The sequence below is a fragment of the Maniola hyperantus genome, chromosome 5, assembly GCF_902806685.2.
Source record: "Maniola hyperantus chromosome 5, iAphHyp1.2, whole genome shotgun sequence".
Taxonomy (NCBI): Eukaryota; Metazoa; Arthropoda; class Insecta; order Lepidoptera; family Nymphalidae; genus Maniola; species Maniola hyperantus.
Genome location: NC_048540.1, coordinates 1720433 through 1792521, shown reverse-complemented (window position 1 = coordinate 1792521; position 72089 = coordinate 1720433). Strand labels below are relative to the sequence as shown.

The 72089-nt window shown below is 38.5% G+C and overlaps 3 protein-coding genes across 3 annotated transcripts; 1 reads left to right on the top strand and 2 right to left on the bottom strand.

The window, feature by feature from the left end:
* The first annotated feature begins 10188 nt into the window (after positions 1–10188).
* On the top strand, positions 10189–11634 carry LOC138402382 (uncharacterized). The gene is made up of 2 exons (XM_069498668.1): positions 10189–10227; positions 11263–11634. The coding sequence occupies exons 1-2, from the start codon at positions 10189–10191 to the stop codon at positions 11632–11634; spliced, it is 411 nt and encodes a 136-aa protein (XP_069354769.1).
* A 25602-nt stretch (positions 11635–37236) lies between these two features.
* Amnionless (amnion associated transmembrane protein) lies at positions 37237–38987 on the bottom strand. Its single transcript, XM_034968536.2, has one exon. The coding sequence runs from the start codon at positions 38964–38966 to the stop codon at positions 37683–37685; it is 1284 nt and encodes a 427-aa protein (XP_034824427.1). The 5' UTR covers positions 38967–38987; the 3' UTR covers positions 37237–37682.
* A 12235-nt stretch (positions 38988–51222) lies between these two features.
* On the bottom strand, positions 51223–52370 carry LOC117982472 (uncharacterized). The gene is made up of 2 exons (XM_034968827.2): positions 52061–52370; positions 51223–51487 (listed from the first exon to the last, which is right to left on the bottom strand). Exons 1-2 carry the CDS (start codon positions 52288–52290, stop codon positions 51223–51225), a joined length of 495 nt encoding a protein of 164 aa, XP_034824718.1. The 5' UTR covers positions 52291–52370.
* Between the last annotated feature and the right edge of the window lie 19719 nt (positions 52371–72089).

The following is a 72089-nucleotide window of genomic DNA, read 5'->3' as shown; positions in this document are numbered from 1 at the left end:
TCGCTTCTCGCTACTCGCTACTCGCTACTCGCTACTCGCTTCTCGCTACTCGCTTCTCGCTTCTCGCTCCTCTCTCGCTACTCGCTTCTCGCTACTCGCTTCTCGCTACTCGCTTCTCGCTACTCGCTACTCGCTTGAAATGAGATATCTCGACAAAAGAGGATTAGAAATAACCGGCCAAGTGCGAGTCAGGCTCGCGCATGGAGGGTTCCGTACTACAGTCGTATTTTTTCGACATTTTGCACGATAATTCAAAAACGATGATGCATAAAAATAAATAAAAATCTGTTTTAGAATGCACAAGTGAAGACCTTTCATATGATACCCCAATTGATATAGTTACTTACTTCGAAAATTGATAAATTACTTGATAAAGTTTTGAAAGAGTTTGAGTGTGGAGAATGCCAATAACTTTGGGACAAACTCTTGTTTACAGAAAAAGTCGTGGTTAAAAACAAAAATTCCGTGAAATAAGAGAAATTTTATTTTGAAGAGTACCCAAATCCCTCTCGGTTAGAGAGGCAAGTAGCGTGAACAAATTGATTGATAGATAGTCCCAACCCTCTCCAAAGCTTCGCTTCCAAGTGCTCCCTGAAGACGAAGAATTTAACTCGTTGATGGATTACACAAAATTTTGTACAGCAATAATCCATACTTCCATACTTTAGTATTATAAATGCGAAAGTGTGTCTGTCTGTCTATCTGTCCGTCTGTCTATCTGTCTGTATGTCTGTCTGTCTGTCTGCTAGCTTTTCACTGCCCATTCGTTTAACCGATTTTGATTAAATTTGGTATAGAGATAGCTTGCATCCCGGAAAAGGACATAGTCTACTTTTGATCTCGGAAAATTAAAGAGTGCCCACGGGATTTTTAAAAACCTAAATCCACGCGGACGAAGTCGCGGGCATCATCTAGTTTTATTATTTTATCTACGGCTTCGCGGTAGGGTGGTCACTAGCCACGGCCGTAGCCTCCCACCAGAGATACCTACATAACAATTATTATGCACTTATGCAGGACGCATGTCCTTAATATATGCAACTTGGCTAAATGTAATTGGTCGGATAGTGCTAGACACAGCGTCGTAGGTAACAGCTAATAATTACAGTAAATCTAACGGACGCGAGTTACTGTAATCTGGAGGTTATGCAAATCGTGGGCACTGCGCCAATTATCATAAATTGCGTGTATCTAATGCAGCTGAATTAACGGGAACTCTGTCCTGTCTAGCGATACCTATAAAAATACAATCGATAGACGTCCACTGCTGAACATAGGTCTCTTGTCGGGTCTTCCACACGTCACGGTCTTGCGTCGCCTGAATCCAGCGGCTCCCTGCGACTCGTCTGATGTCGTCCGTCTATCTAGTGGGGGCTCTTCCAATACTACGTCTTCCGGTGCGAAGTCGCCATTCCAGCACCTTGGGACCCCAACGTCGATCGGCTTTACGAACTATGTGCCCGCCCATTGCCACTTTAGCTTCGCAACCCGTTGAGCTATGTCAGTCACCGCTTATATCAGCCTCTTTTTCGAGGGGTCCAGAGTTCGATTCTTGGTACGCACCCCTAACTTTTTATACTTATTTATTTTGTACGAAAAACCTAAAACAAAAACATACTTAGACATTGAAAGGACATGCATAAGGACAAACTTATCTTTTTAAGAGATTGCTACCAGAAACCCTAGGATGTGAGAACAAAAATCTGAGAAACTGTAAATGTTATTGTGTGTTTTAAGCAATTTAAATATACCCTATCGCTTACTTTCACGGTAAAGGAAAACATTGTTGGAAACCTGTGTGCCTGAGAGTTCTACATAGGTAATGTTTTCAAAAGTTGTGTGAAGTCTCCCAATCCGCTCTGGGCCAGCGTGGTGGATTATATCCTATAAGCCCTTCTTATTCTAAGAGGAGACCCATGCTCGGTAGTTGGCTGGCGGTGAGTTGAGATAAATCACGATGATGATGGTAGAAACGAAAGCAAACATCTAAACTCAGAAGTTATGACATCATACTCTAACTTCCTATCAATGTAATTCCATAAAACAATAATAAACTGCCCCACTCACCAAAACAATCCATACAAAAACGCGTAGCAATGGGTAACATAAGAATAAAGTAGCAATAAAACATTCATAGCATTCAATACTCGCGTTTACGTAGTTCGGTATTAAATATGATGCTATAGAATCAATTCATGCATTATTGGTTAGGGTGACCATGAGACGTGTATTTTTTTTTTTTTTTTTTTTTTTTTAATTTATTTATCACCGACAACTTCCATACATAAAAGACCGCACATTTAAATACATACAATAAACAGTATGGTCGTCAATTACAGGTGAAACTTTGCTTATAAACTAACATGCACTAACTTACAGACTAACAGATTAAAGTATAGATTAACTTAATAACAGACAGACTTAATAACGTACAGAGTAACTTGACAGATTAACAGTAGGTAAAAATAAAATAGTTAAATATGTAAAGGAATTTAAATTTAAAGAAAAATATAGATATACCTACTTAACAAAATATAACTAACAAAATATCCACGATTAATGGTCTCCAATTTGATCACAAATAATTTTTTTTTTAAATTTGGTTAGTTTGTCATGGAAAATATCTACATCACTAGCGCCTGACACACAAATGTCATTATAGCATTTAAGCATGCGAGGAACGGGTGAATAGCTACATGATAAGGTACGCGTATACGGAACGTGAAAGAGACGTTTTTCACGTAATCTTGCAGCAAGGCGAGGGATCCTGATTTTTATTTGTTCCAAAATGTCCGAGCACCAAAGCTGTCCATTTAGGATTTTGTGCAGCACACATAAGTCAAGTTTGTACCTACGATCAGCCAAACTGTCCATTCTAAAAAATTTTAACCTCTCGCCATATGAGCTGCGTTTAGGAACACGGACGTTTTTGTATGACAAATAACGGGTAAATGAGCGCTGTATACGTTCTATTCTAGATTTGTGACACGCATGGAATGGATTCCATATAACACTAGCATATTCCAAAGTGCTCCTTACATACGCATTAAAAAGTATAATCTTAGTATGTGGTAAACGAAATTCTTTGCATGTGCGCTTTAAGAAACCTACAGTTTTGGATGTCCTCAATACTATATGATCGTAATGTTGTGTAAAGCTTAATCTGTCGTCAATCATAACGCCCAGATCTCTTATAAGATTAGTTCGAATTACATCTTCACCATTGATAGTATACTTAGAAACAGTCTGATGCTTTTTCTTAGTAAATTTAATAAAGTGGCATTTAGAGGCATTTATTATCATGCTGTTGCGCTCACACCACACCTGTATTCTATTTAAATCCTCCTGAAGCAAAACCGTGTCATGAGAATTTTTAATGGTTCTGAATATTTTCATATCGTCAGCAAAAAGGAGGCATTCACTGTTAATCACACAATCAACAATGTCATTGATAAATAAAACAAAGAGTATTGGGCCAAGATGTGATCCCTGAGGTACCCCGGACCCCGCCTTGTAAGGCCTAGACTCATATCCCTTGACAGCTACAACCTGAACCCTATCTTTTAAGTATGAATCAAGCCAAGACAATAAATTTCCGCATACACCGTACATATGGGACAGTTTATATAACAAAATTCCATGATGAACCTTATCAAAAGCGCTTGTAAAATCAGTATATATAGAATCAATTTCAGTTCCATCATCCATGTGTTTTGCTATATAATTGACATAGGATAACAAATTACTGGTGCCAGATTTTTTGTTTTGGAACCCGTGCTGCTTGGGACTAATCCTAACTTTTGTATGAGCAGTTATTATTGGACAAACAAGTGATTCAAAAATTTTAGCAAAGGTCGATAGCAGAGAAATAGGTCTGTAATTACGAACATTACTATTATCATCTTTTTTATGAATCGGAACTACACGTACCTTCTTCCATTCAAAAGGAAAAATGCCCGTTTCAATAGATCGATTGAATATTATCTTTAGTGGCAAGCAAAGTTCACGAGCACATTTTTTAATAAATATACCCGGTATGCCATCAGGACCAGAAGCCTTGTTGCTGTTCAGTTGTTTCATTTTTTTAAATATCAAGTTTTCAGTAAAATTAATGTTTGTTAGGACATCACTGACGGTTAATTTCGGTATGCTATCAAAAAAAGTACTAGCAGAGCTTTTTAGAAACACTGATTCGAAGTGATCGGCAAATAAATTAGCGATTTGAGTCCCTTCAGTAGCGATCTGATCCCCGTAACACATTCGTCCCGGTATGGTAGCTCCTTTACGCTTGCTCTTAACGTATCCCCAAAACGCATTTGGATTAAGTTTAATGTTATCCTCTGTATTTTGATTATATTGGTTGTAGCAGGTTTTAAACAGTGAGTGACAGCGACTACGCAATATTTCAAATTCTAACTTATCGCGGGGATTTCCATAAACACGAAACTTGGAACGTAACTTATTCTTCTCAGCTAATAATTTCCTGAGCTTAGTGCTGAACCATAATGGCACTGAGGCAGGCCGCAGATGATGTTTGGGTACAAAAAGATCAAATAAGTTTGTCAATTTACTGTAAAAAATGGATACCATCTCATCAGCGGAAATTTTTGGAGCCAACAATTCTGACCAATTAATACCTTGCAGGGAAAGTTTTATTTTGGAGTAATCAGCTTTATAAAAATTATAATCCGAACGAGGTTTACTTTGGACTGTATTATTGCTAATAGATTCAGAGTTAATCGTTACCTCTAAGGGAGGATGTAGTTGATCAATTTTACTTAAAATTTCAGACGAGTTGCTTACGGATATATCTAGCAATGTGCTCAATATTAGATCTAACACTCTGCCCTGGGATCCCGCAATGGTATTAAATTGATAAAGATTGTTGAGAGGCAAGTAATCAACTAAAGCATACCCTAAGTTACAGTTATAGTTACTGGGTTCAGCAAATGAGAATGATTTATTTTTAATCCATGAAATGAAACCAAGATTAAAATCGCCAAGTATAATAACATCATCCACTTCACTCAAGACAGTACTGGTATTGTTTAAAAACTGTTGTAGATTGTAGGCGTTAACAGGAGGAGGCATATATACACAACAAATTCCAATATTTCTTTTCATCTTACCTATTTTTAGTTCAATTACCACCCATAAATCCTCGCCTTCACTCTCCCACTGTCGCATACGAAATGATTTTGATTTTGATGAATGATGTGTATTCTTATAGTGCCGTCTCCTATTGGCAACTATTGGGGCTATCTGCACCTTGCACGTAATAAAGAACGTCTTCCCGTCTTGATGATTGAAAGATGTCTTCTTATCCAAAATTCTTCAGTGCTTGATGACCAAAGTCTTTGAACACTGCGTGTTGCCAGTGATGACATATAAATCCGGGACATGGTCGCTGACTATGGGCCTCATAAGAAAGCTCAGGGTCACTCAGCGGGCGATGGAGAGAGCTACGCTCGGAGTTTCTCTACGTGATGAAATCGGAAATGAGGAGATCCGTATGAGAAATAGAGTAACCGACAAAGCTCAACGGGTTGCGAAGCTGAACTTCCACTAGGTGGACGGACGACATCAGACAAGTTCCAGGGAGCCATTGGATTCAGGCGGTGCAAGACTGTGGCGTGTGGAAGTCCCTACAAGAAACCTATGTCCAGCAGTGGACGTCTATCGGTTCATGATGATGATGATGATGAAGATGACTCTTCAACAAACAAACAAACCAACAAACAAACACACGTTCGCATTTATAATAAGGGTGCTGATGCGAAAGGGTGTTTGTTTGTTGGTTTGTCCTTCAATCACGTCGCTACGGTGCAACGGATTGACGTGATTTTTTGCATGGGCAATGGGTATAGATAAAAAGACCTGGAGAGTGACATAGGCTACTTTTTATCCCGGAAAATCAAAGAACTCCACGGGATTTTAAAAAAAAACCTGATTCCACGCGGACGAAGTCGTGGGCATCAGCTAGTTTATATATATAGCTAGGATGAAGAAATCTGTGAATTCCCTGATAGTCATGGTTAGTGGTCACCCTAACATTCAGTAACAATTGATGCTATAACCCAACTACTTTACTGTTTACGCGTAATAAAATATTCCTGTACGCGTCTTGCCGGCGGGCGTCAAGAAAGATATAAATCGATCAGATTCACTTCACATTCATAGCTTTATTATTGCTTATTTACTGCTGTAATAATACCTACTGATGCTTGATGGTGGTGGCCTAGATCATAGAAATGTCTCCGTATACATGTTTATCGGTAAATAAATATTTAAATATCCATAGTCCATAGATAATATTTTGATATTATCTATGGACTATGGATATTTAAATATTTATTGCCATTATTGTAATGGTTTGCCATTGATGTCGGAGGAATCTATAAACATTGAATACAATATACCTAGGTAGAATTTCACGGACGATTATAACAAACCTCTAGGTTTGTTATAACTAGCCCATAGATTAAATTATTGGTTTCGATGAACTAGCCAAATAGAGTCGACTTTGCATAAAATTTTTGGACCGAGTTACACAAAGATTCTTAAAAATCATATTATAACCATAGAGATAGTTTTCTCAACATTTTGCTTTTAATAATAATGTAACCAAAACATATTATAATAATATGACGTAATAACGAACGAGGGCAAGAGAGCTTTAAAGCTCAAAAGTTCTAGCTAGCCTGTAAAGTCCTAACATTGACTCCTTGATTACCTCCGTGAAAAGCAGCCAGACAGACAAACACACTTTCACATTTAAAATATTAGTATGGATGGATTAATACAAAATTATTTTTTGGTTTGTCCTTCAATCACGCCACTATCCCGGAAAATATCCCGGTTATTTTCTATCCCGGAAACTTGAACGCTTAGAAGAATTCTCGTTTTAAAGTTACTCAAATTATAAAACTTATATACTTTTATATAGGTATAGATAAGATAGTTCAATAATTCATGATGACGCGCTCCACTCATTGTCCCAATCGTTTACAGTGCAAGTGTGCTATGTTATATGTACCTACTGATAGAGCAAGTTCTATCATAATCGACAGCAACGTGGGCACACACACACACACACACACAGACGAAGATAAATTGGGTAAAAATTACTCCCCGCATCCCTTAATTTCCCGGCACGAAATAAAGTGGGCCGCGTCTTCGTGGATTGTTATCTGAAACTGAACTACTACTGAAGGTGAACTATACCTATTATCTATACCTATTTATTTATGGTTAATAGGTATAATTTAGGAGCTAGCACGGAAGCACAGTCGGAGTGACACGCGGCATACAATGCTTCAAATGACAGGCCATTTTGTGCCGCGACCTGTCCTAGACGTTTCCTTTACATGCTGGTACAAGCTACGATACTTTTTATTTAATTTTATTATAATTAATTGTAGGTGATTTCTGAAATTCCTGTACTAACTGAACTGTTCTTCTCTAACTAAATTCGTGAAAGAATTAATTGATGTCCGATGAAAGTTCTAGGTTTCTTTCAAGCTCCGGGCTTTTACTGATTTTTTAAACAGTAATAACCATATAACTTTTTGACCTGATCCTTTACCTGAGATCTGCTGAAACTGAAGAACATCATCATCAGTCGATAGACGTTCATTGCTGGACATAGGTCTCTTGTAGGGACTTTCACACGCCACGATCTTGCGCGCCTGAATCCAGCGGCTCCCTGTGACTCGTCTGATGTCGTCCGTCCACCTAGTGGGGGATCTTCCAACGCTGCGCCTTCCAGTGCGAGGTCGCCATTCCAGGACCTTGGGACTCCAACGTCTATCAGATTTCCGAACTATTTGTCCTGCCCATTGCCACTTCACCTTCGCGACCCATTGAGCTATGTCGGTAACTAGAGTTAGTTCTCGTACAGATCTCCTCATTTCTGATTTGATTACGTAGAGAAACTCAAAGCCTAGCTGTCTCCATCGCCCGTTGAGTGACTTAGAGCTTTCTTATGAGGCCCATAGTATGGATGGATATGGAAGAATAAGTAAATAGGCGAAGCAGTGATAGCCTAGTGGTTAGGACGTCCGCCTTCTAATCGGAGGTCGGGGGTTCGATCCCGGGCACGCACTTCTAACTTTTCGGAATTATGTGCGTTTTAATTAATTGAATATCACTTGCTTTAACGGTGAGGAAACCTGCATGCCTGAGAGTTCTCCATAATGTTCTCAAAGGTGTGTGAAGTCTACCAATCCGCACATGGCCAGCGTGGTAGACTATGGCCAAAACCCTTCTCACTCTGAGAGGAGACCCGCGCTCTGTAGTGAGCCGGTGATGGGTTGATCATGATGAAATAGGCTTTCTAACTCCAGTAGTATTAATATGAACGCGGTGTCCCTTCAAAGGCAAAAGCACTTGTCGCTCCACAATGTAGGGGGCTGCATACCACAAAAGAAATCCCTCGTTTCCGATACGGGCCCGCGTTGTGTACGGTGGGCAAATAGCCTTATGAGCCCTAAGGTGAAAGCCTGAAGGGCCAAATTGTCAAATACTTTTTTATAAAGCGTGTTGTTTACTGTATCTATGTATGTTAGAGAGCTTGATGATATAGTATTCTGCTACTTATGGTTTTCACGTTTTGGTTTTTTTAACATGCCTTTTAACTACTATAGGTAGCAACTAAATATATCTATATCTATACTATTATATAAAGAGGTAATGTCGTTAAGTTTGTTTGTAGGGGGTAATCTCTGGAACTACTGAACCGATTTTAAAAATTCTTTCACCAGTAGAAAGCTACATTATTCTCGAGTGACATAGGCTATACGGGATATTATATTGTATAAAAGGAAAAGGTGACTGACTGACTGACTGATCTATCAACGCACAGCTCAAACTACTGGACGGATCGGGCTGAAATTTGGCATGCAGATAGTTTTTATGACGTAGGCATCCGCTAAGAAGTAAGAAAGGATTTTTGAAAATTTATCCCCTAAGGGGGTGAAATAGGGGTTAGAAATTTGTGTAGTCCACGCGGACGTAATCGCGAGCATAAGCTAGTTCTCCATAAAGCTCAAAGATATTGTGTGAAGTCTGCCGATCTGCAGTTGGCAGCATGGTGGACTATGGCTTAAATCCTTCTCGTTCTGAGAGGAGACCCGTGCTTAAAATCGCTTTTTGACTCTGCTGAGAATCGAACCCCCGGAACTACCATTTATGAGTAGGTAGTTTTCTCAAAAACTACTTAGTTTTATTTTTTTATTAAAATAACTATAAACTCGAGTTTTAATATGAAACAAGTGCTTTGGGACCAGTATTTCGTATTCCATCCAGCTCATATTTAAGCAGGTGTTGCCGGCGTAAAAAACGTACGTGACGTCAATCGGACGTTTTTTCCAGAGCAGGTACGATTTACATAAGCTTTGGAAGGTAGAAAATGTGTCATATTTTATATACTAGCTATAATATCTGAGACTTCGTATAGGCGTGGATTAAGGAACTCTTTGACTTTCCGGGACAAAAGTAGCCTATGTCACTCTTCATATTTTCGATATCTATACTTAACCAACCCATGCAAAAAATTACGGTGATCCGTTGCTCCGTTGCAACGTGATTGAAGGACAAATCAACAGACGAATAAACAAACAAATACACTTTCGAATTTATAATATGGGTAGTGATTAAGTGTATTTTAATTTTTTAGGACTCCAAGAATCCCAATGCTGTTGGAAGGTGTGAGGGGAGTACTCTGAAAGAGAAGAGGTAATGTAAACGGGGACTTCTTGGCGGTAAACGCGCAAACTTGTGTTTTTATTTGGTTAAATTGCAGTAGGTCTTGGAACCCCATTCTGACACACCTAGGCGGGTTTCTATGTCAGACACAAATTTGGCTCTACACTCCTCCAGCACTGCGCAAGAAAGCTGTCTATGTCCTTTGTACAGGGCATCACCCGTACTGTCATACGCATAGCAATGGATGTTGTTGAGAAGCAACATGTCATTGATATGCAGGATGAACAATGTGGGTGACAGCACCGAGCCCTGTAGGACGCCAGCATTGATGGGTTTGACTTCCGAGCAAAAACCGTCGACAGCAACTTTGATGATACGACCATCAAGGAAGCTGGCGACCCAATTACACAGCTTCACTGGTAGTCCGTAAGATAGTAGTCTCGATAGAAGTGCCCCTTTTTCGATGCAAAATCCGCAAGGGAGATGTGTCGCATGAATTATGCTTGGACTGTTGATCTGAGAGTTAGTATAATTAATTGGTATTCCAGGTATTGTAGTTGCTAGCTTAAACACATAAAATTCCAAACCCCTGCCAGGAATCGAACCCGGGACTCCACGAATCCACGCATACTATTGAATTTGGTCGGACATCTTGGCTTTGCGGATGATATTATTAAGCTTCAATGGGCTAACTTAGGACAATATTGTAAGTCCAGGTTAGCCCGCTTCAATCTTAGACTGCATCGTTACTAAGCACCAGGTGAGATTGCACTTTGCAGTCAAGGATTAACTTGTATCCGAATTGAAAAAAAAAAACCAGCCAAGTGCGAGTTAGGCTCACGCAACGAGAGTTCCGTATGTTGCACGATAATTCAAAAACTATGATGCGTAAAAATAAATAAAAATATGAATTAGAATGCAAGTATGAATTAAATTGCAATGCAATTAAAGACTGTTGTCAGTAGTGAGCTGGCGATGGTTTTTTTTTTTGGGGGTTGATCATGATGATGCCATTCGCCTTGCATGATGATTGCGCCTTTGCATGCTACATCTATTAGATTAAGATCCTGTATTGTGTTTTTTCAATGTTTACTTTGTGTTGTGTGCAATAAAGTGTAAATAAATAAAATAAATAAAAAATGATGATGAACAAAACTATATCGGCCGATTTATTGACAATAAATCGACTGTGTTACGAAATTGGTAACAAAATAATTCCCAGCTTACATAGGATTCGGTAATAAATACAAAGTCGAGGTTTTGCGAAATTAATTCTATTAGAGCCGGTAATCCTCGGAGAACTGGCGTAATCCGGCTAAGACGCGACGCGTGTTGGCGAACTACGTACTACGTACTACGTACTACGTAAGTACCGTTTACATGTTGTTTGGACTAGCGGTAGTTGTTGCGTGTATTTAGCGGTAATCTAATATCTAAATCTAATCAATTCGATAAGATAACTAAATAAGATAAATAATAGTTTGGTTAAGGTTGGGTTAGGTTAGTAAGGTTTGGGTGGAGAGAGGGCACGGAGTACTCACCTTCCATCTTGTGCAGGTTCTTTCGGGGCATGGCTGCTTCGGAAGGTACCTGTGCAAGATCGCAGGTAGAGAGCCTACTGAGGAGTGCCATGAGTGTGGCAGTGCCGTGGATACGGCGCAACACACTCTGGCAGAGTGCCCAGCATGGGCTGAGTCGCGAGAGACGCTCGTGGCGGCAGTGGGGCAAGACCTCTCCCTGCCAGCCGTGGTCAAAGCCATGGCGGGCAGCGATGGGTCTTGGAAAGCAGTAGAGCTCTTCTGCGAGCAGGTAATGTCGCAGAAGGAGCTGGCGGAGCGCATGAGAGAAGATGATTTCAACTCTCATGCCATCCGTCGTAGGAGGGTCGGGCGTAGGCGAGTCGCCCACGACCGCCGCCTACCCCCTTGAGAAGGACTCTTGGGCAATAGACACGGGGAGTCTATCGTCCGTAAAGAAACCAGTCCTCGAGTCGGAAGGCGCACCTTTGTGTTCCTGGTGCGCCTCAGACGGTGTTTAGGGACTTCATTGGTCCCCTGAGGTGGGTCCTCAGCAGGCGCCGCTGGCTGGGTTGCGCGAACGTGTTTGGCCCCGTAGCCCAGCCACCAGGCGATGCGTGGAACATCGTGGGGTTTTAGTCGGTAAGAGTCCGACATAACCTCCGCACCTCCCCGGGTGCGGTGGCATCCATGAGGATTTCCCCACGGAAAAAAAAAAAAAAAAAAAAAAAAAAGGTTAGTAAGGTTAATTTTATTCTCATTTGAATATTAAGGTGACGCAGTACGTTCGACCGAAGTTGGCAGCGCACGTGGTTAACTGTTTGCTTTTCACTTGAAATTGTATGAAAAAGGTGAGAGGCACGATGATTTTCACCGAAATCAAGCACGCGAAAGGGTTTAGGAAAAGTATTTTTGAGAAAAAACTACTGACTTTATGTTTACAAAGTATAGTTATTTCAACTAATGAATAAATAAACTATGTCCAATGTTAAATTATTTTAGAACTTTTATACCCCTAATCTTATTTATTTACGCCCAAAGTTGGCATAAAATTAGTGTTAAAATAGGAATCTTTTGAGGCTCGTATCTTTAAAATCAATATTTTTTTCAATGTTTTATATATCAATAAACCTAAATAATGACAAGAGAAATCGATATAATACTTAGTTTTGAGCGTATCAAATAATGTAGTAATTACCCTCCTACGTTTGTATGAAGAAAGCACCGTCCAGAGCCCTCTTAATATTAAATATATAATACTTATATAATATATTAGCCATGCCACGTTCTAAAAACTAATATTTGTGTAGGTACCTACATGTGGTTTGTCAGATTTCCGTAAAACTGTCAGTCATAGATTAATTATTGGTCTCGCTCCGCTCTACTGTCAGTTTTAAAGTTACAAGCGTTTAAATATTTGTGCTTATGTAAATCCTTGAACCCTGCATCTTCAAAACAAAATGTTTAAACTGGAAAACCACAGACTCCAGTTATTACCTCCTAGAGCGTATCTACTTTCATTCAGTGTGTAAACACGTCATGAGAGTCGAACTATAATTTGCGACATGTCGAAATGGCAATTGGTGTGCGGGGCAATCCCCCGCCTCATACCTCGATTGCCATCTCGACCTGTCGCGAACCTGTGTGTGTTTGGAGCGCATTACGAATAAGCTTCTCTTAAAATAAAACGCGGCCAATAAAGTGTAACTTTCAAAACTGTCAATGTTAATTTCCTGTTACAGCATGGTAACACCTAATGGCAGTGATGCCGCACTAAAATGTGCCTACGTCAGCTTCGTGAGACCACGTTACCGCCACGTTACATGTTCTACAAAACATTTATCATCGTTACCAGTCAAAAATAAGCTGACTTTTTGTCTTCTACTTTTAGGCTACTTATAGGAATATATAAAAGGAAAAGGTGACTGACTAACTGACTGACTGAGTGATCTATCAACGCATAGTTCAAACTACTGGACGAATCGGGTGAAATTTGGCATTCAGATAGCAATTATCACGTAGGCATCCGCTAAGAAAGAATTTTTGAAAATTCAACCCCTAAGGCGGTAAAATAGGGGTTTGAAATTTTTGTAGTCCACATGGGCGAAGTCGCGAGCATAACCTAGTTTTAAATAAGACTCATGTGGCAGCATAGCCAGATTGAACTAGAGTGACAGAATTCTTGGTTGGATCCTGAATCGACGATATTATGTCAAAAATTGGGGCTATGGTGACGTAAAATAAAAAAAATAGGCCTACTTTAGGACTACCTGAGTCAAATGTACTTATATTTACCTACCTACCTGCCAAATTTCATGATTCTAGGTCAACGGGAAGCACTCTATAGGTTTCTTGAGAGACAGACAGACAACGAAGTGATCTTATAAGGCCCTTTTTTCCTTTGGAGGTATGGAACCCTGAAAAGAACGAAGTTGCGGACATCAGCTTGTATTGTATTGTATAAGACTTGGTACTCAGTTAATTTGACGAATAAGATATAAACATTAACACTCAAGATGCATTGAAGGATCAAAAGTTTCGTCGGAAAAGTTTCCACGCTGGAGTTCTCTTCACGGCGCAACAAACACACGCTCGAGTACAACGGATTCGCGCGTTAACCGGTAACTTTCATTAGCACTAAACTACTTATTTGTAATTAGTAGAAGCCTTTTACGCTCCTCTACTCCTCTGAGCTGCTAACTGCTTCAAACTACTCCCATACGGCGCGAAAACAACTATTACTGTTGAATTCGTTCAGTTCAACTAAGTTCATGTTTCTTCTGAAAACTAAAACAGAGACATAGCGCCTTTCTAACTCTCTCACGTATCGTCTTTTAAGGGTTCCGTACCTCAAAAGTAAAAAAAATAGAGGGATGATAGAAAGAAGAAGTCTCGTTTTGTACAAGGAACCAAAAGCTTCATCATGATCAACCCTTTTGCAGCTCACTACTGAGCACGAGTCTCCTCTCAGAATTAGAAGAGTTTTGACCTTCATCTACCACGCTGGCCAAGTGCAGATTAGCCGACTTCACACACCTTTGAGAATCATATGGAGAACTATCAGCATGCAGGTTACCTCACGATGTTTTCCTTCACCGATAAAGCAAGTGATATTTTAATTGCGTAAAATGTAATAACTTCGAAAGAAGTAAATATAAGTCGTTATTGCAAACCATACACAAACCCAGTTTAAAAGAACTCTCGGAAAAGAGATTTCGGAAGTAGAATTCCACTGCAAATATTATGGCCCGCTCCGATACAAACCACTACGCGAATGACTTTAAAAAGTCCGTCGTTTTCCGAACAAGGCCCGGCCGCAGGCATTGTGCGGACAACTTGGACGTCCACTTCGATTCCTACTTTTAAATTGTTCAAAACTTGACGTACAACGAGATTTAATATACATAGAGTGGCCTTCAATACATGGTCGGTAACTATGGGCCTCATAAAAAAGCTCAGAGTCACTCAGCGGGCGATGGAGAGAGAGCTTTGCTTGAAGTTTCTCTACGTGATCAAATCAGAAATAAGTAGATCCGTAGAATGAATGACATAGCTGATTGGGTTGCGAAGCTGAAGTGGCAATGGGCAGGGCGTATAGCTAGAAAAAACCGATAGACGTTGGTGTCCCAAGGTGCTAAAATGGCGACCTCGCACCGGAAATCGCAGCGTTGGAAAACCGCCCCACAAGATGGACAGACGATATCAAACGAATTGCTACTGGATTTAGGTAGCGCAAGATCGTGGCGTGCGGAAGTCCCTACAAGGAGAGTTAACGATGATGATGATGATGATGATGATGATGGAAATCATAAAACTAAGAATATCATAGAAGAATCAAATCGGTATAGCTATACAAAAAGCTGTAATCGAAAGCAGCTATTTTGGCAAATCAATAACATACAAAGTGATCCTATAAGGGTTCCGTTTTTCCTTTTGAGGTATGGAACCCTAAAAATAATTAAATGAACTCCTAGGGCGCTTTTGTGTGCGTTTTACGTCCAACCTTGAACTTCTCGTACTTGTGTCTGAATTAAAAAAAAAAAAAAACCGCCCTAAAGCTAAAAGTAGCCAATCATCACCTTTTCTTATCTTATGACTTGTGACTTTATCCTCTCTGTCAATAATACAAAGTTTAAATATCAGCACCCGACGCTCTTGAGAGGAACTCGCTCTGAATGCTCTAAATTTTCATTTTCCGTTATTAGCTTTTCTAAAGTTCGCGAACTAAGTTTAGAGCAAGATATTCAAGTAAACAAGCTCGCTGAGCTAGGATTGCTTGGAAATAGTGTTTAACGTTGTGCTACGACTATTATTTCTACTACCTATTTAAAAATGTTTGCTTCTTTCACTGTTTATTCTAAGTAGAATTCTTTTCTTTAATTTTTTTAATTCTAAATTTTTACGAAGGGTTTGTTTATGAATTATGCCACCCTCATGGGAGCAAACATCTTAATTATTTGGGTTTTCGATTACAAAAGAAAAAAATCAAAGAGTTCCCACGGGATTTTTAAAAACCCTAATCCACGCAATCAAAGTCTGAGGCTATATATTATAATACTTACGGCTTATCAGCTGATAGTACCTAAAAAATATTTCTTATTTACTTTCTGCACACACCTGTAGGAATTGTTTACAAAAAGCACAAAAGAAAAGCGTAGAAATAGGCGTATCCAAACAATAACTCATTTCATCTTTATTACTGTGCCCATTAAACTAACTTTTCCGCTAAGATTTTCACTATTAATTACTTCAAGAGATTTTCACCTTTATAGTGCTGGTATAAAGAGTTTAAATTCACTTGGCGTAATTATGCAAATGGTGTTATTTTCCGCCGTGAGTTGTTCCACAATAATAAACGCATAAATTTGAAACTTCGGCTTTCGCGCGGTTAATGAGTTTGTTAGCATTAATTAAGACGTCCCTTTGATGCTCATTACTCATATAAGGCTGTACTATAACCGGCTCAAATACTGCTACCTATTTTGACAGAGAGCCGCTGGATGCAGGCGGCACAAGACCGTGGCGTGTGGAAGTCCCTACAAGAGACCTAAGTCCAGCAGTGGACGTCTATCGGTTGATGATGATGATAATGATGATTTTGACATCACACAATATCTATTAAGTTACGAATTCGTTGACAGTAAGGATCAGACAAAATTATAAAAAAATCAATCTTAGTAAAATAATTATAAATGCGAATGTAAGTCGTTTTAAAAGTCTATCTGACTGTTACCTTTTCAGGTTGATCAGCTCTACTAATTTTGGACCGATTTGGTACAAAGATATCTTGAATCCCGGAGATCCCGAAGATCCCGAATTTTAAATATTTTTATTTTTTTATTTTTTAAATTTTTAAAGATTTTTAAAAATCTAATTCCACGCGGATGAAGTTGCGGGAATCTTATAGTACTAGCTTATGCTCGCGACTTCGTCCACGTGGACTCACACGTCATATTAGCTCTCTGCATACCAAATTTCAGCCCGATCCGTCCAGTAGTTTGAGTTGTGCGTTGATAGATCAGCCAGTCAGTCACCTTTTCCTTTTATATATTTAGATTATGGCTATGGTGACGTGAATCAAAGAAAAATAGAGCTACCTGCGTCAAATTTACCTACTAACATTTGACGCTTGCAAGTGACGTCGAAGTCTTGACGTTTTGTTAGATTACCTAACTGTCGTGAACAGTCAAATATTTAATAGGACTCGACCTGTCAAAAATAAATTCGTAAAATGAACGAGCTATAATATCGTTTATGGAGCAAGCAATTATCGCCTAAATGTATTTCGGGTTGTGACCCAATTTCCCGTAATCAGCTTTGAGGGTACCAGGAATATTCTGTACTTACTCGTAATATTGTGTAACTGTAAATTGCTCAGACCTCCCCTTAGGACTAGGTGGATAGAAGACATCAAACGACATCGCAAAGACCATCTGGATTCAGTACTAATTTTATTTTAATTATTTCTTTTAAAATTACAAGGTCGGTCAAGTGCGAGTCGGACTATCACTATTTTTAAAAATAAAACTTTTTAATTTTTCTAATTTTCATAGCGGCAAATTTGAAATTTTTGTTATTTGTTGTTACAACGGTAATAGAAATACATACCTATTCTGTGAACATTTCTACTCTTTTTCCTATACGATTCACGAGATACAGCCCGCTGCCGGACTGACAGATGAACGGACAGAGGGACGGACAGCAGAGGCTTAGTAATAGGATCCTGTTGGCACCCTTTGGATACGGAACCTTAGAAAGTAGCTCTAACCTCTACTTAAATTATGTAAAATTAAAAAAAAAATAAGACCATGATCTCACGGTGGTAAGTGATGATGCCGTCTAAGATGTAGAGGCTAGCTTCTTATCGGTACGCTAATTTGCTTGTGGTATTTTGTTGGTAGGTATCATACTGACAAAATGAAACTGGCTACGGTCAAAGACTTCTACTGGACTAGAGAAAAATGAAAAAAATATTCTCAAATAGCCGCCGGGAATGCAACCCAGGACCTCCCATTTTAGACCCCAATACTCACCATCCGGACAGAAAGCGTCTTTTTTGCACGGAGAAATCAATTTTATTATTATTAATGTATCTTCTCTAGAGATGGTCGTAAATAATAATGTTTTCGGCGAGTATTCCGCCTGGCCTCCCTAATAGTCCGTGACGTCATAAATTGTGGGGGGGGAGGCGACGTTGGAGGGAAATCGGTGATAGAAACATTGCAGTTATGTATGACGGGAAATAAGACTCAGTTATTTACGAGAATAGGTACGCGATTAAATGTTAAACTAGACACGGGTTAGGATTCGTTTTTAGGGTTCCGTACCTCAAAAGGAAAAACGGAACCCTTATAAATTCATTTGTTGTCTGTCTGTCTGTCAAGAAATCTACAGGGTACCGTACCCGTTGACGTAGGATCATGAAATTTGGCAGGTAGGTAGATCTTATAGCAGACATATGGGGAAAAATCTGAAAACTGTGAATTTGTGGTTACACCACACAAATAAAATTAAATTGTGGCCATGAACTAATAATCAGTGTTTTCAATTTTAAAAGTAAGATAACTACCATCAAGTGGGGTATCATATGAAAGGGCTTCACCTGTGCATTCTAAAACAGATTTTTATTTATTTTTATGCATCATAGTTTTTGAATTATCGTGCAAAATGTCAAAAAAATACGACTGTAGTACGGAACCCTCGTTGCGCGAGCCTGACTCGCACTTGGCCGGTTTTTATTCAATCACATACCAACGGAGCAACAGCTTGATGTAATTTTTCGCATGGCTATAGTTAAAATCCTGGAGAGTAACAAAGGCTACTTTTTATTCCAGAAAATAGTTCCCATAAGATTTTTAGAAACCTAAAACGCGGACAACATGAAAGCCCAGTCAAAACAGATAATAAAAAGGCTTTAAACAGAATCAATTCGTCTAGTCACCCCACTGTTAGTAACATTTCCACATTGGTCTCCCCTCGATGACGGACACTACCGGACACCCTCTGTCATTAGACGCACTCATCACTGTGCAGGAAGTTTGCTGGATTTAAGACGCAGTGATGCTGCGAGCGATACGGTCTAGAGATCTCATAAGTAAAACAATTTCCAATACCTACAATAATTCTTCGTTGTAACAGATTTGTAGGTATTTTTCCGACCGACCCCTTTAGAACAGTTTAGAAGTGGATCTGCGGTGATTCGCTTGCATCACGGAGATTGATGTACCTAGGTTTTTTTTTTTTTTTTTTTTTCTAGATTTTTGTAGAGGGTTTGTTTACAACCTAAACATGTCACCCTCATAGGAGCAAACATTTCATTATGTTCTAACTTCTAAGATTTGAGTACGTTTTATACAGCTTGCACAGTGCTCTGGCCTCCTTAGACAAAGGGAGGACCAAAACACTGTTACAAGTACCCACTTCTCTCAAATCAATATTAAACCTATTTATAAAATTATGCCTTTCTATTTCGTTCCGGACACACTCCACTAAGACGTGATACACATCCTCTATTATATCGCATTCTGTGCATGTACCTAGGTTACTTTTGGAAACCGAAGAGTTACCACGTCACGTGGATGAAGTCGCGGGCATCATAGTATTTCATAAATTAGGGCTTAAGCAAAACAAAATCAATTCATACATTTCCAACTTTCACGTAACTTTGCAACGCCCTTCCATAGTTGGAATACCTAAACGCTATAAACAAAAGCTTCCAAAAGATTTCCACCCTGTCATTGCCGCATCAGTCACTTTAACATGCCATAGTGCCATAGCCCGGCTCCCCCCGCTTGCCATTTCCTTGCGAAAGAATGCAGCACTCTGCAGGGATATTAAACTCAAATCATGTGAGGGAGAGGGTTCTACTTAGTAGGGAAGGCGGTTTTGGTCAGGGTTTCCACGCGTTGGCATGATTTTAGAGGACATTTTTTATCTTGAGCACCTTTTGGAAGGTTTCATTAAAATACGAGCTAACCCACAACTTCATCCGCGTGGATTCAGTTTTTTAAAAATACCTTATTTTTTAAATTTTGGCGAATAAAATGTAGTCTCCAAAAGGTCTTTTACTTAAATCCATGCAAAAATTCACGTTGATCTTCGGTGCAGCGTAATTGAATTACAACAAATAAACACATTTTTGCATATGAGTAGTGAAAACTTGATAAGTGTGGATGACTCAGCAATTTTTTGGCATTATTAAAGTGTTAGGATCTAGGATCTTGCTACATTATTATTCCAAGAAAATCCCTATAGAACAGAATTAATGGAAAGGGGTAACACCCCTCATGGAATACATGCATTTGAGACCCCCACTTTTTGGGTGCAACATTCGCCATATTGTTTTTGTTTATTTAAAATGTAGCCTATGCCACCCGGACCATAACAACGAATCAATTGCCACCTAATTTATCAAAATCGGCCCAGTAGTGTAGCCGCTACAGTGGAACACACAGAAATACAAACCAACATATACACACACATAGACTGCCAAAATCATAACCCTTCCTTTTGGCATTGCCGTAGTTGGCTGAAAAATGCAATGATTCAAACAATGGGATTCATATAAAAAGTTTCAGAACTTTCCCCGAAAGTCCTGAAAGGCTGGCCACATTAACTCATTGCAACTACGCCTGAAGAGAGACTTTACAAAAAAAGATTTCTTTTCACAAAATGGCAAGCGAATGCGAGTTACTTATGAGTCAGCTGAATTAACCTTTTCTCGATATTGCTATTGTTTGGGCGGTGCGACTCCGCTCGCTGGGACCCGGCATTGTGCCCACAATCTAGAATACTAGAGTAGGTACTCGGATGAAAATAATAAGTGTGCTGGTTTATTTACATTGTAAATGGAACGAACTGGGAGTACTTAGTTTTGCTTACCGATTGGATCATAATGGGAACATTTTAATTAAGTACTTACCTTCTTCTTGACCTACGAGTACGTCTAATTATGTTACTTATATTAACTTATCGAGGATGTGCTCAATACTCTTAAACGATTTATAGGGTTCCGTACCTCCAAAGTGAAAAAGAAACCTTTATAGGATCACTTTGTTGTCTTTCTGTCCGTTTGTCCGTCTATAGGGTGCTTCCAGTTGAGCTAGAGTCATGAAATTTGGCAGGTAGGGGAAAAAATCCAAAACCCGTAAATTTGTCGTAACATCACTTCAAAAAACGTGTTCATGAAAAAAGAATTAGTAATTTCAATTTTCACAGTAAGATAACTAGGTATACACTGCACTGTATAACAAAAGTGGGGTATCATTAGAAAGGGCTTTATCTGTAGATACTGAAACAGATTTTTATTTATTTTATTTAGTTTTTGATTTATCGTGCTTGATGTAAAAAAACCCGAGTAGGGACCCTCGGTGCGCGAGTATGACTCGCACTTGGCCGATTCGTGTCTTGGTCACGTTTTGGTGTTGTCTTGGTCTTTAAAAAAATAAACTTGTAATGCCCACCATTAGAGTTAGCAATTCATTTGTTGGTAATTCTTCTATGCGTTTTTATAATAAGCTTCCAGAAGACATATTGGAGTTGTCTCTCAACAAGTTCAAAGTCATAAAATGTAAACTTATTAAAAAAACCTATTACAATGTAAAGAGTTATACTATTTTAAATGATAAGAAGGCTTGCTTAACTGCTTTATGATAGTTCTAATAAGTTTAAGTGATTTTGTAAAGTTGTGATAATAAAAAGAATACCTGGGCTGAGTTTGTTTTGGACTCTTCTCAGACCTGGGTGCGTTTGGGACCCTCGTAGCTTTAGTTTTAAGTTCGCGTAAAAGTTATCACCACTATATCATTTTACAAATGCAACAACCGTCCATCAAAAAGTGTAATTTATTATCTATTTTTTGAATAGACTATTTGACTTTGACTTTTTCCTGGATTTTTCATGCCCGCGCCTTTATCCATGTGGATTTAGATTTTTAAAAAGCCCGTAGGAGCTTTTCGATTTTCTGCGACAAAATGTAGCCCATGTCAGTGTCAAGGATGCAAACTATATTACTGTACCAAATACCTATATTGTCAAAACTGGATTTATACCGACAGGTACTTTATTTATTTACTTTTAATACCAAGTTTTGACATACAAAATCCTAAATAAAAATGTTTTTTACGTCTATTATTTTGAAAAACAATTTATATGACCAAATAATCTCGCTCAATTTAATGAAGACGAAAAATTAAAAAAATAAAGGGAACCTGCCGCCAATTTTTTTTATTATTTAAGCTAAAATTATTTATGCGTAATTTGAAAACATTTACGGGCCTTTTTCGACAATTGAATACGTATTAGCGAATAGGGCAGGGCGCCTTGCCCTAATAACCCGTGTCGTCATAAATTATAGGACATGGGGACGTTGGTACTTATCATACTTCGACCAGATTTAAAAACAAGGGGCGAGAGCCGGACCCACCAGGGGGGTTATTTTGGTAGGGCTAAGTGAGACAGTTTCATGAAGATGAGAAGTATTCTCCAAAAAATGTTACGTTAACGTACTTTTGGCGTTTAGAAAATCGACATTAGAATATTTCAGTCGTCGTCTACCTTCGTCCGATGCACGTCTTTAAAAGTTAATATACTAAGTGGGATTTTTTCGTCGTTTATCAGTGAGATTTTTATTAATTATTATGCATTATAGTTTTTGATTTATCGTGCAAAATGTCGAAAAAGTACTACTTACTGTAGTACGGAACCCTCGGTGCGCGAGTCTGACTCGCACTTGGCTGTTTTTTTAATTAAACAAAACCTCTTTACAGGAACGTATAAATTTCTAAAGTTTTAATATAAAGGTCAGAGAATCCTGTAAATCTCGCCATAACTTATTTATAAGTCGGAGCGGTGGGGAGCGGAGCGGAGCGGGGGCAGTCGGTATGAACGGCCGTATATCATGCTGAATCCTTTACAACCTCGCGAGTACAATGCTTTATTATTCTTGCTCCTTTCCAAAGTTTCATGTTATAATTCTCTGTTGCGGTTGCTTTGAAATATAAATTAACTAGCTGATGCCCGCGACTTCGTCCGAGTGGAATTAGGTTTTTAAAAATCCCGTGGGAACTCTTTGATTTTCTGGGATAAAAAGTAGCCTATATCACTCTCCAGGTCTTTATCTATACCCATGTCAAAATGCAGGTCAATCCGTTGCGCCGTTGTGACGTGATTGAAGGACAAACCAACAAACTTAGATACCACCCACCCATCCCTGACCACAATAAGGGTTGAGGGATGGGTACTGGGTAATTACCACAATACTTTTGAAAATTGAAATAAAATCTTTGGTCCTGTCAAATTCCAACAAAATAAATGGTAATCTCAAAATTGACGATACCTAACGTAAAATCCATACTTCCATACTTAATATTATAAATGCGAAAGTGTGTCTGTCAGTCAGTCTGTCTGTCTGTCTGTCTGTCTGCTAGCTTTTCACGGTTCAACCGTTCAACCGATTTTGACGAAATTTGGTACAGAGGTAGCTTGCAACTCGGGGAAGGACATAGGCTACTTTTTATCCCGGAAAATTTCACAGGGTTTTTAAGAACCTAAATCCACGCGTACGAAGTCGCGGGCATCAGCTAGTATAAAATATGTAGGTATGAAACTATGCTGATATTCTATAATAAACATAATAAAATAATAAACATTTTATTGAGAGTGCTCGAGTCAGCAAAAATTGCTCAAATTGTGTCCGATTTGTATCTCAACTCTCAACGACATTGTCTTACTGGTTCTAAACATGATCGTTTCCAAACCGTCTCAACCAGCCGGCGAGGCATCAATAGTATCCCAATTCCCGACTATCCAATACATATAGTCATTAAATCCAATAACAACACTGACTATACCAAACGCTGCGCTTATCGAAACGGTACAGAAGTTTACTTGCAGCTTAAAGCTCTTAAAGCCAGGCTAACTGGTCATACTCGTAACTAGATATTGTCTGGTCGTGCCAGCTAGAGAGTAAAGCTACCTATAGCTGTTTTGGCAGCTAAGTTATGAAAATCAGCTTATTGGTGGATTCCAAACAAAAATTATATCCGTATTTAGACCCTTGAGTGTAAATTTTCTAGGCAGGCGCTTATTTGCCTAATCCATACTCGATAATAATATTATAAATGCGAAAGTGTGTCTGTCGGTCTGCTAGCTTTTCACGGCCTATCCGTTCACCCGATTTTGATGAAATTTGGTACAGAGATAGGTTGCAACCCGGGGAAGGACATAGGCTACTTTTGATCCCGGAAAATTAGAGTTCCCACGGGGTTCGGCTGGTGTCACATAAAACATCTGACTGATGCTAGAGGTCAACGATAATACATGTAAAAATCACGTTGATCCGTTGCTCCGTTGCGATGTGATTGAAGGACAAACCACAAACCCAACAAACCAATAAACCAACAAACAAATACATTTTCGCATTTATAATAAGGGTACTGAGGTACCCTTATTATAAATCGGTAAGGTAGGTGATCGTAAACTTTTACAAAATTATGGGAATTTTTTTCGCGTTTTTGTGGTATCATACCAGTAATCATCAGTAGGTACTATCACCTGTCTTCGTTTTTGCTAGCGTTCTGGTTACACCCTGTATGAAAGGCTCAAAGAACGTTAGGAGGAAGCCAACGATACCTCATTATCAAAATCGACCAAGTGGTTTATAAATACAAGGGAACAGCCATACACCCAAATACTGCTAAACTCACAACCCTTCCCGAGTCGGATAAAAGAGTGTATTTTATAGCATATCCAGTACAATCCTCTTCCTAAGCGTTATCCGCGAAAATACTTGTAAATACAAGCTGCAAACCTGCCTGACCCAGATTTTTTATTTCACTACAGAGAGAATGAAATTGCTCGTAGTAGGCTCTCGGGATGCTTTTTTTTATTTTTAAGGTGAGTTTACATTGCGTTGTCTATTGAAAACTGCCGAGCTATTCTCTGAAACTCGCCTTTACCATACATGACTGTTCCAAACTATCCCAATATTCTCACATGTATTAATTACTAGCTTACCCCAAGACTTTATCCGTGTGGACTACACAAATTTCAAACCTCTATTTTACCTCCTATTATAGGTATATATTTCAACCTGAATAAAATAAAAAAGTGTATCTCTTTTATTTTATTTAGGTTGAAATATATACCTACTATTTTATTTTATTTAGGTTGAATTTTTAAAAATCTTTTCTTAGCGGCAGCCAAAGTCACGCGGTTTGACGGCTCTAAATTAAATTTAAAACTGTCAAACTGTGTCTGTCCTTTTCATATTACATTAGTAAGAAAAGCATGCGAACACTAAAATTTAGGTGTGCTCAAAATCAGTACCAGTCTTTATAGTTATATTTTTATTTTTCAGTGCTCGAACCTCTGGTGCTACCTTATATTGGTCTTGCTTATCTATATACATAAAAGGAAAAGCTGACTGACTGACTGACTCACTGATCTATCAACGCACAGCTCAAACCACGGGACGGATTGAGCTGAAATTTGACAAGCTACTATCCACAAAGATTTTATTTTAAATTCAACCTCTAAGAGTGGTTACGCACTACATCCGATCCGGATCCGAGAAAATACGTTCTTTTTTTTTTTTTTTTTTTTTTTTTTTTTATTCATTATAGGTGTACGCTTGACCACAATCACACCTGATGGGAAGTGATGATGTGGCCTAAGATGGGACGCGTTTACCTAGAAGATGCCTATTCACTCTTGTTTTAAAGATACCCGGGTTGTAATTGGTAGGAAACACATACCTATCGCGGAAGAGTATTCCAAACCTTAGCCATACGTATGAGGAAAGATGACGCAAAACGTTTCGTGCGTGTAGATGGAATGTCGACGACATAAGGATGGAAACGGTACATAAGGTTTGTACGGGAGGTTATGACGTATGTCGTAGATAATCGCTGGTATTCTCACGGATGACGGATATAACTCGGATGACGGAAGTGTAGTGCGTAATCGCCGTAAGGGGGTAAAATCGGGGTTTAAAAATTGTTTAGTCATCGCGGACGAAGTCGTGAGTATAAGCTAGTTTATTTGCATAAGTATGTAGTTTTTTTTTTTTTTTATAGATATAGCGAGCAAACGAGCAGGCGGGTCACCTGATGTTAAGTGATTACCGCCGCCCATGAACATTTGCAGCACCAGAGGAGCCGCCGATGCGTTGTAGTCCTGCCTTTAGAGGAAAACACTTTTTATTTAGATATTACACCGTACCCGCCCTCTGCCGGCGAATGATATGCGTTGACGGCGCGGGGGGAGTATTATTTTATGCTGATGGAATGGCCTTTTTACTTATATTTGGGAATCCATTTATTATTTACCGCCTTGCCTGTGTTTCTCGTTACTTTTTACGAACTATGCGATGTGTGTTCATCGGTTTTTTTTATTTATTTGCGTTTACTTAGCTAATATGGTTGGTTTTTTCGATGTATCCTTCAAAATAGTGGAGAGCGGACTGTCCTCCCTTCTTGGAAAAAGGTGTATGCAAAAAACGTTTCTATTCTATTCTATATTCATTTGTGGGTATGGGTATTACCTTTTATAATAAAATCCCGCAAACTATTTTGGACTTACCTTTGCATAAGTTTAAAATCTATTTAAAATATGCTCCTGAAAAAAGCATATTACACAATTGAAGATTATCTAAATGATAAAAGAGCGTGGATTTGACCTGCAGCTCGTTCCAGCAACGCACAAGACTGCAAATACTATTTTATACATGGCATTATCTTGTACCTATATCAAATATTTGAAAAGAGCAACCGCCGAGTTTCTTGCTGGTTCTTTTCGGTAGAAAAGGCATTCCGAACCAGTGGTAGATGCATCCGACTATTCGAAAGTACTTGTAAAAGTTTATTCGAATAAAAAGTTTATTTTTATTTTTATAACATATCAACAGTTTTGCGTTACAATTTATGAGCGCAGATTCATATTTGCATAATTGCATCACATACATCTCGATCTGAATCACAGAATGCAATAGTCGGGCGTCTCATGTCGCCGCCAATTTGATGTATCGCGACCCCTGCGGACATCCGCATTCCGCATATATCCGCAATCCGCCTTTATATTTGTAATATTTGTATATTTGCGAATGTATTGCCGTAGGATGGTATGAAAGCTTTCATATTGGCTCGAACCTGGCGAACTCATCACTCTAGCTCTAGCAGGTCTAATTTGAAATGGAATAAAATCAAATAACTTTTACCACAAGTGCTGTAATAGCCCTATTCTTTTTTGCTAACGCAAGGGATAGCTTAGTGGTAAGGACGTCCGCGTCCTGTTTAGAAAGTCGGGGGTTCGATCACGGGCACGCACTCAAACTTTTCGGAGCTATGAGCGTTTTAAACTATATCACTTGCATTAAAAGTGAAGGAAACATCGTAAGGAAATCTGCATGCCTGAGAGTTGTCCACAAAGTTCTCAAAGGTGAGTAAAGTCTCAAGTCAATTAAAAAGAGCAACCGCCGAGTTTCTTGCTGGTTCTTCTCGGTAGGAACGGCATTCCGAACCAGTGGTAAATTAAAACTACCTGACTATTCGAAAGCGCTTGTAAAAAGTCTACTTGAATAAAAACATATTCTATTCTATTCTATTCTATAGTCTGCCAATCTGCACTTGACCAGCGAAGTCGCGGGGCGGGTATAACCTACTCTTGATATAAATCTCCATTTTCTCTTACAATGGTATATTCTGTGGTTAAATTAAACTAAGTTTTAATACATAGTAATGTATGCTTGCCGAAGTGAATGCAGACTTGGTTACTCGGAGCGTGCGAGTTAGCAAGGCGAAATGTTTCAGACTTGTAAATCATGGGAACAAGACAACTGGCACGTGAAATGTTCTACCGTGCAAGCATAAACACCTGACCTACTATCTTATTTAACTAGGTAATTATTCATTACTAGATGATGCCCTAGCCTAGTGGTTAGGATGTCCGCCTTCTAATCGGAGGTCGGGGGTTCGATCCCGGGCACGCACCTCTAACTTATCGGAGTTATGTGCGTTTTAATTAATTAAATATCACTTGCTTTAACGGTGAAGGAAAACATCGTGAGGAAACCTGCATGCCTGAGAGTTCTCCATAATGTTCTCAAAGGTGTGTGAAGTCTACCAATCCGCACATGGCCAGCGTGGTAGACTATGGCCAAAACCCTTCTCACTCTGAGAGGAGACCCGCGCTCTGTAGTGAGCCGGTGATGGGTTGATCATGATGATGATGATGAGATGATGCCCGCGACTTCGTCCGCGTGGATTTAGGTTTTTGAAAATCCCGTAAAAACTCTTTGATTTTCCGAGATAAAAATTTGCCTATGTCAATTTCCGGTACGCAAGCTACCTCTGTATCAAGTTTCGTACAAATCGGTCAAAACGGATGGGCCTTTAAGAACCCCGTGGGAACTCTGATTTTCCGGGATAAAAAGTAGCCTATGCCCTTCCCCGGCATGTAAGCTAACTCTGTACCAAGTTTCATCAAAATCGGTTAAACTGTTGGCCCGTGAAAAGCCAGCAGACAGACAGACACACTTTTGCATTTATAATATTACTAGATGTTCCCCGCGACTTCGTCCGCGTGGATTTAGACTTTTTAAAAATCCCATGGGATCTCTTTAATTTTCGCATTTATAATATTAGTATGGATAGTATAGTATATGGTTTACCTATAGTATGGATTATTTAAATACAGTATCCTTACCAATTTTTATTTCCAAGAACTTTCTTATTAAGGATCAGTAGTAACGGGCACCTAACGTTAATTGCAAGAAGTTGGACGGTTTCTTGCGGCAGTGTAATAAATCAATCGTTCCCAGCTCGACTTTTATCCGCAAGAGTCCAACCACGCGGCTAAGTAGAGAGGTACCTTTTTTCGTAGCACTTTTTTACCGTCCGACTCTACGTGCTACGAGATTTGAAACTTTGGAGCTGTTTTAAAACAAGCTCTAGAAAATTCACTTAGTGGGGATTTCATATTTGTTGATATTGGTTGATATAGTAACATTGTTGTCATCTTTTTGATTCTCTATCTACACTAATATTATAAAGAGGAAAACTTTGTTTGTTTGTTTGTTTGTTTGTTTGTTTGTTTGTACTGAATAGGCTCAAAAACTACTGGACCGATTTTAAAAATTCTTTCACCATTCGAAAGCTACATTATCCACGAGTAACATAGGCTATATTTTATTTTGGAAAAAAAATAGGGTTCCGTAAGATATTTGGGTTTTTCGGACACAAGGTGTAAAAAATCAACCAGAAAAGTTACTTATTTTGCGTACGCTGCCTAAACTATAAAAGATAGAACCATAAAATGTTCTAATTAATTGTAGATCTTATAAATATCTACAAAAAAGTCCGCGACACACTATACCCATCTATGTCGAGTGAGGCACAGCAACCATTTTTTTATTTAAAAATCTTGAATTTTTTTTGGACTACATTTAAACGCGTTTATTTTACTCATGCTATTAATCCTTATCAAAATAAATGATTTCATCACTAAGAACAGTTTATGGAGATAATATTTGGTCTTTGAATGATTAAAATTGGACGTTTGGTTTTGAAGTTATGGCGAAATTAAAATATTACGATTTCTGCTGCACGGCCCGTTGCGAAGTGGGCGTCACCAAGGCGGGGGTGCGCGTGCGGGAGGGGAGTTTAGATCTATGAGTAATTCGGCAACAAATGAAGAAATACCTATGTATTTCAGGATTTTCGGAAATTCAACCCCCACCTCGATTTTCTAAATTCCACCCGAGCGAAGCCGGGGCGGGTCAGCTAGTCAGATATATTAAAACTACCTGAAACTTGCGATTTAAATGATTAAAAATCCCGTAGGAACTCTTTGATTGTTCGGGATGAAAAGTGGCCCATATTAGAATAGAATACTTAGAATAGAATATATTTTATTCAAGTAAACTTTTACAAGTGCTTTTGAATCGTCAACTAGTTTAATTTACCACTGGTTTGGAATGCCGGAATTAAGAAATAAATGTTTTTCTTTCTTTCTTTCTTTCTTTCCTATATCTACCTCTGGTATGCAAGCAATTCTTGTGGCAGTGCAATAAATCAATCGTGCCTAGCTCGACTTTTATCCGCAAGAGTCCAACCATCCAGCTAAGTAGAGATGTACCTTTTTTCGTAGCACTTTTTGTACCGCCTGACTCTACGAGCTACGAGATTGGAAACTTTGGAGTTGTTTTAAAACAAGCACTACTTCAAGTCGCAACTTCATCTTTGTTGAGTTAGTAACATTGTTGTTTCGGCTTTTTGATTCTTTATTATATTAAAACTACTTAGCTGAAGCACCGCGACTTCGTCGAGGTTTCAAGTGTTCAAAGATCGTTTCTATAGCCATAAAAAATTTTGGCATTTGAGATATCTCTTTTGCAATACCACAAGATATCGTAGTGAAGTGGGAATGCTTTATGGCTCCTAGAAACGGTAAGTATGTCCGCATTGGAGGAATAAATCGAGTCCCTGGGACCCGGCCGCATGCCGCGCGTGCCATTGTACATTCCGTTCCTCAACCCTTAAATATAACCAGCCCAGGTACCCTTCCAACTTATACCTATTCACCAGTTTTTATAAACAACCGTGATGATAAATCTTATTAGAAAGTAGGTCATATTTTGGTCTTCCTTCTAACGTTATTTGAGAAAAGCAGTTCTTTGAGAGTAATTCAGATCTTTTTCAGACGGAAGAGAGCAACGTTCGAGCGTTTCTTTCATAATGATTGTAAAAAGGCTGCTAAAGAGAACGGCTGTTTTGAGACCGCCAACTTTTATTGTGGTGATTTAAAATACCAAGCAGTTAATTATCATCATCATCATAACCAACCCATTGCCTGCTCACTACTGACCACAGGTATCTTCTCAGAATGAGAAGCGGTTAAGGCCATAGTCTGCTACGCTAGCCTAGTTCAGATTGGCAGAATCATTTCTTTAGCCCTACAAAATTTAATTCGTCCGCGTGGATTTAAGTGTCCAAAAATAGTTTCTATAGCCATAAAAAATTTAGGCACTTGAAATATCTCTTTTACAATACCCCATGATATCGCAGTCAAGTGGGAATGCTTTATGGCTCTTAGAAACGGTAAGTCTGTCCGCATTAGAGGAATAAATCGAGTCCCTGGGACCCGGCCGGATGCCGCGCGTACCCGGCCCGCTTCTCAACCCTTAAATATAACCAGCCCAGGTACCCTCTATTCACCGAGTTTTATAAACGATAGTGATGATAAATCTTCTTCAGGTTAACGTAAGGCTATTGTTAGAAAGTAGGTCATATTGTGCGATAGGTATTTTGGGCTTACTTTTAAAAGATTTTCTTTGAAGATTTTCTTCAGTTTGAGTGTTTATTTTGATATGCTTGTTAAATCACTTTGGTGTTTGCTTGGCTGTTATAGCAGTTTTTCAGAAGCAGCATTCAACTTATCGCTATATTTAACTTACCGCAAGAATCCAAATAAAATGAAAAATTATAAGACTTCTCGAAGTTGCGGTGTGTTTTAAATACCGTAAATTTAAATTTAAATCTATTAAAATCCGGTGCTAAATTAATTCCGGAGCGCGCGCGCTTCAATGTAGTTCTATAGTTCACAGATTTTGCGGAAAAAAAACGTACGGAAATTTATCGTGGTGCGCGCTAGCTCTTAGAATCTACCTACTTACTTTATAGTTATGAAAGTAATAGCGTAACCATAAAAAGCTTTTATCATCATCATCAACCTATCGCCAGCCCACTACTGAGCATGCATCTCCTCTCTGAATGAGAAAGGTTTCGGCCATAGTCCACTACGCTCGCTGGCCAAGTGCGGACAGACTTCACACACCTTTGACAACATTATGGAGAACATTATTATAGGCATGCTGGTTTCCTCACGATATTTTCCTTCACTGTTAAAGCAAGTTATATTTGATGATTTTAAAAACTCTGAAAAGAAATGCGTGCCTGGGATCGAACCCTGGGCCTCCCAACTAGGAGGCCGACCTCTTAACTGTTAATGCTATAAAGGCATTCCGAACCAGTGGTAGATGCATCCGACTATTCGTAAGTACTTGTAAAAGTTTATACGAATAAAAAAGATTTTTTTTATTTTTTATTTTTTATATGCGGAATGTATAAATTAAAGATGAAAAGTGCAAAAGCGTTCACGTCAATTAATTAAACAAGGGAAGGGCTTGTCCTAAATAATATAAAGGTCGTTAGGGCCGAGTGCACCCGGAGCGTCATTATCTGCAGACCCTAGGGTGCGGTGACAGTGCAGGCGGGACCAGCTTGTTAAATATAATATAGTTATAGAGAGAGAGCCAGTATCTTCTCGACCTTAGTGTATAAAAGCTGAAAGTTTCTCTGCGTATTGTCCCCGACACTAGGAAGAACGTTTGTTTGGACCATGGTGGCTTTGAGAGATAATAGGTAATAGAAGTGTAAAAAAATCTTACGTCAAAGTATAAACTCTAATTTTTAATATTTTCTTCGGGTATTAGAAACCACGTCATGCATTGCCAGATTTTCTTCGGATTCGTATTAGAAATCACGTCATGCATTCACTTAGTGTCGTGGAAACCCCCTGCCAGAAACTCATAAACTTTTAAACTTAAGGGTGTCTGGCAGGGGCTTGCCATGGTAAGGTTTTAGCGTTCTGGTATGATGCCGATAGTCTGATAGAAAGCAATGATTATGGATATGTGTTTAGCAAAAGATCCTAATGTTTAAGACGTCCGGCTTCTATTTCGGGAGGTCGGGGGTTCGACCATTAACTTTTAGGAGTGTGTATTTTAAGCAATTAATTATAACTTGCTTCAACGGTGAAGGAAAGCATCGTGAGGAAACCTACAGGCCTAAGAGTTCTCCATAATGTTCTCAAAAGTGTGTGAAGTCTGCCAATATGCACTTAGCCAGCATGGCGTACTATTTTCAAGCTGACAAGCAACATTAAAAATCAGTGGTAGATTGATGGTTTAATGGTATAGCCATTTTATAAAAACTATTTCAAAGGTTTATCATATTATATTAATTTTAAGTTTATATGTAGTTCAGAAGTAAAGTCTAATAATCCGCTATAAGTAAGGCGGCACGTTCAAGCGTTCAAGGGCGGATGGGTATTTCTTTTATTTTTGGGCGAAGCAATTAGAACACAGGGCCTCAAAGGGCAAGGGATTGAAGGGAATAAAAATGTGAAATCACGATTAAGACGACATAATTAAGACGCAGTAAGGTTTCTATGTCTAGATTCATGACTTCTTGCATCATGAAACGGTTTTAGATATTCATTAAGGAACGCGGTTCATTGTCAGTGAATCAATAATTTTAGTGAAAGGCAGCCATGATAAATAAGCAATCAGTATTAAATGAAGTACAATGAAAGATAAATTAAAAAATTACCTATAGTACGGGACAGGTCGAGATGGCAGTAGGTCGTTTCTTCTCTTTATCTGCCAAAAAATCTAAAAAATGCGTATCTAATCTCATCCCGTTTCGAGTAAATCAAAAATCACTCGGCGACATTTTCTTGCAAAACCAAAATGTTTGCTCACACAATATAAGTATTGCGAGTCAGAAGTTTCGCTTCTTGCACAACTTTGCGCAACTTTCCGCAACTTTGCGCAAATCCGATGATTCGAGCACGTTTCGACGATTCTAAGTGTTCTTAAGTATTCGTAAACCGATTAGCATATTATTAGGGGCACGCTAAACTTTGCACTTGAAATTTACATACATTTCTGTCTTTTAAATGTTGGAATTGGTCCCTTTGTTTTGAATTTCAAAGTATTAACAGTTTAGCTTTTGCAAGTAAAACGGAAAAGTGCGGTTGTGTTTTTATAAAATTTCGATTAGGGAAATCCTTCCTCATTGGAAGCGGTGATATGAAGAGATCGGGCTTCTATTTGAGTGGTCAGGGATTCAATCCCAGGCACGTACCTATCTATCTACCTCTGAATTTTTGAAGTTATATGTGTATTTTGTTGGGGTCCCAAGGTGCTGGATTGGCGACTTCGCATCGGAAGGTGCAGCGTTGGAAGACCCCCTCCACTAGGTGGACAGACGAAATCAGATGTGTCACAGGGAGCCGTTGTATTCAGGCGGCGCAAAACCGTGGCGTCTGGAAGTCCCTACAAGATACCTATGTTCAGCTATCTCTATCAGCTCAATGAATCGCTGAATGTGTTGCTGATCGCAAATCTCGAGAACAGCTGAACCGATTTCGCTAATTAATTTTTCATAATATTCCTTGAAGTATGGGGATGGTTCTTACGGAGAGATTTTTTTTTTTAAATCCTGAAAAAGAATCGACTGTTAGGCGGTACGAAGTTCGCCGGGGCAGCTAGTATGCTATGAATATGAATATAAGGCTTCTAACCACTGCCTTCTAAGCCTACGAGCTTAGTTATCATGTAATATCCCACTTGATTGAGCCAACGTCTTATATCAGCGTATCCACTCGTCTGACAAATTGCTTGTACAGCTATGAAGGTAGGATTAACACCTATGTCAAGGGTTATGCAAATTGGATTTACTGAAGCAGGTAGACTGTGAAGAGCCCAAGCGACAAATAAAAAAATGATTAATCAATTTTAGGAGAAAATCAAAGGAAAAACTGAAAAAAGAAATGAAAAGTTTTCACCGTGACCATTTTTTAATTTTTTTGTAATATAGCCATAGATTTATCATAATTATATCCACGGATTAGAGAAACTTATCTGTGGTTATATCTCTGGATACATCGAGGTACACAAATTCGGTTTTCATACTTTCCCTTTACTTGTGCTAAGTATATTTTAAGACACCTGCCATATTTCATGATTCTTGGTCAACGGGAAGTATCCTATAGGTTTTGATTCCCTTGACGAATCTTGACAGACACGACAAACAGACAGACAGACAACGAAGTGATCCTATAAGGGTTCCTTTTCTTCTCTAGAGATACGGAACCCTAAAAAGAAAATAAAAGAAAATAAAAAAACCGGCCAAGAGTCAGGCTCGCTCAACGAGGGTTCCGTACAACAGTCGTATTTTTTCGACATTTTGCACGATAATTCAAAAACAAAACTATGATGCATAAAAAAAAAAAACTGTTTTAGAATGCACAAGTACAGCCCTTCCATATTATGATACCCCACATGATATAGTTATCTTACTTCGAAATTGAAAATACTAATTTTTAGTAGTTCATGACCACAAAATATTTTTTTTTTGTGTGATATAACCACAAATTCACGGTTTTCAGATTTTTCCCCTAATGTCTGCTGTAAGACCTACCTACCTGCCAAATTTCATGATTCTAGGTCAACGGGAAGTATCCTGTAGGTTTCTTGACAGACAGACAACAAAGTGATCCTATAAGGGTTCCGTTTTTCCTTTTGAGGTACGGAACCCAAAAAGAACAGCACTAATAGTTATTTACGCTCCATAAAGCTCGCGCTATGAAAATTTTCAATCCATCCGGCTTTTAATATTGGAGAAATTGTTAAAATGAATAACTGCGCCAGGATTAAAAACTCTTGGCAAGGCTTTCACAATTTCATAGGAACGAATTCAGCTAAATGATGAATTGAGTTCCCGGGTAATCCTCGTGACCTGAATAGCCTTTAGAATGACAGATATAAATACTAATACTGACATCTGTTTATATTACTACACTTACTTACTTGACGACCTCCCTGGCGCAGTGGTGAGCGCTGTGGCCTTAATAGTGGGAGGTCCCGGGTTCGATTCCTGGCAGGGGTTTGGAATTTTATCATTTCTAAATTTCTGGTCTGGTCTGGTGGGAGGCTTCGGCCGTGGCTAGTTACCACCCTACCAGCAAAGCCGTGCCGCCAAGCGATTTAGCGTTCCGGTACGATGCCGTGTAGAAACCAAAGGGGTATGGGTTTAATAAAAACTGCCATACCCCTTCCAGGTTAGCCCGCTATCATCTTAGACTGCATCATCACTTACCACCAGGTGAGATTGCAGTCAAGGGCTAACTTGTATCTGAATAAAAAAATAAAAATAAAAACTTATTTATTATTTACTTATTTATCTTACTACATCATCGTCCTTCTAATCGGAGGTCGGGGGTTCGAAAAAGCTGTGATAGCCAAGTGGTTAGGACGTCCGCCTTCTAATCGGAGGTCGGGGGATCGATTCCAGGCACAACCCATGGCCAAAACCCTTCTCACTCTGAGAGAAGACCCGTGCTCTGTAGTGAGTTATGTGCGGAATCAACCCCCGCCTCCGAATAGAAGCCCGATTTTTACAAAGCTTTACTCACTAGGGACTAAATGAAAAGTGTGACAGGTATTAGACTACAATTTTCATCTAAAAAAATACAAATCAACGCGCGTGTTATATTACGATAAAATTGGATACATAATTATTATGCTAAAATTCATCTAATCATAAACTTGGGAGTCCGAAATAAATATTTGTTGTGATATTTAAAACAAAATCGTTATTCCGTTTCCGGATTCAATGTCAATGTACGGAAAGGGTATGATTTAAATAGTATCTTTCTTGTATGTTGTTTAATTTAATATTTAGGAATGTGACAATACGATAAATAATATTATGTGAATTGTCAATACTGATAACTAATTATTCATCGTAAATTAAATACTGTCAATGTACTAAGAGTGACATTATACTAAGCTATTGTCAACATACAGTTGGCAATAGCTAATATGTGAAATAATAATGTTGTGTAAACTGTCCATTTAAGTTGCTTATTATTATTGTAAATTATTAATACGTAGACCATCAATGTTACTGATTTTATTATTGTAAATCGGGTGTGTCGACATACCTTTTGTCAAAAAAACTAAAATAAATAATGATTAATATTAAGATCATGTGATAGTCGACATCCGCCCTGTTTGCGATGGCAGTGTTATAAAAGTACCCTACCTCGACAGAGAGGGGACAGTCTTGTATCGACAGCCCAGAGCAAACACAGCGGACCTTACTGAAGTTAAGTATTCTTATATTTTATTATAATGTAATGTAATCATTTGCCTTTTATAGGTTACCTGTTGTAACTGTGTACCAAATATGTACCTACTACTTTACTCAACGTTCTAATGTTTTAAAAGATGTGTGTTATGGAGTTTCTTTGCCCTTTCTTCTCCATGACTAAACACCTTAGCGAAACGGGTGGTAGATTCATTTTAATATAAATAGATCAATGCTGAACAATACAATTCAATTATTATTCGACTTGGTTGGTTTTACTTCTGTATTTATCACCTACCCTCTTGTGCTATTTATTTTACACATTGAGATAAAAGTAAACACTAGGTTGTTAGCTTCTAATTATTATAGAAGCCTGTTTAGATGATTAGGATTCTTACTTTGAAATAATACGGCAGATGCTTTGCTTGATTTTTAATTACTTATTATTTGGCCTTACCTGACAAATAATTGATAAATGATAACTTTCATTAGTAATCATTGGATAAATTCATCACTATTAAAGCCCACTGTCTTAACTTCTCTTCTTTATTTATCTAAATCTCACACGCGCAAATACGTTTTGCACCATAAATTAAGCTCTTCAAAATATAGAAAAGAGGAAACCAGGTCAATGTTGATACGAGAAACACGTATATAGGTCTGTTGGCTGCAGCAGTATAAGAATTAAGATCTAAGTTGGTGCCAAATTGTTGCAACACGTAGTTTGAGAGAAAATTAAGTTAGAGATAAGTTTTATAGAATTTTAATAAAAATAAATGCTACTTAGAACAAAATATCTTTAATTAGAGTTTTTTTTAAATAGATATAGCGAGAAAACGAGCAGGCGGGTCACCTGATGTTAAGTGATTACCGCCGCCCATGAACATTTGCAGCACCAGAGGAACCGCCGATGCGTTGGCGGCCTTTTAGGAATTTGTTGGTCCGCCCCTTGAATAACCCAATGTTATAATCTAGTGAGAACACCGCCGATGGGAGTTGAGACGTATACAGGCAATACAAACAATTATCATTCTTCGATTACTGATTCTTGTACCAAAACACGCCCTCTTTTAGAATCGTACAAAGGATTTCTAAATGCAGTAGCAGTACTACCGCCAATCGGAGCTGAAGAATCCCTTCTTGTTAAAGATACCACGCTCTCAGTCCTCCGATTGAACCTCGAGAACATACCAGCTTGACTACGACCCATTATATTAGGATAGTTAATCTGAGGTACTTTGTAATAATAAACGTAAATACCAGCCATCACCATAACAACAGCGAAGAACATAGAAATAAATAACTTCCCTCCAAGACCTGCTTTAGAAAGGGGGCTCCCGCTAACTTGCATGTCATGCCTCAAATTCCTCTCCATATTGTAAGATATAGTACTCACGACTTGCGCACTAGTCTGATCATATCCATTCTTATCTATAACAACAACTTGCACTTTATTATCCACGAGCCTTCCTATGTGGTAAACTAACTTATCTTTGCCATAACTGTCGACAATCTTCTCTACTAGCTCCTGGAAATTCATGATATCAAAAGTTTCATCAATATCAAAATCTATGGCACCCCCACAAATTTTGCAACAATGCCCAATCGGCTGAATCGGGTCAACGCAAGTCGGTTTTTCACAATATTTAGCTGCACACTCAATTTTTAGAGTATTCGTTTGACATGGACACCCAGATCTCGAATTGCATTTAAAATAATTGCCTATCACAATGCCAGTGTCGTGAAACTGATTTAGAATAAACTCCTGGGCATCGTTCGGTTCCCTTAAAACGTATTCTTTAAAATCGTTGTAAACTGTTTCTCCGCCCATTTTGATTGCTTGAACTTTTTGTGTGACATCTGGTAACAGTATAGAGAAGGTACTATTTTCGGGGAACTCTACGACGTCATCGAAGCAAGGCACTCTTTCTGCATCAGGCGTTGCATCATTAATTCTTAGAGACGCCCAAACATCAGGTTGAGCCCACGATGCTATTCCCTTCTCCATGTAGTAAACGTTGCCACTTGTGCAGTCGATATCTTCAGCAGCAGGTCCCAATCCGATTTCTCCTTCAGCCAAGAATATTTCTCCATTTTCTGGCAATATGAATCCAGCAACTGATGTTCCAGACCCAATCAGAACACTCTCTTCCATAGATTCAGGAAATACTACTGTTTTTTTGGAACAAGGTATTTTCCCATCGTTAAAATTGATCGGTAGGTTGAAACTTATGTTGGGTAACCATATTACTTTTGCAGATAGAGTGATGCTAATAAATGTTACGAATATCAAGATTTGCTCGCGGTACATTTTACACGCACGTGTGCAAGATCGAATGGAATAGTAATGAATAGTGAACTCGATACCAGATAGTAATTGGATATTAAATGATGTCTGCTCGTTTGTTATCTGTTAGAGAGAGAGCCAGCGCGTGCCAGACCTTCGTTATTTTATAAAATTTTAAACCAGTATGAAACGATCAGCGACAATGACTTTTGATTCAGGGAGGTTTTTGGAGATAACATATTGTAATAAAGGTGTAAAAAAACTTACGTCAAAGTATAAAGTCTATTTTTTAAATATTTTCTTCAGAATAGTATTAGAAATCACGTCATGCATTGCCAGATACCCTTAAAATTTAAAAGTTTAAGAGTGTCTGGCAGGAGGTTGCCACCATACTGTGTCTGGCATTGCATGACGTGATTCCTAATACTATTCCGAATAAAATATAAAAAAATTATACTTTATACTTTGAACGCTGATCGTTCCTTATTGTGTTGGGGACAATACGCTGAGAAACTTTCAGCTTTTATAAAATAACGAAGGTCTGGCACAAGCTGGCTCTTAGTCCATGTGTTTCATTTCACACTGACGTGATCCATCAATTTTAAACACACTCGGTGGGTGGAACTTTAATTATTAAGTGTATCAAAATATGTATCTATTGATTCCAATTATTCTAAACTAATAATGTGACAACAGTCTAAATGGAGAGGGCGGTGCGGCTCAATTGATACATCAAAGGTATTAATTATTATTGCAATTATTGTAACACTTCACATTGATCCAAATCATTAATTAAGTAGGGGAGTAGATACTGAGTTTGGGTGACTGAGATGTCTATTTGCTTTGGAAAGCAACATCCCGGATATAATTGATTAAATTTTTTAAATAGTTATTATCATTAAAAAGGAGATTTTTAAAACAACTCTTCGTAAAGGACAAACTTTCTGCGAATTCTAAACTTTCTGCCAGAATGTAAAACGAACTAACAAAAACGGGCCGAATTGAGAACCATCTCCTTTTTGGAAATCGGTTAAAAAGCACAAATGGAATGCATTGACTGAGCAGTGCATGTTGCTGCCCATGTCGAGTTACCTGATGTTAACTGATTACTATCGTCCATGAACATTTGCAGCACCAGAGGAACCACCAATGCACTATCGGGCCCACTGACAGACAGACGGACGGATGGACGGACGTGCGCGTGCGCGTGGCAGCCATTTTAGTGACGTCAGCACTAGACTGAAGTTTTTAGCTGATGGTAGGTATATTTTATTTCGGCTGACGTCAAAATGACGTCATTTCGACGTTAATGAGACATGGTTCCACCGCAACAGCAATTTGCGGGATTTATTCGGTTGCCAAAAAAAGATAAGGTGACTTTATCACTGAAAACACTTATCTCAAATCAAAACACTTTTCCCTGCTTTAAATGCAAAAAATTTCCACTTGCATTTTTGAACACAAAAAAGCACTTAGTTCACACCCATTTTGGTAATTTATGAATGAATTTATTAAGTTGACTGATGAATTCATCTCTCTTGCCAGCAAAAAGTTGCACAAACGCAAAAGTTTGAGTTTCAAAAAAAGTTGAAAAAGAAAAGTCACAACTCGCAGTTAAACATTTTATCTTCTTCTCTAAATGGATTTTTATCTTAAAAGGTAAGTTTGTTAATATTTGTAACTTTTATTCCGAAAATGACTGGACAGAAAAATAAGATATTTAGGAACTAGGGGCAGAATGCAATTAATGGCGATTGCAAAAATCATAACTGGCCTTTACTTTTGTCTTTTTAAAGATGTATCCAACGCAATACCTTTCGAATTCATGTACTTTAAGGATGACAACTATGATTAATTAACAGTGAAGGAAAACATCTTGAGGAAACCTGTATGCCTGAAAGTCCTCCGTAGTATTCTCAAAGGCGTGTGAACAGTTAAAAGTGTATTTAATTTGCTTCAAGTAACATTAACTTTAATTTTCCAAAAATATTTTTACATGCACAATGCACATGTGTTTGTCATAATTTTACTACCGGTTTGGAAAACGGATAACCAACCTTTTGACTTGCCAAAGTCTGATAAAAAGCATAATTTACGCTTGACCGGTCCTCTAGCTAAAAGTTTCCCGATTCTTCCGACCCACTAACTCCCTTTATATGAAGTAAATTGAAAGCGACACAAAAGCAACCTTATATTACTGGCCGAGGACGTTTATTGGAGAACCTGGCTCGCCTTTTGTAGACGCTCACCGAGCTACGTGTATGACGTCACTGGCCATTTTCTTTCGTTAGCAAGGTTATTGTCCGAGCACAGATTACGGATATGTTATACGAGTGCGTGCGGTGAGTTGGGAGAGATTTTACCCATTTAAAAATCCGAAAATGTTTATATTTTGTTGCTTTGTTATTCAACTGCAACAGAGTAACGGATCGACATGATTTTTTCCATCAGTATATAGGCTACTTTTTATCTCGGAAAAGCAAAGAGTTCCTATGGTATTTTGAAAACCAAAATCTATTTAATAATTTTAATTAATAAAACACTTGAATTTGAATTTGCGCGAGATCCCAGGAGACGCAAGTTCGATTTCTGCCGGTCCGTAATTTTTGATATTATGTATATTGGAGGGTCGATATTGAAAGAGTTCTTACTGTCTATAGACTCCGTGAAAAGAAACGTATGAGTTTTACTCTACGGAAGGTAGCCATCTTTATTTTAGTTGTCAGAGTTGGACTTTGACACGCACGAATTTTGTTGTCGTTCACAATTTTCTCTCGCGTTAAATTAATTAAGTATCGGATTATAGCTTAGCTAATTATTATTCTTTGAGATAGGTAGGTAGTTTCTTAATCGTGATATTTAATTCGGTGATTGTGATATAGTTAGAACAGTAATTGTTCGATGCTAATGTACATTGTGTTAAATCGTAACATCTAGTGCCATCCGGTGACTTTGTGTGCAAAGCACTATTAATAATGTTCGCGTAGTTGTTTGACGAATATGGAATACTAATTATTGGTGAATATTAGAGTAATTCGTGAGTTAACGTTTGGCTCAGTGGATAGATTATTATAAGGACATCCGTTAAGGTTATTTCTGCAGACGCTAGTGATTTAGAGTGTAATTGGAGATATACCGGCAGTTGAGATAATGATTAGTTTGAAGTGATAGCTTAGTGTGATAGTAACTTGAAGTTAACTTTGATAGTAGGTACCCGCTTTAGAATCGTATAACCCGGTTGGTAAAGAATCATTGATGACTCTCGTGTAATGTTGAAATGGATTAGACAATGAGTTGCCCATGAGATCGAATAGCTTACATTCTACCTGGTTTCTGTTGTGATCGCTTATTTGGGTGGATATAGTAGTCGTGGCGCGTGTGGCGCACGATGCTATGGTGTTCTGTATGCAGATGTGCACAGAGTGGAGAAGGTAGAGCTATTGCGATATTCTGAATTAGTAATGAGAAGTCAATTATAAGATCTGGTTTAGATCGTAAGAGAGTCGATGCAATGATCCTTTTAAGAGCGTTCATGAAGTTGTGATTGATTACCTTGAGATGATTAGATAACGGAGTAGGTCGTGACTTGATTGAGAGGTTGCAATAGCAATTGCGCCCTAATCACACGATGTAGTGTTTAGCTTAGGTTAGCTAGTTTAGAGTGAGGTGAGGGGTCGCTGTGAGGGGTGGTTGGAGGCGACCATAGGTAGGGTTAGGTTAGGGTGATCTGGTTGTGTTACGTTGATGGTTTCCATGTGCGATACGTTACTGAGAACTATTTGTAAAGAACATGGATTAAAGTACCTACCTATTAATTACTACCTTCTGATGTCGGCTAAAGATGAATAATAATTATCAGCCATCCTCCTGTTTCTCCGACATCAGAAGTGGGATACACGATTTATGCCCACATTTTCGAAAATCATTGCAACACTAGCTTTGTTTAAAAAAAAAAAAAAAGTTACAAGATTTTTTTTTTTTTATTTATTTGTGCAAGACATGTTTTCAATTTTAATACCCACACGTGGTCTTTCTTGAAAAGCTTGATTTACTTTTGTGTGTTTTGAATAAAAAGAGAAAGAAAGAAGGATTATTTTGTGTAGAGATGCGCTAAGGAGTGGTGAAAGTGGCCGTGATTTAATGGAGTTAAACTCAAAACTCGAATCATTTATTCAAAATAGTTAAGTTTAGTTAATTTACAATTTTGACTGTCAGTTGTTGGAGTTATGTGGTATGGTGGTGATGGTGAATTGCGTAAGCTTGGAGCTAAGGCTACGAGGGTTCCAAACTACTTGGTTTCCTTACTAAATGGTTATAGCATTGGGAGTGTGATGTCCCAGCACGGTTGTCATCTAATTTAATAGCTAGTGGTCTGATGTTTTCAGCTGCTGAGATTGACTATCTAGCACTCTCAGATCATGATGCTACTTGGGCATTGGCAGTAAGGGTTGAAAAAAAGTGCGATATAGGTCTGCATGGTCTTAATATGGGAGGGACTACAACGGGGATAATACGAAATAATTTTATTCATGAAATTTATCTTGTCCCTTACATTTTCGAATATTCGGAAAGCGTCGGCGAGGCATTTGATTCCTTTCATGATGTTGTATAACTTTTCTATGTGCTGTGTTTACCCTTTAAGAAGGTGAAAATGGATAATTGTAATAATAAAACGGTATGGTTGACTGAAGGGATTTTTGGTATAATAGAGTCACCGAGTGACACTGAAGCTGGGCTAAGATGAGATGAGGACTGGCTCTGTAGAGGAGTGCGCTATTCGCCTATGCAGTGTATTTGCAGACATAGTGAATCAGTCGTTTGAATAAGGGGTTTTAGGGGTTGCTAGGCAACTTAAAAATTTCTATAGTTACCATTCCTGTAGCCCGTGTTAAAAAAAAAGGCGATTGATGTGGCACCGTACTATAACATTGGTGCCAATATTAGCGGGAATGATTGGAAAGGTAATGGTGAAACGTCTCAAAAAAAAATTCGATGCCAATGGTGTGCTCGTGGATGAACGATTTGGTTTTTGCAATGACAGCTCCACTGTTGAGGATTGTTTCTGTTTAAGTGGAATAGATAATGATAGCCTGAATGACAGGGTACCTATTGCTATTATTTTTCAGGATGTGACTAAGGCTTTTGACTTTGTGAATGATAAAATATTATTGGATAAATTAGATGGATATGGTGTTGAAAGAAGAGCTTATGAATGGATAGAGTCGTATTTGAATGGACCGAAAATGTGCGCTGGGATTGCTAGAATGAAAAATAATACCAAAGGGTGTACGGATCTCCACTGGAATGTGATAAGCGGGGGGTACCTCAGACTGTATGGTATGTGTGGTGTATTAGAATCCTTCCGTTTGAACTGACTTCAAAAACGGAGGAGGTTTTTAAATTCGCCGGAATATTTGTTTTTTTTTTGTAACTTGTATTGGTGACATTACGATAGCGACCACTGTTCGTTGTGTATTGTTTGCAGATGATAGAATAATGTTGAAGGAATGTAGGAATGGGAATTGAACGGCGCTTTGGAGGATAATTAATTGAATTAGTAATAATGACTTGGAAGTGCGCTTAAATAAAACTAAAATGATGCAGTTCATGATCATGCGACGATGGAGAGGGTTGATGAGTTAAAGTTTTTGGGAATAATTTGCGACAGGAACTCTAATTTGAGGGTGCACATTAGGTGTGTGTGCTGAATTGGACGAATTTGTGTATGCGTGGGGACGTCTGGTGCAGATGATATAATTGAATGCGGCTTTGGGTGCATCCCACGGATGTGTATCATCCGTGTTGTCGTATGGATTGACATTGTAGGGTAATTACGTTGATGCTAAAAGGGCATTTCGACTTCAAAGGAAGTGCATAAGGACTGTCTGTGTTATGGGTCTGTTCGATTGCTGTATGCCGTTATAAAAAAAAATGGGGGTCCTTCCACTGTGATGCATAGAGGATATGGGCGTATTTATTAGGAGATGTCAAAAATATTTCCAACGAGATTATGAGGTAAGGATGAGTGGGTCGGTTGGATGCACGAACGAGCTATGCATTTCAGAATGTCACAGTGGTACATGCATGAAAAGCGTTTGCGCTATGGCTGTAAAAAAAATGAACAATAAGCTGCCGATTGACCTCAAAAGGATGAGTTTGGATGTGTATAAGGAAGAGCTTAGTGAATTGCTTTTAGAAAAGTGCTATTGCGACGTTAAAGAATATTTGATTTATAAAAATGGGTTGTCTAAACGGCGAGGTGGCCATTTAGATGATAAACGGCGAGGTGGCTGTTTTGAAAAAAAAAAGGGGGTTATCTAAAAGGCGAGGTGGCCATTTAGATAATAAACGGCGAGGTGGCTGTTTTGAAAAAAAAGGGAGTTGTCTAAAAGGCGAGGTGGCCATTTAGATAATAAACGGCGAGGTGGCTGTTTTGAAAAAAAGGGAGTTGTCTAAAAGGCGAGGTGGCCATTTAGATGATAAACGGCGAGGTGGCTGTTCCGATGATGGATGGACGGCGGCGTGGCCGTTTCAGCTGAGGGGAGTTAGCTTGGTGTATAGTGTGGTGGGTGTTTGGAACAGGTGATAGGATCAGTAGCGGGGTACTGCTGGAGTTCGGGTTTTATGAGACATAATTATGAGCGGTGAGTCTATTATGGCAAATGGTGCAGTGTGTTTTAGAAGTTGCTACTATGGATAAAGTTGGGCTATGCTTTGGTTGTGTCATGCTTGTTTTATTTGTAATGGTTGTGATATGCATGCTTTAGAATATGTGGTTTGTGTGCTTGTGCTGATTGTCAGGATGAACGAGCGGATGTTCTGACGTTTATAAAATGTTTGTGCTTGATACATACTAGCGCCCGAGGACGGTCGCATGTCAGAATGGCCGTATTGGAGGGTCGATATTGAAAGAGTTCTTACTGTCTATAGACTCCGTGAAAAGAAACGTATGAGTTTTACTCTACGGAAGGTAGCCATCTTTATTTTAGTTGTCAGAGTTGGACTTTGACACGCACGAATTTTGTTGTCGTTCACAATTTTCTCTCGCGTTAAATTAATTAAGTATCGGATTATAGCTTAGCTAATTATTATTCTTTGAGATAGGTAGGTAGTTTCTTAATCGTGATATTTAATTCGGTGATTGTGATATAGTTAGAACAGTAATTGTTCGATGCTAATGTACATTGTGTTAAATCGTAACATCTAGTGCCATCCGGTGACTTTGTGTGCAAAGCACTATTAATAATGTTCGCGTAGTTGTTTGACGAATATGGAATACTAATTATTGGTGAATATTAGAGTAATTCGTGAGTTAACGTTTGGCTCAGTGGATAGATTATTATAAGGACATCCGTTAAGGTTATTTCTGCAGACGCTAGTGATTTAGAGTGTAATTGGAGATATACCGGCAGTTGAGATAATGATTAGTTTGAAGTGATAGCTTAGTGTGATAGTAACTTGAAGTTAACTTTGATAGTAGGTACCCGCTTTAGAATCGTATAACCCGGTTGGTAAAGAATCATTGATGACTCTCGTGTAATGTTGAAATGGATTAGACAATGAGTTGCCCATGAGATCGAATAGCTTACATTCTACCTGGTTTCTGTTGTGATCGCTTATTTGGGTGGATATAGTAGTCGTGGCGCGTGTGGCGCACGATGCTATGGTGTTCTGTATGCAGATGTGCACAGAGTGGAGAAGGTAGAGCTATTGCGATATTCTGAATTAGTAATGAGAAGTCAATTATAAGATCTGGTTTAGATCGTAAGAGAGTCGATGCAATGATCCTTTTAAGAGCGTTCATGAAGTTGTGATTGATTACCTTGAGATGATTAGATAACGGAGTAGGTCGTGACTTGATTGAGAGGTTGCAATAGCAATTGCGCCCTAATCACACGATGTAGTGTTTAGCTTAGGTTAGCTAGTTTAGAGTGAGGTGAGGGGTCGCTGTGAGGGGTGGTTGGAGGCGACCATAGGTAGGGTTAGGTTAGGGTGATCTGGTTGTGTTACGTTGATGGTTTCCATGTGCGATACGTTACTGAGAACTATTTGTAAAGAACATGGATTAAAGTACCTACCTATTAATTACTACCTTCTGATGTCGGCTAAAGATGAATAATAATTATCAGCCATCCTCCTGTTTCTCCGACATGTATTTATAATTATTTAGAAATTACCTTGAAGTGTAGGTAAAAACACTATAAAAATTATTTAAAAAAATACATTTAAATGCAGTTAAACGTTTTGACTTTAGAGCGTAATGAAATTTTAAATTTGAGATATTAATATAATGCCACCATTCGAATGCAGGAAAGTGTTTTTTAATGTCGACGAGACAATTTGATGAAAATATTAAAACCATGAACGCCGTTTACATTAACATAAATCGTCGGTAAATTGCTGATATTTGAAAATTCTTAACTTTAATTGGTACGATTGCTTTTATTAAAGGTTAATATTATATTATTATCATCAATAATGAATGTAAGGTAGGTAGGTACTTAGTTGTTTGTTTTAATAAAACATCCTTGAATTATAAAATTGTACAAAATGATATTATTTTTAAGTTATTGAAGAAAACGCTTGATATATTTAATTAGATTGGATTACATTTTACTTTGCTTTAAGCCTTTTAACCATATAAGACCAACCAACTTTAAGCTTTTTAACCATAATATAAGAATTTAAAGGTGGTAGATATTAAGGAACCAATCCTTTGACCATTGTATTATATTAAAAAAAATACGTCAAATAAAAATTGAAGGTTAGCATGTCGTTTAAAAAAAACAAACATCAAATTCAAAAGAAACTTTCGACATAGAAATTAAATAGATTAGACTGGGTCTTTTATACAATACATTTCCACACAATGTCAGATTTTACAAAGAGCTCGACGTGGGTACGATAAAGAACCCTTCGATTGCGAAGCCACAGTCACAAACCCTCGTTTAACGTTCGAAAAATGAAAAACAATTCCAATTTGGCGCGTCAACCGTTTGAATTTGGAACGAGAGGCGACGAGGCGTGCGACGCGTCGAGGCGAACGCCTATTGTAGAGGTATGCACGGCTCATGATGTTAGAAAAATAATTGACATGGTGAATTCAGCACCATCGCTGGATTAGATGGTGCTTTCCGTCATTGACTTGCAGTGTTGCACATAGAAGTGTTATATTATCTTGTACGATGGTAGGTATCGAGTATTCGAGTATTCTCTGTATCGTATTCGACTCCGACTCGCACTTGACCAGTTTTTTGGGTTCCGTACCTCAAAAGGAAAAACGGAACCCTTATAGGATCACTTTGTTGTCTGTCTGTCAAGAAACCTACAGGGTACTTCCCGTTGACCTAGAATCATGAAATTTGGCAGGTAGGTAGATCTTATAGCTGATATTTGGGAAAAAATCTGAAACCGTGAATTAAGGGTTAGATCACACAAAAAAAAATTAAATTGTGGTTATGAACTAATAATTAGTATTTTCAACTTTCGAAGTGAGTGACTATATCAAGTGGGGTATCATATGAAAGGTCTTCGCCTGTTCATTCTAAAACAGATTTTTATTTATTTTTATGCATCATAGTTTTGAATTATCGTGCAAAATGTCGAAAAAATACGACTGTAGTACGGAACCCTCATTGCACGAGCCTGACTCGCACTTGGCCGGTTTTTTCGATATCGTACCGCCATCTTGCAGGTAGTCGGCCGACGCTTCTGCGGCCGGTACGCTTAATATAAGATTTTACGTCTCACCAACGTTTGGCAAAATTCGAGAGTCGTAACATAATAGCGTTAAAGTAAAATGGACCTAAAGCACCTTGAGTTAAAGTAAAAATTTAGCAACGTTACCGCTTGGAGCGCTGGCTGTAGATGTGTAGATAAACTTGACTTTTAACACAAGGCAGTTAAGATTCAGTTTACTGTAACGCGGAAGTGTTTAAAATTTAAATACTCGAATACTATCAACGTTGGTGAGACATAAAATCTCGTACGAAGTATACAGTACGCTGCCATTCCAGCCCAATATACCTATAGCCTCAATATCTGTGGAATAAGCCAGAGCTAATATGCCTTGTCCAAGCATCGTCACATGCACGTAAACACCCGCATGTCGTCGGCACCACGGATCGCTTGTCACTTCGATGCTCCCCACGCTTCAGCTTTTCTCCAAACTGACACGTTCAACCCCCGTGCGAAAGTGATGCAAAAGTTATTAGTATTATTAAGCGACTCTGTTAAATGCAGGTCCACTGTAGCCGATTCTCTAGTACTCTAAACTAAATAAATAAATAAATCATTTATTGTTTCACCAAAATTTACAGCCAGGATTAGGTTAAGCCACTGATGCCTAAAATAAGTTGTAAACTCGTGTTAAACTTAAATTACACGTGTAAATCTATTGCTATCCCTTGCATAAGGTTGCTTGCGGAAAAAGATGGCACTAGATTTAGACCTGTTAATTTAGTTTAGTTTAGAGATTGTGTACAAGAGAATCGGCACCAATGTTATTTCATGGTATTAGGATAGCGTGAAGTGGCTGGACAAAGAAAGCTGGGGATAGGATGTGGTGGCAAAAGCTGGCAATACGACTCGACTGGAGAGGACTGGGCGTTGATGAGTCGGTCAGTGAGTGAGCAAGGCTTTTTATCTAAATATATAAAATGAAAAAGTGACTGACTGACTGACTGACTGACTGACTGATCTATCAACGCACAGCTCAAACTACTGGACGGATCGGGCTGAAATTTGGCGTGCAGATAGCTATTATGATGTAGGCATCCGCTAAAAAAGGATTTCTGAAAATTCAACCCCTAAGAGGGTGAAATAGGGGTTCAAAATTTGTGTAGTCCACGCGGACGAAGTTGCGAGCATAAGCTAGTCTTTTTATATTATAATAACTTACGCTGTTTATGCTCTCGACTTCGTCCGTCAAATTTCAACCCCCTATTTTACCCCCTTAGGGGTTGAATTTTCAAAAATTCTTTCTTAGCAAATGCCTATCTCATAATAGCTATCTGCATGCCAAATTTCAGCCCGATCCGTCCAGCAATTTGAGCAGTCAGTCAGTCAATCGGTCAGTCACCTTTTCCTTTTACCTATATATTTAGATTTAGGTTTTAGAATAATAAAAGTACATTACACACTAAATTAACATCAAACTATGATTAAATCTAAAACTAACTAAGGCGATTTAAAAGAATTATTACGAAATAGGTACTACACTTTCATTGCCGAAATGAAGTTGTAAATACCAAAATTCATAAAATATATCTACTTAAATATCAAAGCATAGGGAGTGAACTATAAAAATGTAGAAGGTCTATAAAGCTAACTTCCAGGACAACCCGATTAAATCTGGTACCTCTAGTACAATAGCCCACTCCATTAACACGCACTGTATCGAATTACGGTGGCCTTTTACACGGCGGAACATTTCACGATGTACTGATAGCAGATAGCCGGACCCTGGCCTGTGTCTAGAATCTAATACCAGCTATCTAACGATATATGGCTTGATATTACCTTTGCCCTATCTTTTAGCCGGTATTTAACCAGTCTGTTTATTATAAAAGAAATATAAAATGGCCAAGTACGAGTCAGTCTCGCGCACCGAGGGTTCCGTACTACACGTACAGGTTCCGTACGCACAAGACTGAAAATACTATTTTATACATGGCATAATCTTGTAGCTATATCAAATATTTGAAAAGAGCAACCGCCGAGTTTCTTGCTGGTTCTTCTCGGTAGGAAAGTCATTCCGAACCAGTGGTAGATGCATCCGACTATTCGAAAGTACTTGTAAAAGTTTATTTGAATAAAAAATATTTTTATTTTTATTTTATTTTTTACAGTTGTATTTTTCAGACATTTTGCACGATAAATTAAAAAGTATTATGTATAAAAATAAATAAAAATCTGTTTTAGAATTTACTAGTAAAGCCCTTTCATATGATACCCCATTTGGTATGTAATCTTTATTACATCAATAATTACAATAATAAATTTTAGATTCGTATGTTAGTAAAATCATGACTTATGAAACTACCAGCTGATGCCCGCGACTTCGTCCGCGTGGGATTAGGTTTTTTAAAAATCTCGTGGGAACTCTTTGATTTTCCGGTTTAAAAAGTAGCCTATGTCACTCTTCAGGTCTTTATCTACTTATACCCATGCAAAAAATCACGTCAATCCGTTGCACCGTTGCGACGTGATTGAAGGACAAACCAACAAACCAACAAACAAACACACTTTCGCATTTATAATAAAGGTACTGATGTTCAGGTTACATAACCCCGACTCCTAATAACCTTCGTACATAAATGCCATTAATTTTCATCAGTCCGTACACAGGAACTGGTTTGGCCTCTTCATGATCTTCATCCGCTAAGCTATCCTCTATCGAGTGCCATCCTAAATGATCGCCATCTGGCGGAGGTTGCTGCAACAGTTTGTAAGCTTCTTTTTCATTTAAAATCTCATCTTTCATTACAGTCCTTTTGGTCGTTGCAGATATACGAACTTTATGGACGGGCTTCTGTGTTGTTGACCTGATGAAATTCATTGATTCTTTAAAATATACAGAAAGGGCAAATATTAGTATTGATTCTAATCATCCAACCATAGATTTTATATTTAACTAGATGATGCCCGCGACTTCGCCCGCGTGGATTTAGGTTTTTAAAATCCCGTGGCAACTCTTTGATTTTCTCCTTCTCTTACAATTAAAAAAAAAAAACAAAATGGCCAAGTGCGAGTCAGACTCGCGCACCAAGGGTTCCGTATATTTTCGACATTTTGCACGATAAATCAAAAACATGCATAAAAAGAAATATAATCTGTTTTAGAATATACAAGCAAAGTTATTTCATGTGATACCCCACTTGGCATAGATATCTTACTTTGAAAATTGAAACACATTTTAATTTTTTTTTGTGATGTAGCCACAAATTCACGGTTTTTGGAATTTTTTCTTTACTTGTGCTATAAGACCTACCTACCTACCAAATTTCATGATTCTAGGTCAACGGGAAGTACCCTATAGGTTTTCTTCACACACACGACAGACGGACAGACGAACAGTATTAATAGAATAATAAAGTAACGAAAAATATTATGCTTACTTATCTCTAGAATCTGACAATAGATATTCCTTATTTCTCATTTCCTTTATAAAACTTTCCGCGGCTTTCTTTGCAAAAACTTGTGCTAATTTAGTTAAATATTTCTCAGAAGCTTCAGATATTATTATACTGTCTATTATATGCTTTGTATCCAGCTTTAAAATTATATCGCTGCAGTACGCAAGCAAAATGAATGAGAAAATAAAATATAATTGAATTTTTACTAACATTGTAGATGCAATCTTGATATTCAATAAGCGTCTTGAATTTATTACCAATAAACTTTATTGGTTTTTCTTATTCAATTACTACTATATTTTCATCAACAGTTTTGATATTTATTTCAGATGATAAGTTACGAACTGACAGATAGAGAAAATTAAAAAAAGTGGCAATGAGTAGGTATGCAGACAGAAGTGAAAACTAAAAACAATGAAAAAAATTAAGAGCTGCTAGATAGGGCCTACTTCGCATACCGAAAGTATACTTGGCACTAGATTATCAATAGTTTATTAATCTTTATGTAACTAAATCTAACACCAAATAAATTACACAAAAAAAACTTATTTAACTAACATAGTTAGCCTTATCTAATTACTATATAAATCATGACCGCGTGGAATGGTGCCAAGAATAATGGCTGCATTTCCGCGCTGGACAGCCAGGCTGATCCGTTGCGCAAAAAATGAGCCAGCTCTTTTGACACCAGATGAGGCTATTAATCGCGGTGAAATGTCTCGTAAATTTTTTTTAGCACTAAGACTCCATGGCCCCAGGGTCTCTACGGCAAACGGCACAAAAATGTAACTCTCTATAAGAGAGGCATACTTGCGCCGCTTGCCGTTTTCAGCTGTTTCTGCTGCGGCTCCCGGTCTTGACGCTGTCTTCCTGATATGATACGGGGCCAATGTGTCAACTCAAGTTGCGTCCCACATTAGCGCCCGTCCCCGTTCCCAGGGAACCAGCGTCAATCCATCAGGTCTCTTGCCATCATCCCGACTAATCCCTGCCGGCTCAATGAGCGCAGGAATATTCATGGTGGCAAGAGCTCTTTTAATCGTATCGTTAAGAGAGCCATGCCTAAACAGCCTACCAGAGCTCCTTTGGCAAGAGAGTCCGTGGATTCCAAATTTATCAACCTCTTTTCCACACGGACATCTGTGCTGATGGCACAGTGGTCAGTGCTTGGCACTTGCGTTAATGAACAAATTTTAAGCACTAATTAAATTAGAATGTCGGTGACGCAACCTTGAAGTTTTACCCATCTCAAATCGAACTTGTCTAAAAGAATCGCCACTTCAAAAAGTCGGTTTTGGACTTAATTGTACAGAAATCGTCCTGCAGTCATGGTTTAATATAATTTAACTGAAGATATACGAATAAAATAGCTGTAATAACTATTTATACAAATTATCCTTCAAAGAGCTATTAATTATGCTACGGTAATACTAAGCTCATATAATATCTCTTGATAGTCTTATCGTTTGCATAACCATTAGTGCCTCTTCAACTATTGATAAAATGCGGTATTCAACTGTAGCCTTAGTATGAGACTTCACATCTCATCACTAACAACGTTGATAGAATTCGAGCGTCGAAACACAATAGAACCCTAAAAATAAGTACCTACCATGATTTTGCATGCTGGAGTGCTGACTCTAGATGGACGAAATTGTGCTTAAAAATAAAGCTGTCAAGGTCCATTTTACAACATTTGCTTTTTTGCTTTAACGTATTGCGACGCTCGATTTCGAACAACGTTAGAGCATGATCTCATACTATGGAGATGCAAAACCTCATACTAGCACACAGGTCTCGATCGAGCATTGCTAATTCTAATGTAAATCTCTTCAGTGCGATGGATGTATAGACGAAATTGAGCTTTAAAACACTCTGGTTAAGGTCCATTTTGGTTGAATACGTTTCGACGATCGAATTCTATCAACGTTGGTGAGTTGCAAAATCTCATACTAACACTCAGATCACGGTCGAGCATTAATTCTAATGTAAACCTCTTCAGTGCGGTCGATATGTAAACCGATTTGCGTATTAGGTTTATATTCTAGATTGATTAGTTTATTAATTATGCAAATATCAATTTCAATACAATTAGCTACCTTGTCTAATTGCTTTGGACATTCATTTTATAGAATATCTATCGGAACATCAGTACCCGTAGTACAAGATTTTACGTCTCACCAAACCAAACCAAATTCGAGAGTCGAAATACTTCCGCGTTACAGTAAACTGGATCTTAAAAGCCTTGTTTTAAAGCTCAAGTTTGTCTACACTTCTACAGCCAGCGCTCCAAGCGGAAACATTGCGAAATTAAAATCAGTGGCATTGAATATTTGACTTCAATTCTAGGCAGTTTAGGTCCATTTTACTGTAACGCGGAAGTATTTCGACTCTCGAATTTGGTTTCGTTTGGTGAGACGTAAAATCTTGTACTACGGGTACTGGTTGGTGTTCCGGTAGTAGTAATGGGCAATGAAATCAGTTTACTTGTTTATAGTGTAAGGGTTGTGATAGTGTGCTATCATTCGCTGCTTGCTGTAAGGTCTGCATAACCGTTTCCTCTTCAATTATTGATAGAAACGGCATTCAGTACGGCTCCTCTGGCACTTGAATTATTAATCCCATCGGAAATCCCTTACATGAGGCCGATATGGCTTTGTAAACAGTTTTCCATATTATGTTCCTGCTTTATTAGTTGATTATTTGCTTTATTAGCCGTTCAGACTTCATTCATAAGTACCCTTATTATAAATGCGAAAGTGTGTTTGTTTATTGGTTTGTTGGTTTGTTCTTCAATCACGTCGCAACGGTGCAACGGATTGACGTAATTTTTTGCAATGGGTAAAGTATAAAGACCTGGAGAGTGAGATAGGCCACTTTTTATCCTGGAAATCAAAGAGTTCCCACGGGATTTTTAAAAAAACCTAATTAGTAATATTAGGCTATAGGGACGTAAAATAAAAAAAATAGGGTAGGTACTTTAGCGCTACCTGTGTCAAATGTACTAACATTTGGCGCCTGCCAGTGAAGTCGAAGCCTCGACGACATTTTGTTAGAAGTTCCCTAACTCTCGTTAACTGTGCCGACGTTATACTAACAGCCGCACTCAGAGTCGCTTAATCGTTAGGTACTTAAGGCATTATTTAGTAAGGATAAGGAATGCCTTAAGTAAAGATTAAGCGACTCTGAGTGCGGCTGTTAGTCTTGTTTTTTGTTAATAATATACATATTTGGAAATTCTTCATAGAAAATTGTATATTAAGTATATTCATATTTGAATAAGGACGCGTTCCGTCGCGACCTCCCAAGGAATACGATATAAAATGAAAATCGTTCTATTTGAACATCAAACGACCCTTGCCCTTTGTTGATTTTTATATGATCCTACATTTTGGTGCTCCGTAACAATATCCGGACATTATTTTCGTCATATTATCGTCGGGAAAGGCTTAGTCCTTGAGTTGTTGACGTCATTATTCCGAAGATTTGCTTTGCGACAAAATTCTTCAATTGTATTTTGAGCTGGAAATATTTATATGAACTTATTTTATTTTATTTAAAATAATAATAACACAATTCTATTAAATAAACTTAAATCTAAATTAAAAGTACTTAAAAATATTAAAATAAAACATACAAACTTGAATAAACCTTACCAACTTAAAATTAAACGTCGTCAAAAAGTCCGCCCCTGGCTGCCCATGGGCCAAAGGTGCCCATTAAGTTGGCACTATTGCCACGCTGAATGGCGATGGACAACCTTTGGACCAGGTAGGCCCCAGAGCGCGGATCGCAACCTCTTTCCCTTAGACGACGGCCGATGTCACGCACGAAACCCTTCGCTTCCATATTTATATTCTATTTTGGTATGTATGTATATTCTTTTTTATTATATTCTATTTTGTATTTGCTTGATCACTATTATTATCACCCATATTATAAATTTGAAAGTTTGTTTATCTGTTTGTTGCTTTCCCCTTCAATTACGTCGTAACGGAGCAACGGAACGACGTGTTTTTTGCATGGGTATGAAAGATCGGGAAAGTGACATAGGCTGTTTTTCCCGGAAAATCAAAGAGTTATTACGGGACTTTTTGAAAACCTTAATGCACGGAATAAATCCGAAAACCGTGAATTTGTTGTTACATCACAAAAAAAATTGAAATGTGTTCATGAACTTTTCAAAATTAGATAACTATAGCAAGTGGGATATCTTATGAAAGGGCTTTACCTGTACATTCTAAAACAGATTTTTGTTTATTTATTTTTATGCATAACAGTTTTTGATTTATCGTGCAATATGTTGCAAAGATACGACTGTAGTACGAAACCCTCGGTGCGCGAGTCTGACTCGTACTTGGCCGGTTTTTTTAAACTGGTCTTTTTTTAGGTAGCGGGAGTTTTATGCAATTCTATTGGTCAACATTTGCACAGCTCCGCTCCACTCCTCTCTTCTCCGCACCAGTGGACAGCCTTACACTACACAACTTCGCAAAAGACTCAACCCCATAGTACCTATAACTAAAGAGACCTACAGCCTGCAATTTCGCTGAATAGCCACCATTGAGCCAGCAATTAGATAAAGTGGCGCTGCACCGATGCTGCACTGAAGTCGAAACTTATTTCCCGACCAATTTTATTCTCGGACTAGCTGACCCGCCCTGGCTTCGCTCGGGTGGAATTAAGCAAACCGAGGTGGGGGTTGAATTTCCAAGAATCCTGAAACACGTATTTTTTTCATTTGTGACCGTAAACTCAAATACCAATTTTCATTGATGGAACTTCAAAAATGACGGACTTTCATACAAATTTCCATCCCCCATTTACCCGCCTTAGGGGTGGAATTTCGAAAAATCCTTTCTTAGTGGATACCTACTCTTTACAAAGAACACACCCTCCAAATTTCATGTTTTAGGCTGTGCGTTGATATGTAAGTCAGTCAGTCAGTCAAGACTTTGAATTTTTTATATATATATATAAAAAGATTGGTTAATATTTACACAGCTCCGCTCCGCTCCTCTCTTCTCCGCACCAGTGGACAGGTAGCCTTACACTACACAATTTCGAAAAAGACTCAACCCCATAAGTATAACTAAAGGAACCTGCAGCAATTTCGCTGAGTAGCCACCATTGAGCCAGCAATTAGATAAAGTAGCGCTGCACCGACGGACGCTGCAATGAAGTCGAAAGTTATTTCTCGACCAATTTTATTCTCGGATGTTAGGGCGAGATCATATTAGAGAATTTTGCGCTGCGAAAAGTTTTGTTGGGAAAAAAGTTGGTGCATGTTACATATTCCAACAACGACATTTAAAATCACCCAGCCTCACAGGCTAAGGCACTAAGGGCCGGTTGTTTCAACAAATTTTGACGGACACGTAACCTTTGAATATGGCGCTAACGAACGTAAGAAAAGAAAAAGCGTTGATTCAGCATCTATTAGCGCTAACGTTCGTTAAAAAGTTACGTTTACGTTAACCAGTGCTGGCGCCATTGGTGATCGTCAAATCAGTTCGTAACTTCATACTTCTTACAAACGGAATATTTTATTTACAAATTATAATGGAATCAATTGAATTCAATGCTTTTAATGGCAGTTTTTTTGAAGATGAAAGAGAATTTTTAAAAAAGAAAAAGTGTTTAAAATGCGAAGTAGCAATATCAATAACTATATAATTTAATATAAAATGAAATAAAAAAGGATACGGAAAAGTAAGTAAATTTTTAGGGCTAGTTTCGTAACCAGAATAACAATGACGAACAGTTTTTTGTATACTGAAGCAACGCTCTTAAATTAACAGATGTTAAAATTCGTCTACGTCTGTTAAATTTTAACGAACGTATCTTACGAAGACCAATGGTTTGAAACAACCGGCCCTTAGTCATGAGTCCAGCGCAACGCCAGCAAGATGTCTACCTCGTCCATCCGTTGTAATTGAGAACCTTTTCTTATCGCTGGAAAATGCGTTTACGCATCCCCCGTCCTGGAAGCCAGAACAGCTACTCAACCAGCCAGCCTGGAAGGAAAGTTTGTGGGACTCGCCGGTCGGGAGGCGACCGGAACATCCACTTAAACCCAGCGGCGCTCCTGCGCGTCGCCTGGCGACTGGGTCACGGGAACACCGAAGCAATCAACCCAGCTAGCGACGTCCGCTGAGGTGGACCCTCCACCGGGGACCCACTCATGTCCCGTCCCCCACCACACGTCCGAGGTCAAAGGCAAAGGGTTTTTTAAGATGCAAGTTCTTGAATTGATCAATTTTAAAAATTTTGCGATCGCTTCGTTTGCGCGTTAGTTTATGTCCGTAACTACGTCCGCATAGATTAACGTTTTTGAAAATCCTGTGGGAACTCTTTTTTTCCGAGATAAAACGGTATGTCCGCTTCCAGGATGCGAGCTATCTCCGAAATGTACCAAATTTTGGCTAAGAATGGGCTAAGAAGATGGACCGTGAATTCCTGGCTACGGCCATGAGTACAATGTTCATATTCATAATTCATATTCATATTCATATTCATAATTCATATTCATAATTCATATTCATAATTCATATTCATCATTTTTTTATTGCAAAAAATACACGTGAAGTGGTGTTACAATATTTTTTTGGAAATAGTGTATTACCAAGTAGGGCGTGCAATGTTATTAAGTACAATAAATGTCAATAATATATACCTAGTTTAAATAAGTCATCAATAATTAGTATTTTAAAGAAGAATATTGAGTACGAAACAAAATAAAATATTGCGATAACAAAATGTCAATTATTAAAATTAATAAAATATTATGTAAACAGACATCAAAAGTGGAAAAAAGTATGTCAACATGCTGTCATTAAAATTATTATTAGTTATAGTACTTACATTTTTTTTTTTTTTTTTTAATACAATAAAACTTAAAGCTAGCCTTATCTAAGTACTTACATTAGTAATTGTTAACAACAAACACTTTATCCGCCAAATTATCATTCTTTGAAATTTAAGAAGTCATTCAGGTGTCTCTTTTGATCAACAATATTTGAACTCTCGATCTGAAGTGGATATTACTTGTTTACCTAGTCCATAGTTATATTGTAACCGTGGAAGCCATTAAACTCGCAGCGGACGGGATTCCAGTTTGCTCGAGCAATTTAAAGTTTAAACTAAAAATGGTTGATCAAAGTCCTGTCGCGTTGTTGATCGAAACACCGGAGTGGTCTTTTTGCAGTAGAGCTTCGTCAGACGGGATGTTTTACCCCAGTGTATACAAATAGGGTCTTTGGGGTCAAAGTACTCTCTACATGAGTACCCTTAATATAAATGCGAAAGTGTGTTTGTTTGTTGGTTTGTCCTTTAATCACGTCGCAACGTAGCAATGGGTTGACGTGATTTTTTGCATGGGTATAGTCAAAGATCTGGAGAGTAACATAGGCTGCTTTTTATCCCGAAAAATCAACGAGTTCCCACGTGATTTTTAAAAACCTAAATCCACGCGTCGCGAAGTCGCGGGCATCATCTAGTAGTACTTATAAAACCAAGTCGCTTCCCGCTGTCTATACCTCTGTAGGTAGGCTTAGATTTTTGAAACTACACAACGGATTTTAATGCGATTTTCATCAACATACAGGGTGTAACCAGGACGCGGCAAAAACGAAGACAGGTGATAGTACTGATGATTACTGATATGATACAACAAAAAAAACGCGAAAAAAACTATTAAAAAATCCAATAATTTTGTAAAATACGATATACTATAGCAATTAAAACAACGGACGATAGAGGTCAGCGAAGGTTGCGTAAGTAGGCCACTCGGAGTCAATGCCACGTCGTAGGCGGGGCATCGACCCGAGTTTGGCCCGCCGTACATTGTGGGTTTGAACAATACTAAATCACTAAAAATACAAAATGGGGCAAATGGTTATTGATATTGGATTGTGTTTAGGTAGTAAAACAATAATGCTAAATTTTTGCTAGCGTTCTGGTTACACCCTGTATAGACACATGAACTCGCAAAACTAATCGCATTCATATTATTAGTCACTAGCTGATGCCCGCGGCTTCGCCCGTGTTGATTTAGGTTTTTAACAATTCCGTGGGAACTCTTAATGTGATAAAAAATAGCCTATGTCACTCTGCAGGTCTTTGACTATACCCATGCAAAAAATCAGGTCAATCCGTTGCACCGTTTGCGACGTGATCGAAGGACAAACCAACAAACCAATAAACTAAAAAACAAACAAACACACTTTTGCATTTATAATAAGGGTACTGATTCACTGATGTTAGTAAAAGCGTGTCTGAGGAGTTAAAATGTAAGGAATTTTGTAAACTCCGTAGTTTTACTTTTCATAATTAAATGTAGCTTGCAATACATCCTGAATTCAATTAATCGCTCCAGTGGATTTTGATTGGTAAACACATACCTAGATGTGTGTTGTGTATTTTTTGCATACACAGCCTGTTCAACGGAGCCCTAACAATGTGTCAACAGCAGAGAGTTTCTGTTTAACTAGCTTATAGATATTTCGTTCGGCATTTTTTATGGTCCATCGACTTTTCAAAACATTTTTGTACCGTTTTTTCCATGGATTATTTATATTTATTGAATGATTACTTTTTATTGATAATTTTTTTACTCTATCATAAGCATGGGGTTATTCGAGGGGCGGAAAAGCCGGCAACACATTGTCATGTTCCTCTGGTACGTACTGCAAATGTTCATAGGTGGCGGTAATCACTTAATATCAGGTTATACCTGCCGCCTGCTTGTTTTCTTATTAAAAAAAGATTCTGTCATGTAATTTGCGAATTTAGTCATCTTGTTTTCGGGTTAAAAACTCGGGTCAATGCTCCACCTATCACACGGCATTGACTCCGGGTGGCCTACTTACGCAACGCTCGTTGACCTCTAGCGTCAATCAGATGTTTTATTTGCAATATATCGTAAGCTTTTACAAAATTATAGGATTTTATAAATTTTTTTTCGCGTTTTTTTTCTGGTCATATCAGTTACCATCAGTAGGTACCTACTCAAGCGGAATTCAATTCACAAATTCCGCGCGCAGAATTTGCGCTAGATTTGTCCTCAGCCTGACGTAAACTCGTCAATTAAAACAAAAACAGTAAGTACTTAATTAGAAAAGAAATGGAAATTAGCAACGACAAAAAATATAAGACTGCTAAGTGCTAAACGTTGTTTGAGTTGTTTCCACTACAAATTATTCCTAAACAAGCCTTATTAAGGAGCAGCTGTTACAACAAAAGGCATTGAATTAAACGCCAGTGAAAAGGAAAGGAAAAACCCTTGTAATTTAAAAACGTTGCCTCGTGCGACTGTAAGTAGGTACCTACTAACGGCGCCTTAAACAAAGAAAAGGCTCGTGTTACAATTGAAACGGAGTTACTGAGCAATGCTTTGTGAAATAATAAAATTTGTTCAAATACAACATCATAATAATAACGAATCGTAGAATAGGTATTTTTGTAATAATCGAAATTTGTTTATTCTAGTCTAGTTGGTACAGCCGTGTATGCATTCTGCTGAAAAATTGTGGAATTAGAAAAAAAACCGGCCAAGTGCGAGTCAAACTCGCGCAATGAGCGTTCCGTACTACAGTCGTATTTTTTCTACATTTTGCACGATAATTCAAAAACTATGATACATAAAAATAAATAAAAATCTTTTTAGAATGTACAAGTGAAGACCTTTCATATGATACCCCACTTGATATAAGTAGTCACTCACTTCGAAAGTTGAAAATCTTAGATCAAATTTACTTAAGGCTACCTTAAGGGTATATGAGTGCTATAATAGACCTAAAACGTGTGGCCCCGATTCTCTAGTCTCTCTCTACACTAAATTTAGAGTATCTGCATCCTTTTCTTTTTACTAATGCTAAAAAAGGAACGGAACATGACTTTCACATTTAAAGACTCTAAGTTTTAGTGCACAATACAAATTTAAACAGTAGGTTCGCGAGTGCGTGCTAAAATCACGGGTTTTACCATCTAAAAATTAAATTTAGAAATGTCAAACTGCTTCTGTCCTTTTCATATTACAATAGTAAGAAGAGGGTGCGAATACTCTAAAATTAGGTTGTGCTTAGAATCGGTGCCAGTCAATAAAACCTATCTAAAGTCAGTAAAAAAACGGTGAACTGAACTAGACAAAAATAAACTATAAATAGTCACGTAGCAATGTAGGCATTGCAAATGGCCAAATAGATCTTCTTGGTCGTATATTCGGCCTAATAACCGCGCCACAGTGGGATTCATTCCGCTGGTTTATGGCCCCGCGACACCGATGGAATTAAAATTCTGCTTTTTAGTTAGTACATCATCTGGGATAGCGAAGGTATAAATTCCGCATAGAAATTCTCGATTTACCTTTGAAAAAATCTGATAGGTATAATTATTTAAAGAACCAATTGTGGCTCAAACTTATTTAAGGATAGGTACCTAATTCATTGTCTTTTGGTATAAGGTAGGATATAAACATAACAAGTGGTATGATAACGTAACTTCTTTACTATTATACATACTAATCAGTAATCACACTATCACAATAATATTAAGGCGAAAGTTTGTATGTGTGTATGTTTGTTACTCTTTCACGCAAACTTGGACGGATTGGGCTGAAATTAAGAATGGAGATAGATTATACGTAGATACTACTTGAAAATTAAAGAGTTTCCACGAGATTTTTGAAACCTAAATCCACACGGACTAAGTACGTCGCGAACATCATCTACTTACTTGTTAATAAAACCTATATTATACTGTCAATAAAAAAAAGTGAACTGCAACTAGACAAAAATAGTCCTATAAATAGTCACGTGTCATGTACGTATTGCCAATGGCCAAATAGATCTTCTTGGTCGTAAATTCGGCCTAATAACCGCGCCACAGCGGGATTCATTCTGCGGATTTATGGCCCCGCGACACCGATGGAATTAAAAGTTTGCTCCGCTAACGAGGGAGTTTTGGGAATTGGAAAAATTGGAATTGTGCTTTTGGTATGCTGAAAAGTATCCAATCCAATCCAATCCATCAGCCTGTTTGCGTCCACTGCTGGACATAGGCCTTTCCAAGAGCGCGCCACCAAACACGGTCCTCCGCCTTCCTTATTCAACCGCTCCCCACCACCTTCGTAATCGGGAATAGCAGGGCTGCTGGGAACTGGGGGCCTTTGTCTGTTGGCGCTGCTCATTAGAAGTAGTGCCCATACTGACCACGCTGGGCAGGCGGGTTGGTCAGCGCAGGGCTGTAGGCTATTTCGCACCAGTGACGCTGCTGCCCGTCTCTGGTCTGTATTATTTAAAGCCAAGCCATATGAAATGGTTATCCCGCCATTCTTCGGTCGTCATATCCTCGTCCGCTGATTCGCAGGGGCACCACGTGCAGTAGAGGTTGTCATTTGGGTTGCTAAGATGTTAGCGCACCCCCTTACCCCCAAAGTATACCAGTATTTTTCTTTTATTAAACCACGGTACGCTGTGGTGCGGTGCGCTGTAGTGCGGCGCACTGCGGTGCGCTGCTGTGCAGTGTGATGCGGTGCGCTGCGGTGCGACGCGCTGCGGTGCGATGCGGTGCGGTACGGTGCAGTACGATGCGGTGCGCTGCTGTGATCTGTGGTGCGGTGCGCTGCGGTGCGGTGCAGTGCGGTGCGGTGTCTGTCTGTCCGTCCGTCCGTCCATCCGTCCGTCCGTCCCGTGTACCCTGTTATCTACACAGTAAAGTAAAGTAAGTCTCACAACATTATATTTATAGTAGATACGCGACAAGTCGAGATAGCAATCGGGGAGGGAACGCCCCGCAGTGCAGGTGACGTGCGGGTGTGCCCCCCCCCCCATACCCCGATTTCCATCTCGACCTGTCACGTACTACTTTAATTTTCGAACCTGTACATGAGATAGTTTCATTTTGGAGGTCATTCATTGCTTTCTCGTAACATGTGACAGCCAATTAAACGTTGGAATGTTAACACGAAAAAGTACCATCTTATTGCTACTGATATTTATAATCGAAATCACATTGATCATAAATTTGTCTTCGGCTCATTTGAGTAGTAAGTGATTAACATTCTAGCGGCATGCGTCAAAGAGCGAGCGGTCGCTTGTTGCGCGAACACTTGTACAGATTTGTCACTTCTCTTGTACCTAATTAATCTCACTAGCTACTATGATACGAATGGTATTTCTGTTACAAGTTAATTGATATGAATACATCTGTACATACAGGGTGTAACCAGAACGCTGGCAAAAACAAAGACAGGTAATAGTACCTACTGATAATTACTGATATTATGATACCATAAAAAAACGCGAAAAAAAAATCTATAATTTTGTAAAAGTTTACGATATGTTGCAAATAAAACATCTGACTGACGCTAGAGGTCAATGAACGTTGCTCAAGTAGGGCACTTGGAGTAAATGTCGCGTCGTAGGTGGAGCATTGACCCGAATTTATCACGCTATACATTGCGAGTTTGAAAAATTCTTAATCACCAAAACTATGAAATGAAGCAAATGGTTATTGGTATTGGCTTGTGTTTAGGTAGTATAAGAATAACGCTAAGTTTTTGCTAGCGTTCTGGTAACACCCTGTATAAAAGTTTAAATGACCCAAGCATGACCACGACCATGATCAACCCATCGCCGGCTCATTGCAGAGCACGGGTCTCCTCTCAGAGTGAGAAGGGTTTGGCCATAATCTACCACGCTGGCCAAGTGCGCGGATTGGTAGACTTCACACACCTTTGAAAATATTGTGGAGAACTCTCCACAATGTTTCCTCACAATGTTTTCCTTCACCGTTAAAGCAAGTGATATATTTTAATTACTTAAAACGCACATAACTCCGAGGTGCGTGCCCGGGATCGAACCTCCGATTAGAAGGCTGAACCACTAGGCTATATCAGCTTCCAACCGAGCATAGGAGTCTAGAATTTAACTACACCAATATAATTCAATTTAATTTTACCATACCATCCATGACTTCCCAAACGCAATATCCCTTAATATAATCGATAGTGCGTTAGAAATCGGAAGAAAATCCTCAGAGATCGTCGTCGCTATAATTCACAGGCTGCATGAATTATTGATGTCCGCCTCACAATGCTGCCAGCGGGATATTAGATGATAAATAAACGCTATGACGCTGCCAGTAACTCTCAACAATAGAATGGCTCGAGACGCCTCAGTCTAGCCTTTCATTCTCACATATATTTGATAGGGAATATGAATTTTTGCTATTCCCTCCATCGGTTTTCGATCCTTAATATATTTTTGATACAAACTCGTAGAATGGGAAAATTGCACATCTTTAGGATCAGGATTTAGTAACGTGAGAGTACCTAAATCTAGGTGATGCAACTTTGTCTGCGTGAATTTAGGCTTATTAAAATTCCCGTAAGAACTTTCAAGCTACTTGACACTGTCAAAGTGCTTTGTGCTGGTCTGGCACTTCAAGAAGCCACTAAATAAGTAAAGAAGCAGATTTTTACAGATTGTAATCATGAACACACACCTACGGTAGGTTACGGGAACTCCAAAGTCATTGGCACCGATTCCGTTGTCTTTCTCTAAACTAAATTTAGAGTATCAGCATCCATTTCTTTTTAACAATGCTAAAAAGGGACAGAACATGAACTTTACATTTAAAGACTAATAAATTTTAGTGCACGTTACAAATTTAAACAGTAGGCTCGCGACTGTGCGCTAAAATCACGGGTTTTGCCATCTTAAAAATTAAATTTAAATCTGTCAAACTGCGTCTGTCCTTTCCCTAAGAAGAGGATGCGAATACTCTAAAATTAGGTTGTGCTCAGAGTGCCAATTAGTGGTCTAATTTGTTAGCGAATGGAGTTTGTAATAATGAGCACATCTGCAACCTTGATAGCTGTAGTCTATACTTATACATATAGAAAGAAAAGCTGACTGGCTGATCTATCGCACAGCTGATGCTCAATGAATCCTTGAAGTCTTTCGTATCATTCTGTACAGTACGCGGCCGAAAGTAATGTACATCGACCCTAAGAAGGAGATAGCAAATTCGTAAGGCATTGGGGCCGATTCTCTTGTACACAATCTCTAAACTAAACTAAATTAACAGGTCTAAATCTAGTGCTATCCTTTTCCGCAAGCAACATTATGAAAGGGATAGCAATAGATTTAGACGTGCCATTTTAGTTTAGTTTAGAGATTGTGTACAAAGGAATTAGCCCCATTGTCTCTGTCGTTGAGACCGACAAAACGTCATATAGGTATGAGTGATAGAGAAAAAGCCGAATTGTCATTCTAAAGGCCGATGTACATTACTTTCTACCACGTACTGTACCTCTCAGCAAATCCGGGTTCATCTTCATTCGCCAGGTCGTACTCTCCGAGACGCACCACCAGCTCTGATGGTGGTACCCTGGAATAAGAAAATATTTGTACATGACGGATTGGGCTGATATTTGGTATGCAGTTATTTAGGACATCCGCTAATTGTGTTCCAAACCGCATTGAAATTTATGTAGTTCACGCGGACGAAGTCGCAGGCATAAGCTAGTTGTAGATACAACAGAGTCCTCGCCAAACATAGAATATCTTTTTGAGCTCCATGTCTGTGGTTGTCAGTATCAGATCAGTGGGCATTGTGCCCTTCTGTGCGTCGCGTATGTACAAAGCGCAGTAATTATCTGTGCGCGCGTTAATACCACTGTGACGTCACGGCCGCATCATTCCGCGCTTTGTGCGGATCTGCGGTCTGCGATTGAGGATGATAATGGAATGGAAAGTGATTAATTTTCATTCGTTGTACTTGTATAGAGTATTGACAAAGCGATAAAGAAGATTCTACACTGCCACAAACGCATCAAGAACTGTAGAAAAGCATAATATTTCATGTAAGTAGCGAACCTATTTACGTGAGTAAAACTTACAGGTGTTTTCGCGGCCTAAGGGCCTTTGTGCACTCATCCGAATTCGGTTGGTATCCGTGATTCTTCGAAATGGCCGTCATACTAATACGTACACATTCGATTCGTATTTTTACGGAATCCGTGATTTCACGGATGAGTGCACAAACTTCCTAACAGAATAGACAGTCCTCGCCAAACATCGACTAAGTAGGTATCTTTTTGAGCTCTATCTCTGTGGTTGTCAGTATCAGATCATTGGGCATTGAGCCTTCTGTGCGTTGCGTATGTACAAAGCGGTAATTATCTGTGCGCGCGTTAATGCCACTGTGACGTCACAGCCGCATCGTTCCGCGCTTTGTGCGGATCTGCGGTCTGCGATTGAGGATGATAATGGAATGGAAAGTGATTAATTTTCGTTCAGTGTACTTGCATAGAGTATTGCCTTGTCAATAGGCACTTAACTAGATTGCACAAAGTCGTAAAAGCAGAAAGTGATTAAATAAAAAAGTGCGAGTTATAACGCGTGTCTGAAAAAACCGGCTTCTTCTTTCTAAATAAATAAAACGAAAAAGTGACTGACTGACTGACTGATCTATCATCGCACAGCTTAAATTACCGAACGGATCGGGCTGAAATTGCAGATGAACATGCAGATAGCTTTTATGACGTAGACATCCGCTAAGAAAGGAATTTTTGAAAATACAACCCCTAAAATAAAATAGGGGTTCGAAATTTGTATAGTCCACGCAGACGAAGTCGCGGGCATAAGTTGCTAGTCTTTATATACGAGAGTGAACCTGAAAAAGAATTTAATTGAATTTCTAATTAATTTTGGATTTTGAGTCAACGTTCTACACCAAATAGATACCAAAATTTCAGGCTTATAACTCATTTCATCTACGAGCTAGAGACTCGCGGGGTGATTACGTAAAACTTTGCAGTAGCGACAGCAACGCGATAGCAATAGCAATGCGACAGTTCATTTGCTGTCTCTCTTCTTCTTCTTCTTCTTATTTTGCTTTGTGGCTATTGCTGTCTCACTCTAGTCGGACGTTTGACAGTAATGATTGCGAGATTTACGCTTGTCGCAAGCCTGCCAACTTCGGCGGGGAGGGCCAATGCACGCACAACAGACGGAAACGTTTAAGTGCGGAAACCAGCCCAGAGCGAAGAAGAAGAAGAAGAAGAAGCCTGTCGCGAGATACGTAATCACTCCGCCGTAACAGTAACATTAATAGGGCTCCGTTTTACTCTTTGGGTACGGAACCCTAAAAAGGCTGAAGTTGGAATGTATTATTTAGTAACTATAGGTGAAAATCCCAAGTCTCAAGGAAAGAACCAGTAGCGAGGGATGCCTATTGATCCGACACTAATCCCCCTAATCCACTTAGAACGTCTTCCGGAATAAGTATGAGTGACGTGGGATTACGTATACGGAACCCGGCCGCGGGCTCGGCACACAAATCAAATCTGATTTGTTGTGGAATTAGAAACGGTACTATGTGTAATAGGCGTGTTAAATTCATTGAAATGTACGATGTTTTGAAGTCTAACCCTCTAACAAATAAATCTGGAATAGCGGTGGAATAGTTATACTCTGTTTTGTCTTTTTCCTTCAAATGTCAAATTACTGATGACAGAGAAAAACAAAACAGAGTATAACTATTCCACCGCTATTCCAGGTTTATTTGTTAGAGAGTTAGAGTGTATATAAACTTAGGTGATCGTTGATCAACGTGTAGTCCGCTCGAGCAGTCGTTGTCAACCGCTCGAGCCTTAGAACAAATACCTGTAGTGTAATAAAATAAAATAAAATAAAAATAGCCTTTATTTCCAAAACATGCATTAGGATATACATCAATATTCATATTAGATAACATTAAGTTGTGTCCTTTACAGTATAATATTTCATTGAATTGAGATTGTTATATATTATTAGTATATATTAGTTACGCCTATTTACATATTTGTTATAAGTTATTACATTTCTAATATTTACCTACTATGAGTTTTATATTGATTTAAGTTTTTATTTTTATTTTTTTAATTTTTTCGGGATTTTATTTTTAAATTATGTCCCGTGGCTCGGATTGCCTGTTGGCAAAGGCCTCCTCTAGCTCCCGCCACTGTGCTCTGTCATGCGCCAATTTGGTCCCGCGGTCTGTTTTATTTCATCTTCCCATCGTCTGCACGGTCTGCCTCTAATTCTTTTTCCATTTCGTGGATACCAGTTTGTAACCTGTAGTGTACCTCCCCCAAAAGATGCCCTAAGCACGTCCTTAACGATCCCGACGATCAAATCATGACCGACAATGCTCTCAATCTCGTATAGCTACACAACACAACCTTATTACAGCGTCTTCGCCGGCGAAGACAAGGTCCCCGATTTCTTACTAAGCCGTGGTCCGATTGCCTGCCCTCCCCCTAAAAAGTTACCTACTACTTTTATTAGTAGCTACAATTCGAGTCATCAACTATGGCATATCCCCGTTAACTAAAATCCTACAAAGTTTCCACTTCAGCAAACACTCTGTCCCTCAGTCCCTCAGTCATACGTAGCAAAACGGAGAGTAAATATCGGAACATTAAATCGCCCCTATTATCGAGAATTGAAGATCGCGCTCAAACAATAATTGATTGACTGAGTCCTGAACAAACTTCATTAAGCACCGACGCGATACGCAAATCAGATGGACGGACAAACAGGAGGGAGAAAAATATATAAAACGAAACAATGAAACACGTTCGGGAATCGGACAGAGATAAGCAAAATGTAAATGCGAGTGAAACTGTGGACATTTTTACGATTTAACGCTACCAAGCTGCCATTAGGTGATGAATGAAAAATTTCAACTCTCTAACTATTAGGTACGGTTCATGAGATACAGCCCGCTGACAGACAGATAGACGGACGTACAGCGGAGGCGACGGAACCCTAAAAACGCTGATTCCTTTTGAAAATAAGATACTTAGTTTTGGTATTCTGCTTTAGGATTTAAAATAATATAAAATTAAAAGTTATAAAATAAAAACTGTCAAACTTTTCCAAAAATACTTAAATTGATTTTGTTCTACACTGAACTGAAAGCGATATTGCATATTTGTTTCTGGAATCCACAAAAATAACCAAAGTTTGAGACCGTATTAACGTTTTTGCGCAAAATGCGTTCACCATTCAGTGATAAAAAAAAATCTTCTATAGTCCATAAAAGATGAGCACGGTTATACGCGAAAACCGGATAATCCCTTAAAAACCGCTTTATAGGTGCTGTAACCAGTTCCAACCGGTTCTGAGTGGTTTGAACAGGATAGAGGCGGATTATGTGATTCGTGTCACGTCCTGTAGGTCCAAATCGTGCATAGGAATTAGAGATTAGGATATTTCCGAGTGCAACAGTTTCAGACGCAGTTGAAGTTGCATAATTAAGTCTCTAGTGTATTCATGATGAAAAAAATTGCAAATGTTCCCCATTAATGTTGGTTTATAGGAAGAGAATGGGAAAGTTCACCAAGCTACTCAAATATGTGCAAAAAAAAAAGATCGAATATCTGGGACGATAATGCGTGATTCCAAATAATGTGACCTACTTCAACTCATCATAATTATAATAAATCATGATCATTGTAAAATCCTGAACATGAATTTCTTTATTTAAAATGCAGCTGATGCCCGCGACTTCGTCCGCGTGGAATTAGGTTTTTTAAAAATCCTGTAGGAACTCTTTAATTTTCCGGGATAAAAAATGTCACTCTCCAGGTCTTTATTTATACCCATGCAAAAAATCACGTCAATCCGTTGCACCGTTGCAACGTGATTGAACGACGAACCAACAAACAAACACACTTTCGCATTTATAATAAGGGTACTGAGGGTACTGATAATAAGGGTACTGATTAGTCAAAAGCCCACATACTGTATACCTACCTACCTAGATATGCTAAAAATTTAAAAATCCTTATTTTTGCCTCAGAAATCTATGGATTACTTTTTACTTATGTAATAAACGGCTCTTCACAATTCCTTAGTCTATATATATAAAAGGAAAAGGTGACTGACTGACTGACTGACTGACTGATCTATCAACGCACAGCTCAAACTACTGGACGGATCTGGCTGAAATTTGGCATGCAGATAGCCATTATGACGTAGGCATCCGCTAAGAATTTTTGAAAATGCAACTCCTAAGGGGGTGAAATAGGGCTTTGAAATTTTGTAGTCCATGCGGACGAAGTCGCGAGCATAAGCTAGTTATAAATAAAACGTTATTTCCGCTCAGACCAAAGTGAGATTGTATTTCTTGTAAGCGAAAAGATATTTGATATTTCTGCGTGGCAGCTCTTCCTTGCGGGGATTTCTAAACTTAATCCAGCACTGAAGAGCAGACGACACAAACATTCCCATATTGGAAATCTGAGTGTTTGCTTTAAAAATACACATCGCCATGAGTTTAGAGTGAAATTTGAAATCGGATGTACGTAGGTTCTCGGATCTACATTTTATTTCCTGTAGCTGAATTCTCGTAGTTTTCGTCGTCAACTGAAAAGTTATTAAATGAAATGAAATGATTTGAAATGAAATAATTTATTTGTTTTAAAAGGTCTTTTTAAAATTGTGCCAGGGACCCTGAAGTAAGTTTGCAAAACCTGTATCTCAGGGTCCCCGCTCTCCCTCCTCCGTCATTAACAAATAAACACTTATACAAAACTAAATTTAGTGATATGATATGAATATGAAACTTAAAAATACGTGTGTGTGTGTGTGTGTGTGTGTGTGTATGAGTGTGTGCGTGTGTACATATGTGTATCAGTGTGTATTGTGTGTGAGTGTGAGTGTGTGTATGTGTGTGTGAGTACATGTGTATATTTTTAATAACAATTAACAAATTTCAAATTTAACCTACCTATTTATATTCCTACAAGTAATTCTGTTTTGTCGTACGTTTTTTCTTGTAACCATTTAGACAATGTTTTTTTTAATATCAATCTGTTTACTAGTGTGGAAATTGAGAATTTTGTTGTAAATCTCGCGGAGCTTCCAAAATGATGATAAAACCTATAGATATCTATCCGCAAAATTTTGGTAACAATAAAGGTTTTTTATCAGTTTATTTGTATTTAACATACCTA

Bases quoted from the DNA above. Each gene is read 5' to 3' on its own strand.
- Amnionless (XM_034968536.2), bottom strand. From the start codon at position 38,966: ATGTACCGCGAGCAAATCTTGATATTCGTAACATTTATTAGCATCACT.
- LOC138402382 (XM_069498668.1), top strand. From the start codon at position 10,189: ATGTGTCGCATGAATTATGCTTGGACTGTTGATCTGAGA. The intron at 10,228-11,262 runs GTTAGTATAATT...CATCTTGTGCAG, and splicing joins CTTGGACTGTTGATCTGAGA to GTTCTTTCGGGGCATGGCTG.
- LOC117982472 (XM_034968827.2), bottom strand. From the start codon at position 52,290: ATGTTAGTAAAAATTCAATTATATTTTATTTTCTCATTCATTTTGCTT. The intron at 51,488-52,060 runs GTAAGCATAATA...GAATTTCATCAG, and splicing joins TTGTCAGATTCTAGAGATAA to GTCAACAACACAGAAGCCCG.